At 51.8% G+C, this 70653-nt stretch overlaps 1 protein-coding gene across 1 annotated transcript; it reads right to left on the bottom strand.

Annotated features, from left to right (window-relative positions):
• Nucleotides 1-28938: 28938 nt before the first annotated feature.
• Nucleotides 28939-61208, bottom strand: TGFBI (transforming growth factor beta induced). Its single transcript, XM_064595928.1, has 17 exons — nucleotides 61030-61208; nucleotides 56135-56233; nucleotides 47222-47286; nucleotides 45407-45567; nucleotides 44946-45110; nucleotides 44538-44684; nucleotides 42340-42481; nucleotides 39419-39631; nucleotides 38469-38606; nucleotides 37809-37954; nucleotides 36789-36925; nucleotides 35906-36036; nucleotides 33403-33527; nucleotides 32063-32165; nucleotides 31179-31258; nucleotides 30073-30097; nucleotides 28939-29572 (listed from the first exon to the last, which is right to left on the bottom strand). Exons 1-17 carry the CDS (start codon nucleotides 61161-61163, stop codon nucleotides 29532-29534), a joined length of 2052 nt encoding a protein of 683 aa, XP_064451998.1. The 5' UTR covers nucleotides 61164-61208; the 3' UTR covers nucleotides 28939-29531.
• Nucleotides 61209-70653: the final 9445 nt, after the last annotated feature.

Raw genomic sequence — 70653 nt, 5'->3', positions numbered from 1 at the left:
GGCAACCCCTCATCAGGTGCCATTATGAAGATTTCTTCTCTCTTCCTTATGGTCCAAGCATTGACCTTGGGTCCTCAGCTCTTTGAAAGGCTCCATACCTTCTCTTTCCCTCTTGCCCACCAAACTGCCTGCCCTCCTCCGTTCTGTGATTTGCAGTCTCTGGACGGATGTAGAACATGTGGGACCAGGGGCAGGTATGAAATTCTCTGGCACCTCTGGCCCAAGAGGTTGAAATGCCGCCCTCAGGCACTCCTTCATCCTTCTCTCTGGGCCCAGACCCCAGGAGACGGGGAGGAGGCCACCTGGGCAGCATGCCTTCTGCCCCAGATGCCCCCACCAGGCTCCTTCCTCACCCACGGCTCAGACGCAGGTGTGAAGGTCCCCTTTCTTTCCAGTTTGCTACAGCTATGACCTTGCTTTAGGATATTTCATTCTGTTCCAGAGCCCAACAAAGTCAGCATTTAGCTAATGAGCACCATATTACTGAGAATGTAAAAGACCCCATTGTTTCCCCTCCCCTTTATGGAGGGACGTGGCTTCCTGAGGTAAATTAATTTGCAGAAGGAGTCAGAATAGCCAAATGCTTTACAATGAGCAATGCTTTAAGCCACTCATGCACAGGGTGGGGCTCGAGGAAAATATTACACAGTGTATTTTTCCTCTATGAAAAAAGACTTCTTAAAGCTTTTATTAAGGTATTCAAGCTATGAATCTGAATGGCTCTAAAACACCCCCTTGCATTCTTCCTCATCTTCTTTGACTACCTTTAGAAGAGATCCAAGCGTTGGGTCACTGGAAAAAAAGGAACCAGCACAACGGGATGGTTGGATGTGGCTCCCTGCCCCAAAAGGGCAGGTAGTTCAGAGGGGGTCACAGAAGCACCTGGCGTGACAAGGGCCAACTCTTCCAAAGAGTAGAAAGTCACTCAGGAGAGAGACTTGCCAGGGAGAACAACTGTGTGTGTGCATTGTGCACATGTATGTGTGTTTGAAATTTTTAATGAGCTAGTACTTTTTTATGTTCTAGAACTAATTCACCCTCAGGGTAGAAATTCAAACAGTGCCTAAGGGAATAGGTGATCCCGGTTTTATAACTGTCAGAAAACCAAGTATATGTATATATACACATGTTCATATGTAATGTTCATCTTTCAAGGAGTTCTTTTATGGAAAGAAATGGGGGAAAGCACTTCTGTAAGTTCTTCAAATTATTAACTCTAAGCAGTTTTCAAAGGCCACCCTGAATCCCACTTTTCTCATCTTCTTTGAGTGCTTTCGGAAGAGAAGTCATTTTTCAAGTAAAACACAACTGGGAAATACAACAGATGAAATTTTCAACAACAGGACAATGAAAAGCCCTACAGGCAGTAGACACTCACTAAATATTTATTGAAATAGCAGGTCATGAAATAAAACTGTAACACTCTTTTGCAATTTGATTTTTCCCCTCAATACATCTTGGGCGTCTTTCACGTGGGTCCGTGGAAGTGGGTAGCAGTATTGGTAAGTGCTGCTAAGTTTTGTGTTGTTGGGATGCACTCTCACTGGACCAAATGGACGTTGCAGTGGGATATGGGGTGGAATTTTAGCATAGAGCTTGAGTCCAACGACTCTTAGGTAAAAAGCAGGAAATGGGTCAGGACTCCTCAACCCCGTCCCTTCGTTCCAGATACACTTGGAGCATTCTAGCCTTTATGGTTGAACCTAAAACCAATGACAAGAACGTGCCAGGCAGGAATATTGACATCCGTGTTCAATGTTAAGAAAGATGTGAAGAAGCAAAGTGAAGTTTAAATAGAGAAATATGAACAAAAGTTTCATTTGGGGCATTGCTGATTAGAGGAATAGAAGTTTACATTTCTTTGGAAAAAATTAAAAGTGAATACTATTGGAGTTAAATTCTTCTACCAAATGACTACCAGGGGGGAAAAAAAAGCCTATAAAATATGTATATGTCTACGTTCATGTGTGTGGGTAACATTAACAGGTTACGCAGTAAAACGTTAACACTGCATCGATAGATTTATGAGTCACTTTTTTAATTTATAAAAATAATGCAACAATAAAATTCTGCATGTGGAGGCAGGACAAGTTTCATACCCCTCAGGTACTAGGGGTCCGTACTGGTCTGCGTGTAGCCCTCTGGGGAACAACCCGTCCCGAATTCCACACTCTCCTGTCTGATCCCCAGGCCAGCAGACGGTTTATCCTCCTGGCAATCAGCTCAGAAATGGCTGTATGATCCAAGGTGAGACTCAGACTTCAGATAACAGTCTAGCTCTTTTATCTGAGTCAGCTTTGCCTGTCCCAGAATGAAGCCACATCAGAGTAAGTCAGTGAGAAGGAAAGAGAGAATAGAGAGAGCTGGAAAGATGGAGAGAGAGAGACAACAGATGACAAGTTTGAGCCTCTCCTCCCTGCCAGTTGACTCCTTATTGTTTGAATCAGTACATTTCTCTTCCTCACCTAAGCTAATTTGAGTTGGTTTCTGTCACTGATAACTCCAAGAATCCTAAGGCAACATCTCAGTCGCTAAAAGTTCAGGACACATTTACAGACATGGGCTGTTTGGGCCTACTTTAATCTAGAATGCTTTCCCTTGCTAGTATGATGTGATTTTAGCCCAGAATAAATTTTTCTATGAAGGCCATTGCCTCATGAATAAAGAGAGCTTTGGGGGCCTTCTCTTGCTATTATCAAGTGGTTTGTCTGCTCTGCCAAAGGGTATTGCTTTGGAGTATTTCCCCCACCCTCCCTATGCTCTAAATCCTCATCTGCACTTGCTAAATAGAGACCCTCATTCCTACAAAATTGGGCCCACCCCCACCATCCAGCCTCATCCCCTTTCAGCCTCCCCCGTTCGCTAAACTCCAGACAAGATGTTTTTTCTTTCATGACCTCAAAAATGCCAGACTGTCACCCAGCCCCAGGCCCTTACCTATGCTGTCCCCTCCCGCCTGCAACTTTCTGCTGAGACCCTCTCCTTCCTTCACTTTGGCTGCCTCTTCCTGAGTCAGCTGGGATAGGACTTACTCCTTCTTCCTACTTCTTCGACAATCGAATCTAAGATCTGTTATCAGCTTCACTTTAGTCTTTGCTTTTCTTTCATGGCATTTATCACAAAACATAATTACACAGTTTGCTGTGTAATTTCTGTATTTGACACCTGGCTGTAATTTCTGCAGCCAGGTGTCAAATACGAAGGCAGTGTCTGGGTCCATTTTGTCCATGACTCCTTCCTCAGTATCTAGAAGAGTGCCTGACCCACGGTTGACCCTCCCTTGACAGTTGCTGAATGGGTGAGAGCAGGTTCACAACCAGCCTTGCATACCCTGGATGGTTCCTTGAACACAGTCAGGAGGAGGCCTGCTTTTAGGAACAGGGCATCTATTTTTTTTTTTAAGATTTTATTTATTTATTTGACACAGCGAGAGAGGGAACACAAGCAGGGGGAGTGGGAGAGGGAGAAGCAGGCTCCCCACCGAGCAGGGACCCCGATGCGGGACTCGATCCCAGGACCCTGGGATCATGACCTAAGCCGAAGGCAGACGCTTAATGACTGGGCCACCCAGGCGCCCCAGAACAGGGCATCTCTTAAGAGCCTTGCCCACGAGACACTGCACAGATTAATAGCCTTTGCATTGACTTTAGCACAATTAAAAAAAAAAAAAATCAGGAAGGAGAGTTTTCAGGAAGGCTCTGGAGTCCGGAGAGCAAATGGATGGCATGGAGCTCCATGTTTCTTTCCATTTGTCTCTTCCAGACATCAGTCAGGACTCACCTGAATCCTCTTTACAGGGTGTTTTGGGGCCACTGTTCAGTCAGATTAACTAGAGAACTCCTGTCACAATCAAATCTATTTCCACAGCATGAAAATGGTACCCATCAAATGCAAACACTTAAGCAACAAAGTTGAAGAAATTTGGCTGAGGAAGGTGTTGGACACTCAGACCAGAAGGGAGGAAAGTGCTTTTAATATTAGAATGTTTTTGAATTTTATGAGCATTTTTGTATTATTTTGTATTATTTCTCACAGTGTAGAGTAACGCCAGAGCAAAGGCTTTGGAGTCAGCAAGACCTGGGTTTTAATCGGGCTGTGTTACTTACTAGCTGTGTGACCCAAAGCAAGTTGCTTAACCTCTCTGGGCTTTGGAGGTTTTCCTTCTGAAAATGGAGGATAATAGCAGAACCTCCCACATAAGGTTATAGTGAGCGGGTGGGCACTGAAATAGCATAATCAGTGCAAAGCACTTAGCACCACGCCTGGTACCTCGAACTATTGTTGTTAGCTGTTGTTGTGTGATCGATACTGTGATTGTTGTAGATGTAAGTAAAGCATCTGGAATAGGGGTGACTGGCACATAGCAAATACCAATGGACTATTTGCACATAGCAAATACCAATACTTATTCTTTTGGGTCCGGCATAGGTGATATTCAAACATTTGCCAACCTTGGCACGAGCCAATCAGAGGGAAGCAAGGCATTGACCTTTGGGTGGTTGGATTTCTGGCGAGGAGTGGAGACTATGGGACACAGGGATGAGTGAGGGATTGCAGGGACGGCTGTGATGGTGAAGAGTCATTTGGGGGGATCTAGGCAGTGACTCGTTACCAGCCAGTGTGGAAGTGGTTCCATCGTGAACCCTCAGCGTGGCCCCACCAGGGCAAACCAGCCCACGTCAGCCCTGGAACAGGTACTCAGTTGGAGCCCGTGGAGGATCTGAACCCAAGGGCACGGCTGATTCTCACCCAGCTAGAAAATCACCTCTCAGGGCTCTCACACACACCGCCAAGGCACTGTCAGGTCCCAGTCGCCTTTTCTGGACCCTTCTTCTTCAGTGACTTCCTGCACAGGAACCGTGAACTATGTCCACACCCAGAGACTTGCAGCCTCAACCTCCCCTGCACTGCACTTTGCAAGGAGGGGTCTCAGCCCAGGTCCCCCTCCCTCCCCACCCCCACACCAGGCGGAGGTGGGAGCTGCCCCTCCCCCACCAGCAAGATAGCAGCCCTCTCACTGCCCTGTCACTCCCCATGCCAGCGCGAGAGCCTGAGGGGCCCTGAACTTTTGCCCCGTGTCCCACTTTCCAGCAGGGCTGCCAGACCCTCCAATGGGCTGAGGCTGAAGGGCTGGGTAGGCCTTCCCACCCCCAGCTGACTCCCACTCAGGAAATGGCCAGTCTCTATTTTGAGCCGAGGAACGTGTCACACCTCCCTGGGCCAGGACACCTCCTCCCTTGCCGAGAAACCACACTCCAACTGTGCTTAGCCAACGACATTTCAGTCCTGGTCTGCAAAGGCCTTTAGGACCTTTCAAGTTGCTTCAATCCTCCGAGCCTCCAAAAAGTAAATCTTATTTTCTCTTTCTTCCCCCCAAGTCAGCTATATATAGCTCCAGACACAACAGCTAACCTTGGAGGGCTGGACGCTTGGACAGGGCGGACCTATTGTTTCAACACCCACCCACGTGCAGCCAAAGGCCCCCACCCAACTGGGAGCTAGAGTGTGCAGGGAGGGGTGCACAGAGAGGGATCAAGTGCGGCCCCCTCAGGCCCAACACGTCCAGGCCCCGCCTCTTCTTCACTGTGTACTTCCGGGCAGCTGCCTTGACGTCTCTGAGACTCCTTTTTGAAAGTGTCAAAATACTATAAATTTCTTGGAAGGGTCAAAAGGATTAGTGTATGTATCTATGTCAAGAATCTGACTCAAGGAGGGGGTCAAGTTGGTTGGTAAATAAATATTTGCTGTTAATTATACCGTGTGGTGACTTTTGGAAAGCTCCAGGTATTCGGGCACTTGAGAAGGTGGTCTTCTCTTTTTGTGTCTCATCAGCCTCACATTCACATGTATATTCGGAAAGGTCTAGTTGCTTTTTCTGAATCTTTAACTCTTCCTAATGTCCCATCATGAAGCTTGTTGCTAACATTTGTGGAACAAAAGGCAGAAGAACAGGGAGACTGACATTCTGTGAGCCTACATACGAAACAGCTTTATCGAGGTGTAACCGACACACAAACTGTCCACCATAGATTGAACACACGTACACACACAAGCAGAAGTGAACACACGTAATGCTCCCCAAAGACCCCTCCCCCTGCATAATTCCACCCTGCCATACCTCCCACCCCACCTCTACCATCCCCAGGCAACCACTATTCTGCTTTCTGGTGAAAGGGATCAATCGGCATGTTTTAGAGTTTTATGTAAATGGATCCACGTAGTATGTACTCCTGTCATTCGGCTTCTGCATCTTAGCATCCTTATTTTGAGACTCATCCATGCTGATGCAAATACCATTATTTCACTCTCCTTTATTGTTGGGTAGCATTCCACCGCATAGACGTAACAGAGACTGTTTATCCATTGACTGGTTTTTGACCATTTGTTTCCTATTTGGGGCTCTTATGAATAAAGGTGCTAGGAATATTCATGTACAAGATTTGGTTTCTATATATGCTTTCTTTTTTTTTTATAATTTTATTTTATTTTATTTTTAAAGATTTTATTTATTTATATGCGAGAGAGAGAATGAGAGACAGAGAGCATGAGAGGGAGGAGGGTCAGAGGGAGAAGCAGACTCCCCGCCAAGCAGGGACCCCGATGCGGAACTCAATCCTGGGACTCCAGGATCATGACCTGAGCCGAAGGCAGTCGCTTAACCAACTGAGCCACCCAGGCGCCCCCTATATATGCTTTCTTTTCTCCGGAGGAGACACCTGGTACTGGAGTAGCTGGATATGTTATGTGCATATTTACTTTTTAAGAAACTGTCCACCTTTTCTTTACACAGGGCCGTATCCTTTTCTACTCCCACCAGCAGTTCATGGGAGCGTTCCAACTCCTTCCCACCCTTGGGTGTGACTAACACTTGGAATGGTCTTTTCCACTCTAGCCATTCTGACAAACGTGTAGTGGAATCTTATTGTGATTTTAATTTGCATTTCCCTCAAGAATGACGCAGAGAGCTTTATATCATGTGCTTATTTGTCATCCATGTATCTGCTTTGCTGAAATGTCTGTTTAAACCTTTGGCCCTTTACTGAAAAATGAGCTGTCTGTTTTCTTGATACGGAGTTTTGAGAGTTTTTCTAGTCTGTATCAGTTGTGTGATTTGCAGAGATTTCTCTCTCAGTCCATGGCTTGTCTATTTATTCTCTTAACAGCATCTTTCAAAGAGCAGAGTTTTAAATTCCAATGAAATTCAAATCATTTTTTTTCTTTTATGAATCATGCTTTTTGATCTCGTATCTAAGAACCTTTTGCCTAGCTCAAAGTCATAAAGATTTTCTCCTAGAAGCTTTATGGGTTTTGGGTCTCACATTTAGGTCTATAATCTATTAGTTCTTTAAAAAAATTTTAAGATTCCATTTTATATATGGTGGGAAGTATGGTCTAACTTCTCTTTGCATATGGATTACCAACTGTTTCAGCCCTATTTGTGGAAAAGAGTACACCTTCTTCACCAAATTGCCTTTGCAAATTTGTCAAGAATCAGTATCTATTTTTGGAATCTCCATTCTGTTCCACTGATCTATTTGTCTATCTCTAGGCCAATATCATCGTCTTGATGAGTGTAGTCTTCCAATCAGGTAGTATTAGCCTTCCCATTCTACTCTTCTTTTTCAAAGTTGTTTGGGCTAATACAGATCTATGACTTTTTATATGAATTTTAGCATGAGCTCATCAGTATTTCATTTAAAAGCAAGCCAGGGTGCCTGGGTGGCTCAGTTGGTTAAGCGACTGCCTTCGGCTCAGGTCATGATCCTGGAGTCCCGGGATCGAGTCCCACGTCGGGCTCCCTGCTCAGCAGGGAGTCTGCTTCTCTCTCTGACCCTCCCCCCTCTCATGCTCTCTATCTCATTCTCTCTCTCAAATAAATAAATAAAATTAAAAAAAAAATTTAAAAAATAAAAAAATAAAAGAAAGCCAGATGGGATTCTGATTTGGAGTATAATAAATCTATAGAACAATTTGGTGAGAACTGACAATACTGAGTCTTCTAACCCATGAACACACTATGTTTTCTCCATTTATTTAGGATTTTAAAATTTGTCTCAGCAAAGTATAGTTTTCAGTCTATGGATCCTGAACATCGTTTGTCGTGTTCATCCCTCAGTATTTTATCATTTCTGGTGCTATTGTAAACAGTATTTTTAAATTTCATTTTTGGTTGTTTATTGCTGTACATGGAAATACAATAGATTTTTGCATGCTGATCTTGTGTCCTGCAATCTTATTAGTTCGGGTAACTTTTCATAGATTCCATCAGATTTCCTGCATAAGTGATTAGGTCATTGGCTAGTAAGAACACTTTTACTTCTGATTTGGATAATTCATTTCTTTTTCTTGACTTATTGCACGGACTACAACCTTTAGTATAATGTTAAATCAAATTGCTAAGAACGGACACCACTGTTTACTACTTGATCCTATAGGGAAAAGTCTGTTAGTCTTTTATATTGAAGCATGGTGATAGATGTAGACCTCTTGTAGACACCCACTATCAGGTTGAGGAAGTTCTCCACTGTTCCTGGGTTGCTGAGAGTTGTTTTTCATCAGGAATGGATGTGGGGTTTTTAAATGTCTTTTCTGCATCTATGATGTGGTTTTTTTTGCTGAGTAACATAGTGAACTATGTTGATCTTCAAATGTTAGACCAACCTTCCATTTCTGTGATAAACCCTACTTGGTTATGATATATTGCCTTTTTATAGGTTGTTGGATTTCTCTATGCTAAAATTTTGTTTAGAATTTTTGCATCTATGTTTATGAGGGCTATTGGTTTGTTGTTTTCTTGCAGTGAATTTTTCTGGTGTGGAATTAGAAAAATGCTAACCCCATCAAATGAGTTGGTGTCCCATTGGGTATGGTCTGTTCTTGGGAGGGTGCCCTGAGGAAAAGGCTCACATAGACCCCGGAAGACCCTCAGGGCCATTCTGGCAGGTGACCTGAGTGTTCCAGTTACCCGGAGTATGATCTAGAAGAGCTCTGCATATGGTTCCTCTGCCATTTCCTTACTGCACTGTGCAGGGCACTTTAAAGCATCAGACAGAGGGTGGGGCCCGATGCCCAGGACTACGGCCATACGGACTACTACCACCACCATAAAGCCTTCTGGAATCCTGACTAGCCAGCATCTGGAGTCTTTGCTCAGTATGAAGCTAACCTCTCTTGCTGTATGAACCATCCTGGTGAAAACTCTCTCTGGTGAGTTTTCAACTTCCCCTTGGCTACTACCACCTTCCCAATGGCATTTGGACAGGCTCAGGGCTCTCATCTTAAAACCAATAAAAACCAAAGCTGGTGAAGCAGGGTCTTCAGGACCCTCACCACCCTTGCCCCCTCTCTTCCACAGCCCAACTTCCAGGAAGAGCTGAACACCCTCACCCTGTGCCCACATCCCATGCCACAAACAGCAATCTGCCTCTCGCCCTCGCCATTCCTGCCAAGGTCACCAACAAGCTCCTTGTTGCCAGTCACTTGGGAGCCCTTCTCTGCTTCACGAGTCACACCCTCAGGCGCCGCTGGTTGCGTCTCTGCCTCGGTTATCTTGTGTTGACTTTTCTAACAGCCAGTCCTCCTCCTCTATCACTGGCTTTTATATGTCTCACACACACCAAACACACTCGTGCTCCCCTGATCTCTTTCTCCCATTCTTACTCCTTAGACGGATGCCCCAATACCAGGGGACGTCCCCCACCCTCACCAGCAGCCACACACACGTTTGCTCAGACTGTGCACAGACTGACTACAGACAGCCGTGTTCCCACTGTGCTCGTTCCACGGGGCCAAGCCCAGATTTGAAGTAGGCACAACCTGACCACATGTGACTGCTCTGCTTCTACACACTCCAAACATACCACTTGACACCCTCCACAGCAACCGTCTCTAGGCTGTAAAGCTCTTAAATGCTGAGTTCACCCCTTCATCATCTTTGACAGGCGTGGTACACAGTAGATGATCTTGAAGGGTGTGCTGCGTGGCTAAGTCCGACCCCCAGGCATAGCCAGGGTAGATCTCTCCACTGAGAAAGGCCACCACCCCCTGAGGGCGGGCTTGTCTTTCTTTTGGACTGTGCGTTCTTCTGAACCAGAGGAAGGGATGGAGCCCGATGCTATCGCTGTGCCTTTTACTCTGCCTCTTTGCCCCCGAGTTCGCTCATCTAGCAAATAATACGGTCTGCCTTACAGACTGTGGGGAGGATTGCTGAGGCAAAGGCATGGAAATGTCCTCTGCCTTCTGTCCCCCTCCCTGTTCTCTAGGGCGCTCGGACAATACCTCTGAGCAAAGGATACCTCGGCAAAACAATTTATCCCAGCGAAGGAAAAGAAGCCAAGACCTCAGAAGGCATGTCCTGCCTGACCCCTGCTAGCTCTCAAGGTCTGTTCTACTTCTGTCTGTAACAGTGCCATCGATGTATTCCTCCATCCATCCAGGTAACAGATGCTCAGGGCTCGCTGCTGCCATGGGCTGTGGCAGGCGCTGGGAAGCCAGGACCCCTGGTGAGACAGGTGCAGTCCCTGCCCTCAGGACACTGCACTCTGCCACACTTGGGAAATGTCTGAGTGGATCTAGGTATACACTTGCTAATAGAGGAAAAACACTGGCTTCTGGGACAAAGCAGCAGCAGGTGGAAAGTAGAGAGTATTCAAGGAAGGGCTCTCTAAAGAGATAAGTGTTCCAGAATGAGATGTCCCAGAATGGGAAGGCAACATGGCAGCCATCAAGCAAGGGAGGAAGAGAGGGGCCCCGGGTACCATCGGAAAGGTAGGGAAGCACCAGATCATCCAGAGCACAGAACCCAAGCTGGATGCTGAGAACACGAGGCCTTCTCTCAGGGTTCTGAGCAGGAATGGATAGGATTTGCTTTAGGGTTTACAGGTCGGGGATTTCCTTACTGTCAAGGGCCATCTGCCCACCAGGGGGAGCACCTGGTACGAACCGGCTGAGTCCTCCCCTTTCTGCGGGCCAGTTCTTATTCCTACGCACAGACCCCACACCCCAGGCCCCAGAGCACGGGCTTCCTCAGACCAGGAGCTGGCAATGGACGGATAGGAGGGAAAAGACTGCTGGCAGTAAACCGAGTTCACTGCTTACGGAGTCCTACGCACCTGGCCTGAACGAGGCACATTCTTACATCACCCCCCGGGCTCTAGCACGCACGATACTATTAATAGCCCCATTTTGGGATGGCGATTTGGCAATTACAATTTTAAATGTGTATATTACTGCTGAGCAATTCCGCTGCTGGGAATTCATCCTCAAGAAATACTTGTCTCTTTCCATGAAGAGTCTCGTGCAAAGATATTCATTGGAGCATTATTTGTAAACTGGTTTAAAAAAAAACAAAACAAAAAAACCCCCAGAACAACCCAGAAACAACTTCCATGTCCAGTCCTACCAGTGGAATGGCAAAATAAATCATGGTTCATGTACTCTTGGGGAGCTATTATAAATAATGAGAGATCTCCAGACAGTGTTGTGGGGTCATTTCCCAGACACAATGAGGTTTCCCACAAAGCTAGGGCACTGCAGTCTCATCTTAGCAAACAAAACACAGACATAAGCAAAATAAAGCTATTTTTATTTACCTTCATATGTAAATTTATAGAAAGACGACTAGGAAGGAGGCACAGCAACTTTGTTAAAAATAGCTGTTTTCCCTGGGGAAGGGTTGGGATGAGTAGCTCAAATTAGGTCAAGGGGTGGCTTTCATTACTTGTACTGGCTTTAATTGCTCGTGTGTTTTTTGTTTCATACAAAATTTAAAAATCCAATTAAACATTTGAGCTTGAAGTTACAGAGCTACAAAGCGGGGGAGCTGGGATTCAAGCCAGGTTGGAGGGGCAGGCACAGTTTCCGGTACAGAGCGGTCCTACTCCTCCCGGGCATCCACTCACTCATGTTCACTGAGCATCTGCTGGGGAGCAGGTACCGTGCTGGGCACGGGGACGCCGCAAAGAACAAAACTGAAGATCTCTGTCTAGTGGACCTTACTACTGGTATGAAACATTTTTTAAAGGTATTTTTTTTTATTTATTTGTCAGAGAGAGAGCGAGCGAGCACAAGCAGGGGGAGCAGCAGGCAAAGGGAGAAGCAGGTTCCCCTCTGAGCAAGGAGCCCAAAGCAGGGCTGGATCCCAGGACCTGGGGATCATGACCTGAACCAAAGGCAGATGCTTAACGGACTGAGCCACCCAGGCGCCCCTGTTTGAAATATTTTAAAGCAAGACAGGCACACAGACCCTACAGGTAACTCTTCCCCCTTTCCCAAGAGTTCAAACTTTGGTTGGGCCACTGAATAATTGGGCCACTTTTTAAATTCTTACCGTTTCAGTTACTTAAACTCTGAGTCTCTGTATATTCATCTACAAAATGGGGCAACATTACCAATAAGGTTATACATGAGACAGAAGCTTAACCCAGGGCTTGGCAGAGTGGTGTATGCTCAGTCAGCGGGGACATTATTATCCTTGAGGTCCCAGTCCCTTTGTTAACAATTGTATAGGTCAGGTCTCTACCCAGCTCTTGAATCATCCAAGAGGGAAGAATTGTAAAGAAGGGGTGGGGTGGGGAAAGGGAAGGATAATTCATCCTACTTTATCCTTGAGAGGGATTTTCTTAGGAGCTATGAGGCTTTAAAGTTTTCAGCTTCCAAGCGCAATCCTGGGCTTTATCTTGCGGCCCAGTAGCGGGAGAACCCATCATTAATTCACCCATGCCCCATCCAAAAAGCATGCGCAGATCACAAACTCTGTCGCCAGGGCCAGCTCTTGGGGCGGCACAGAGATGAACCAAGCTGGTCTCAGCCCTAGGTAAGATCACAGGCTGTAGTGGGAGATTTTACGGAGACTTGGGCTGCCCGGGTCTGCTCAGGGACACCTTGAAAACTTTCTAGGCAAGGACTTCTGGAAACCGGGCTGCTCCTTCCGGCCCTCGATGGCTCACCCACCCCCCTCCCTCCCTCCCTCCTTCCTTCCCTCCTGCCAGGGAGTGTCTTCCTTTTCCTCGGCTGGGCTCTGCGGGGAGGGGAGGGCCGGGAGACCGTGGACAAGCAAGATCCTGGAACACAGGGAGCAGGCAGGACCGAGTGAGGCAAGCGGCTCTGGGGGCGTGGAGAAAGCGAAGCCCGGCCCCTCTACGTCACTCCCCTACAGTTGAGAGGTTGAAATTGCAGCCGAGGCTTCGGGTCGGCTTTAGCTCAAGCGGTTACTTCGTGCATTGTCTTCGGACTTACAATCCCTTCACGGGGGTTCGAGACCCGCGGGTGCTTTCTGACCCTTTTGTCCCCTCAATATATATAATTCCTTCTCTTTAAGAATTTTAAGTTTTGTCCTCTGTCACTCTTCATTTTGCCTCATTATTTATCTGATAATATATACTGGGGTAGCTTTATGGCATGGGGGAGAATATGAAGAGGGTTACTCCTGGGCCCACAGTCAGACTTATCCTGTATGACAGACAGGCTGACCAACCTTAGCACCTGCTTTGTCGAATACCTGGGGAGGAGGGGGGGGGGAAGGAGGGGAAGAGGGGAAACCCCCAACAGGAGAATTACTGTCAAGGTCAAGATTAGAACCCTGTGGTATGGATTATGGATTTCAAGTACAAGAGAGTCTCCCGAACTTTAACAATCCATGACATTTATTGTTATTTTACCATTACGGATTATTTTGTTTGCATATACCAAGTTCCACAAGGACCTGCTGGATCAACCACAGCTAGTGAGACCTTCCCCTTTTTCTTTCAGATTTTTTCTTTCGGCTTCTGGAACACCCCTCAAAGGTCTCCCTGACAGCCCGTGTGGCTTTACTATCTTACTCACGTGGACGGCTCCTACCCAAGCCTCCCTCCCAACCAAAAGGCAAGCTCTCCTTTTATCTCCGCCCCCCCCCCTTACTGCTTTCCCTTATAGCACTGGCACAATTCCTAGACATTTTATGGGATTTTGTTTAATGTTGGGGCTCTCTTTGGAATGCACGAGGCCATGGACTTCGACCCCCGCTGTACCCAGGGCATCTAGCCCTTTCTAGGTGAGATCGAGTTACTGCACACTTGAGGGCTTTATAGATGAGCAGCCCGAGTTCCGTCGGGAAAGGTCTCTTTGGGGTGAGGAGCGGGCCGTGGTCTTCAGGGGGACAAAATCCCTGCAAGCTCTGGGAGGCTGCGAGCGGAGGCGCGGGGATCCTGACGGTGCTCCGGGGCCCTGCTCAGAGCCCCGCAGCCCTTCGGGGACGGCCGACCGGCGGTCCCTGCTTGCCCCCTCCCCCCCGCCCCGGCTGTGACCCCATACAGGCCCCAGATCACACCACGGGGACGCAGGCTTCCGAGTCTGCTTCGCAGGGGCGCTCTTCCACCTCCTGGCCGCACAGCCTCAGTCCTGTGGCCTCTGCACCCGCGTCCCCCGGGCGCGATGCCCCTTCGGCCCACACCCCGGGCGGGGGCCCCGGGACCGGCCACCGCGCAGCCCCTCCGCTCCCCGCCGGACCCGCGCGGGATCCTGAAAGCATCCTGGGTGCTGCGAATAGCCCGCGAGCCAGCACCTCCGTGGGGGTGGGAAGAGCCCTGGACAGAAAGAAGAGCAGGGTGGACCCGGGATCCCAGCCCCTCGCCCCCTCCGGCATCACCAACCCTTCCCCCGCTACCGAGTTCCTCCTGGGGGCCTCCATACCTGCCTTAGCATGGTCCACCCCCTCCAAAAACAAAAGTAAAATAGACACCAACAAAAAAGCTCCCTTAACCCGGGTCCTCTCCTGACAACATTCCATTTTGTTTTTGCCCCTTCTTGGCAAAGCAACTTTGTCTCCATTTTCTTAGCCTTCCATTCTTCTTCAATGCACTCCCTAAGGGCTTTTCTCTCCTCCAGTCACTGACTTTTATCGAGGTGTCCTCTGGCCAAATTCAACCACCAATTCTCTTTCCCCACCGTCTCCCACCCCAGCAACTTCAGTGGCTCTCCTCCAAGCCGTCTGACATGAGGCTCCTCTGTGCCCCCTGCCTCACTGGCCTGTCTTTCCCAGGCTCCTTTGCGGGCTCCTGCTCTGTGGACCCCCAAGGGTTAGAGGCCCCATGGCTATACCATCTTTTCTGGGACTACCCTACTCCTCTTCTCTCCCTGTCACCGCTGGATTCAGTCCCCAGGCATCCAATTGCCAGTCTGTGGAGGACTTCCAAACACAGAGCTCTCATCAAGCCCAGGTCTTTTTTGACCTTCATATTTTAATATCCAATTGCTTCCCTGAGGTATCTCTGACATTTAGAACTTGATTAACCCAAACTCTCTCGAGCCCATCCCCGCTACCCACCCAAACAGGTTCCTTCCTCCTTCCTATCAGGAAATGGCAGCACTATCCAATTGGTTGCTTCCATCAGAAATTTCGATGCTATCTTTGATTTTTCCTCATTCCCCCCAATTCAATACATTAACAAGTTCTTGTGATTTTACTTCTAAAATAAATCCTTAATTCTATCACTTCTCATCATTGTTACGGCAAGAGTCCCGACTCCATCACTTTCCACCTAGACTCCTCCATAGTAGAGAGCTGGGCTCCCTGCTTTGTGTTAGCACCCTCCGCTTCATCCTCCACGTAGCACCCACTAATTTATTATGAAAAAAGGAAAGTGGTGCTCAAAGCTACTGGGGTGCTATTAGAAGGATACAGAAGCGAGCTGCTCCAGAGGGGCAGAGAGAGGTGACTTGAGCGCATTGGGATCCCTAAACCTCCATCTGGGAGGATGGCTGGAGATACTCTCCCATCCTTAATGCAACAGCTGGGGTGGGGTGCGGGGCGTACGGGGGTGGGGGTGAAAATCCATGTATTTGGAAAAGGGTCAAGAGCAGACGAGGTGCTCCTCTGTTCTGCCCTCCGTAGCTCGGTAGCTCTCAATGCTCGCTTTATTTCAGACTGAAAGAGCATCACAGCAACACGGCTTGTCTTCTCTGTGAAGAGCTCTCACCCGTCAGCTCTCCAGAGACCTACAAATGGGGCCGCACTCTGCTCTACTGTTTGGCCCATCTTGTCAGTGTTCTGGTTTTTAAAAACTTCCATGCAGGGTCAGGCAGAGTAGGTGCATTTTGAAAGGGGAGCCTCCCGTGACTGTCCCAGCTCAGGGAGCAGGGAGCTGGAGGGCTGGGCTTGTTCTCCCGGACAGTGGGGCCACTTGGCCCCCAGTGGCCTGATACCCTTGTTCTCTCCTGCTCCTTCTGCCTCCAGCTGTACCTGAGCCCTCCTCTCTTCAGGGCCCAGGGCTCCAGCTCGGAGAGGCATACCTATACTAGACTCTCCCTTTGGAAAAAGGGGACCAGGGAGAATGCCCCAAAGACCCCTGTCTGGAAGCCAGAAGCTCCTGGGATGCAGGACTGTGTCCTTGTAAGGTTACCTTGTGTCCTGTAGGGAAGCAGATCCTGGCACCTGCCTCTGGGGCAGGCATGGAGCTGGTGGGACCGGGTCTACTCCACACAATAAATCGCCAGTTCTCCTCCACTTCCTAGCCAAGTGCTTGGTATACAACCGACATTCAATACATACCTACTGAAAGCAAGAATGCATGAATGTTCAGAATGGTAAGCGCACCCCCTCCTTTCAGGGCAGTGCTAACTTTCCCCACATCCTCAGGCTCGGGAAATCCCCTTGCTTTCCAGATAAGCGTGTTCCGACTCCAGAAACTGATGCATGGAGAAAAAAATTCAACTCAACAACCTGCATGGCATCTCCCGGCAGCTGTTGGTGAACCAATAAACATCTGGAGAGAGGGCTGAGCCAGATCTCACTAAAATCATCAAGGCAATGGCTTTCCTTCAAGAATGTGTATTTTTGCCTATCTGCATAATGATACCTCCCTGGCTGCCCCAGATCTTGTCAGGAACTAGGGAATTCTTGCTGGGTTCCAGGGTGGCCTCCAGGAGCCTAGATGGCTTCCTGCGCACCTGACCCGGCCTCCTGGGGAAACAAAGCTTTGCCTTTAGAGCCCCAAGCAGAGACAAAAGCTGACACCCCTTCCCTGCCAGCCCGGAGCTGCTATCCCAGATGCCGCCAATTTCTCAAACAGGGGTGTTCCAACTGCACCCTGCATCAGAATCACCTGGAAGGCTTATTCAGAATGCTGGCTCCAGCCCCCTAATTTCTCACCCAGGAAGGTTGAGGTGGGGCTCCCTAATTTTCATTTCTGCTGAGTTCCCACATGATGCTACTGGTCCCCACATCACACTTCGGGCAACATTGGTCCAGGGCAGGTGCTCTGAGTCTGCTGGGACATTTCCCACTTCAGACATAGCCCCTGCACCAGGACCATTCGGGCCAGCTGGAAGCTTGTTTGAAATGCAGAATCTGAGGTTCCTTCTCGGGCTTATTGAATTGGAATCTTCATTTTACCAAGTTTAAATAGCATGGACCTGGGCTGTGTGTTAAATATGCTAATTCCTGGTCCTTACCCTGTCCCAACTGAAACTATCTCAAAGAGTAGATTCTGGAATCTGCATATATTACAAGGCGGAGGGGGGATTCTTTTGCATGACGGTGGTGGAGAACCTCTGTTCTGCACATTAAAATCCCCAGGAGAGGTTTCAAACTACTGAGGCGCATATTCCCTTAAAACCAATTAATGTCCAGGGCGCCTGGGTGGCTCAGTTGGTTAAGCGACTGCCTTCGGCTCAGGTCATGATCCTGGAGTCCCAGGATCGAGTCCCACATTGGGCTCCCTGCTCAGTGGGGGGTCTGCTTCTCCCTCTGACCCTCTTCCCTCTCGTGCTCTCTGTCTCTCATTCTCTCTCTCAAATAAATAAATAAAATCTTTAAAAAAATTAAAACAAAAACAAAAAACCAATTAATGTCCAAATAGCTGTTGAGGTCCAGGCCTACAGATTTTAGAAAGTTGCTCAAGTTCTTAATTTGCAGGAGGATTAAGAACCACTGCTCTTGGGGTGCTGGGGTGTTTCAGTCTGTTGAGCCTCTGACTCTTGGTTTCAGCTCAGGTCGTGATCTCAGAGTCCTGGGATCAAGCCTCGTGTCAGGATCAGCCAAGAGTCTGTTGGGAGATTCTCTCCCTCTGTCCCTCCCCCCACTCACACACACTCTCTAAATAAATATATAAATAAAATCTTAAAAAAAAAAGATGATTACCATAAGAATAAAAAAAAAAGAAAAAAAAAAGAACACTGCTCTGTGGGTTGCTGCTAAATGCATACCTCCCCCTTGGCCACCCAAGGTAGTAGTTACAAGAGTCTAGAGTCAGAGTGAGTCAGAACCCTGACTTAATTTTTTTTTTTAAAGATTTGAGAGAGAGGGAGAGCGAGAGAGCGAGGGAGAGAGAGCACAAGCAGGGGGGAGGAGTAGAGGGAGAGGGAGAAGCAGGCTCCTCGCTGAGCAGGGAGCCTGATGCAGGACTTGATTCCAGGTCCCTGGGATCATGACCTGAGCCAAAGGCAGATGCTTAACCTTCTGAGTCACCCAGGCGCCCCCCTGACTTAATCATTAATGATGCCTCCTTGAGTAAATTATACAACCTCTGAGCCTCAGTTTCTTCGTCTGTAAACTAAGACACTAAGATAATAAAAAGGAATGTGAGTATAATATACATAGAGTAAGGCTTTGTACAACTAGGCCTTCAGTAAGAGAGGTCTCTGATTATTATGATTGGCACCAGAGGGGTGGGATTGGTGGAGCTCCAGGGTCTTTGTGCCTCAATTTCTCTCCCACACGCCAGCCCTATGGCCACCCTTGGATGCTATAGGACAGAAACTTGCAGGCTTTTAAGTGCGTGAGAATGCAAAGGTAGGCATTTGTTTCCAGAAGGCCCTGTGAATGATCAGGGGCTAAGTTGATACGCATCATAATTTGTCAAATACAGTGGCACTGTGGATGTGGATGCCCTTGGGGCGAGCTAGCCCACCAGCGTTGTGCCTAGGAACACCTCCAGCTCAAGGCAGGTCTTTTGTGAGTCTGGGAGAGTTTTAAGGGCAGGGGAATCACCCTGCTTCCTGGAGTGGGCGCACAGAGGGGCCTCACAGCCTGGCCCTGAATCCCAGCCCCGGAGACCCCGTCTTGACACAGGCTTTCCTTGGAACTAGGGCAATTGAGAGGCCACTGCAGATGCTGAGTGGAAAAAAGAAAACTAAATTCACAAGATCATTCCCCAAAGTGATTTTGGTAATATTGAAAATCTAATTAGAAAGATGAAAAATGTGGTTTTCTTTTTAGTCGTTTACTAGTTTAAAGGCCTATATTAATACCTATGGCCGTGTAAGAAGTTACCACAAACTTAGTGGCTTAGAACAACATCGATTGCTTCCCAGTTCCATGAATATCCTGGGGGGGGTTGACTGGGTTCCCTGCTCAGGGTCTCCTAGGCTGACATTATGCTGTCGGTGGGCTCTTACCTGCAAACTCCTGAGAATAATCCATTTCCAACTCCTTTAGGTGGGTGGTAGAGTCTAGTTCTTTGGGGTTGTAGGTTCAGGGTCCCCATTTCCTTGCTGACTCTCAGCGGGGGATGCGCTCACTCCTAAAGGCTGCCTGCACTGCTTCCCACTTGACCGGCTCCAACTTCAAAGAACAACCCTGTGTCCAGCCCTTCTCAAACACCACCGTCTGCCTGACTTCCGCTTCTGCCACCAGCTGGAGAAAATTCTGCTTTTAAAAAGCTGTGTGATTAGATCGGTCCCACCTGGATCATCTCCTTTTTGCCAAAGAGGGAGCCAAGGTCACGGAGGCCCCCTCCAAAAGTCCATCTACCACAACACCTGTTTTGTTTTGAAACTTATTAATAATTTATTTTAGCAGAATAAAGGAAGTTTATGATACGTCACGTATGCTCACATTTGCCTGAAAAACAAAATCTGAAAGAACGTGCTCCAATCATTTGACAAATGTTGTCCCCGGTTGGTAGACTTATAGGCGATCTTTACTTTTTCTTTCTGCTTCTATTTTCTAAAACTTTTACAAGGAGAAAGTGTTAATTTTGCAAAAAGAAAAAAGTTACCTTCAAAAGCAAAGAAATCTGAGATGTTAAAAGACATTAACACCAATTTAAGGGTGTGGTACAGGCGTGAGCACAGATATGTAGATCAAAGGAACAGAAAATGAGAAAATATGGCCCTGAGACACAAGCTGATAGGAATAAAAATCAAACGTATCTCGGAGAAGGCGAAGCAATATAACGGGGGAGGAAGTAACAGTTGAATTCCTGGTGCTGGGATAAAAATTGGGAGACAACGTTTTTCATGAAGACCCTGAATTCTTGTCTTAGAGTAACTCAAATTCAAATTGAATTTAAACATTAACAAGAAAATGATGGGTGCATTAGGAAATAAAACTAAATTCACAGGGGCGCCTGGGTGGCTCAGTTGGTTGGGCGACTGCCTTCAGCTCAGGTCATGATCCTGGAGTCCCGGGATCGAGTCCCGCATCGGGCTCCCTGCTCGGCGGGGAGTCTGCTTCTCCCTCTGACCCTCCTCCCTCTCATGCTCTCTGTCTCTCATTCTCTCTCTCTCAAATAAATAAATAAAATCTTAAAAAAAAAAAAAAACTAAATTCACAAATAAGAGTTTTCTAAAGCTAAAAATGGGGCTAGAAAGATGACAAAAGGGCTTTTATCTTGAATCATTTACTGGTGTAAATTCTGTGATCTCCAAAAAAGGCATAGGCTATTGAGAAATAGCCTTCAAAGATTTATTTTCCCTATGGGGTGTTCCTCCTGGGTGAACTGTCACAACTGTGTATAAACCACAGTTGAAGGTGTTTCCGTGTCACTCGAGGGCCGCGGGGTTCCCATCAGTGCGGATTCTCTCATGCTGAAAACGTTCTGAGTTTGGAGCGGAGGTCTTCCCACGCTCCGGGCGGCCGCGGGGCTGCTCACCGGTCCGTCCGCACCTGTGTGGGCCGCCCCGGGAGCCCCTTGGAAGGCCCCTCCGCCTCGGCCCGGGGCGGTGTTCGCCCTCCTCTCCTGCTATCACGTGCAGGCTGTCACTGTGCCATTGAGGGACTGCCTCTGTGCACTGTTACAGGCTCAGAAACCGGGTTCCTGTGGACGGCCCACTCATGTCACATCTACCAACGTGTGTTTATCGACTGTGTCTAAGTGGGATGCTTTGGAGGCAGAGGACTTGCTGCGCCCAGGAAGCTCGCAGCGCTATAGAACTCGGGTCTGTATGAAATGTATGTAGAGCGGGGCTCAAGGGGGAGTGCTCCTCAGAACCGTGTGCTGTAGGGACCCGGTCCCGAGGACAGGGTCCCAGCCCAAATCCAGGCCGGAAGTTCACAGGATGTGACTGGTGGTGTTTCCTATCAGAGGAGGGCTGGGATGGGAGGCTGCATCTTGGCAGTTCGGAGACTGTTCTTGCTTTGCTCTTGGACATGTCCTGAGGAGCTGTGCCTGTATGTTGGAAGGACTGAGGACACGGTGTGTGTGTGTCTGTGTGTGTGTGTGTGTGTCTCTGGACACCCTAGCCCCATGTCGTTCCCCTCCCCGACCAAGGTGTGACCAGGCCACCCCCAGGGCTGTCTCCCTCACCCAGACTGAGAGCTGTCACCGGGGAAAGGTCCCCACATGCAGATGGCTTCCTTGAGCTCGAATTACTGATGGGCTGTTGCCAGGAAGCCATAGGGACTTACAGGCCTCACTGACAGGGGAGAGAGTGGTTTTTCCATCTGTTCACTCAAAAACTCATTTCCGCCCAAATGAGGATATTTAATCAAAAGTCTTTCCCCTCTGTCTCTGCTGCTCCCAAACCTCAGACCTCTTCCCTTCAATACAACTGGAGGACGGTGATCCTAGGAGTGGGGAAAACTACGTAAGCACGAAATTTCCTCCCCAGGGGAGCTAGAGGGCCAGACCACCCGCTCCGGATGAAGTCACCTGCTCTGTGGTGTGATTAACCAGCCTTTTGTCTGTTCTCCGGACCAGATGCTCTCCTTCTCCTGGGGCCTGCTGGCCCACAGGTGCCCCCTCTCAGTTAGGGGGGCGTCTTAGCCAAAGTGACTGAAGCAGAGCAGAGCTGGCTACCTTTTGCTTTCCCGGGACAGAGCTGAGGAGAGCACTGGAACCAGGCTTCCTCCAATCCTCATGCCTAACAGCCTTCCGGAAGGATGCCCCCAGTGTCTGGGAATTCTCCTCTTCCTTTTCAGAGAGCAACGGGGGCCCGAGGCCACCTTATTGAATAAAGGGGCTATTGCCTGTCTGGAAACCAGGCTCTGGGGAAACTCCTTTTGAACACTTACTGTGGGCCAAGCCCTGTGCTAGATGCTCACACCTGCACAAGGGAGGCAAGAAAGGAAGTGGAAAATGACTCTAAATAAGTTATTAAGACTATGATAAAGGATGCACAAGGGATGGTGGAAGGGGCTTCTGAACCGGGTGTGAAGGATGAAACTGAACGAGTGGACAATTTCCAGGTTTTCTTTTACCTACAGGGTTCTCATTCTCTGCAAATGGCATCCATTCGCACACTCAAACCACAAAATGTATCCATCTCGTCCTTGTTTCCTCTTACTCCAGATGCAGCCCTCTTGTCTCCACCGACCATGCGCTTGCCGAGGCTACTGATGACTTTCAGGTGGCCAAATCCAGGGGGCATACCAATAACCTAATACGGCTGGCACTCCATCCCTCTTGGAAGGCTCTCCTCCTTTGACAACCAGGGCTCCACACACAAGTTCTCGGGTCGTTCTGCAGCTTTCTCTTCCTCTACCAGGCCTCTGGATGGTGGAGAAACCCAAGGCACTCTTCTTTATCTGTGCACTCTTGCTAGGTGATCTCACCCAGGCACTGTGTATGAATAATCCTTGTATGCAATGACTCCCAAACACCTCAACTCAGTCCTGACCTCTTCCCTGAGCTCTAGACTTTGATGTTGAAAAGCCTCTCTGACATCCCACTCGGATGTTTTTTTGTTTTTGTTTTTTTTAAAATATTTTATTTATTTATTTGATAGTGCACAAGCGGGCAGAACAGCAGATGGAGAGGGAGAGAGAGAAGCTGACTCCCCGCTGAGCAGGGAGCCCGATGCGGGGCTCGATCCCAGGACCCCGGGATCATGACCTGAGCTGAAGGCAGACGCTTCACCAACTGAGCCCCATCCCACTCGGATGTTTAACTGGCTTCCCCAACTTCAAATATTTTTAGTAGAGCCATTAATTTTCTCCTCCTGACATCTTCTCCCTCGCTCTTCTGCATTGTAGAAAAATGGGCACCATCTTTTAGCCCGCTGTTTGAGGTAGAAACGTTAGCATCTTTGAATTCTCCTTTTCTTCCACACCACTCCTCTAATGCAATTCCAAATCCCGTCTGTCCCACCTCCACATTAGACCTTATCCCTCCACGTCCTTCTGTCTCTAGTGACCACCCTGGTCCTCCATCATCTCTTGCCTACATGGCTATACCAGCCTCCTGACTAGTTTCCCAGCTTCCACTCCTTCACTCCACCCTGAAGCCAAAGCAATCTTCTAAACACAAACTGGGAAATTAAGAAAGCAATGCTATTTACAATAGCATCAAAAAATTAAACACTCAGGAATTAATTTAACCAAGGTTCTATGAAGGACTTATACGTGGAAAAGAGCAAACACTGTTGAAAGAAATTAAAGAAGACAAAAATAAACCGAAGGCATCCTGTGTTCGTGGGTTGGAAGACTTAATATCTCAAAGATGTCTTTACTATGCCACAAAGTGATCTACAGATTCCCTGAAATCTCTACCAAAATCTCAATGATGTCTTTTTGCAGAAATAGAAAAATCCATCCTAAAATTCATATGGAATCTCAAGGGACTCTGCATAGCCCAAAAAAAAAAAAATCCTGAAAAAGAACAGAGTCAGACAACTCATAATTCTTGATTTCAAAACTCACTACAAAGCTACAGTAATCAAAACAGCGTGGTTTTGACATAAAAATTGACATATAGACCAATAGAAACAGTGCAGGCATAAAACCTTGCACATATGGCCAAATGATTTGCAACAATAAGGCAAGACCATTCAACGGGAAGGGGACAGTTCTTTCCAACAAATGTTACTGAGAAAACTGGATGTCAGGAGGAGAAAATTAATGGCTCTACTAAAAATGAAATGAATGCAGATCCTTATACCACACACAAAAAACTAACTCAAAATGGGCCAAAGATCTAAATGTAAAAGTTAAAACTATAAAACTTTTAGAAGAAAACATAGGGGAAAATCTTTACGACACTGGATTTGGCAGTGATCTCTTGCATATGACACCAAAAGTATAGGGAACAAAAGAAAAACAGATAAACTGGACTTAATGAAAATTAAACATTTTTATTCATCAAAGGGAACTATCAACAAAGTAAAAAGGGAACCCACAGAAAGGCAGAAAATATTTGCCAGTCATATATTTCATGAGAGATTAATATCCAGAATATATAAAGAACTTCTCTAACATTTAAGAAGCCAACAACCTGATTCAAAAATGGGCAAAGACTTGAATAGATATGTTTCCAAAGATGTACAAATGGCTGATAAGCACATGAAAAGAGGCACAACATCGCTCATCATGAGGGAATGAAATGAAATCAAAACCACATCCATTAGAATGGTTGTTATAAAAACAGAAAACAGCAAGGCGAGGAGGACATGGAGAAACTGGACCCTTGTGCACTGTTGGTGGGAACTAAAATAGCACAAACACTGTGGAAGTGGTGTAGAAGTCCCTCAAAACCTTAAGGATTTTATTTATTTGAGAGAGAGAGTGCGCGGGAGGAGGGGAGGCAGAGGGAGAGGGACAAGCAGACTCCCTGCTGAGCACAGAGACCAACGTGGGGGCTCCATCCCAGGACCCTGAGATCACGACCTGAGCCCAAATCAAGAGTCAGGTGCTCAACCGACTGAGCCACCCAGGCACCCCATTTCCTCAAAAAATTAAAGATAGGATTACCTTATGATCAAGCAATTCCATTTTTTTGTGTATACCCAAAACGGACTCAAGTATTTGTACACCCACGTTCATAGCAGCATTATTCACAATAGCCTGAAAGTGGGAGCAACCCATCCTCCATCGATGGAGAAATCCATAAACGAAATGTGGCATATGTGCAATGGAAGATTCCTCAGCCTGGAAAAAGAAGGACATTCTGACGCATGCTGTACGATTTCATTTATATGAGGTACCTGGAGTGTTCAAGTTCATAGGGACAGAAGGTCGAACAATGGTGACCAAGGCCCACTAGAGCAGGAGGAATGAGAATGCGGAGCTCGTGTTTAGTGGATTTCGGTTTTGCCCAACGAGATGAAAAGAATCCTGGAGACGATTGCACAACAATGTGAATGTACTTAATGTCACTGAACTCTACACTTTTAAAAATGGTTGAAAAGGGGTGCCTGGGTGGTTCAGTCACTCGAGGGCCCGGCTCTTGGTTTCGGCTCAGGTAGTGATCTCATGGGTCATGGGATCGAGCCCTGCATGGGGCTCCCCACAGCGCAGAGTCTGCTTGAGATTCTCCCCTCTGCCCCTCCTCCACTCGTGTGTGCTTGCTCTCTCTCTCTCTCAAATAAATAATCTCTAAAAAATTATTACAAAGGTAAATTCCATGCTATGTGTGTTTTACTGCAATGAAAATCTGATCAGAGTACACCCCTCCTCACCCCTATCCCTCAGGTCAACCCTCCAGTGGCTTCTCATCCTAAGCATAGCACCTCAACTTCTCACCACGGCCTCCAAGGCCAGGTGGGCTGGCTCCCTGACATCTCTCTCGCCAGAGGAATTTTCTCTGCTCTCCCACCGCAGGTACAGGCCTCTAGTACGTGCCTCAGAGACTTCATGCACACCATTCTTTCAGCCCAGAACCCTCTCCCCAGCCCCCCGCATTCTTCAGGTCTCGGGGTGCTCCCTCCACCGCCTCTCTCACCGATGATGAGCTCCAGGATGGCAGGGACAGCATAGTCACAGCCTCCCGCTCTGGATGGCCCGTGTGGCCTGCCTCCAAGAAGCCTGAGGCCACAGTCAGAAGGTTCCTAGGGAGCCACCGTGGCCCTGCCTTCCTCCTCCAGGACCCAGAGTCCTCTCCCCACCAGAAGTTACCTATGCCTGAGGCTCTGTCTGGGGCCCTTTAGGCCTGCACAGGGGTGTGTGTGGGAGCAGGGGGTGTGAGTGTGAATGTGTGACTGTGTGAGAGTGTGTGCGAGTGTGTGAGCCCTTGTGAGTGTACTTCCCTGAACCACCTCGGTCCAGGATTTGGCCATGGGATCCCACAGATGTGTTTCTTTCCTTGCCTAGCAGGCATGGCCAGAAGTGGCCTCATTTGACTTCTTGGGGGAGGGCACTGGGCCCATCCTTCATTCCATGGCCTTCTCTCCTGGCTTTGGAAAGATTTCTGAGCACAGTATTCTGGGCAGCTCTTCTCAGACCGTGACACTGAATTACAGTTTCAAGCACAGAGGCATTTCCCGCTGCTTGAGAAATCCCCTCCCTCTCTCTGCTCTCCTGACGTCCATGCAGCCGGGACATCCCAGGCTGGCTGTCGCTGATCCCCTCCTGGCCACCGGCAGCACGTAAACAAGTTACAGTCTAGGCAGTGCACACAGAGACCAGGCCTGCCGGGACTTCTCAGAAGCGGTGGGCGTCTCATGCCCTTTCTGGCCACCCTGGCGCCCAAGTAGCTTAGCCGGGACTGGCACGCAAGCCTCCTGGCACCCTGCTAGGGTTGGGGCAGGAGGAGTAGAATGCTTAAGAATGTGGGGTCTGGAGTCCCGTGGGCCAGGCTTCTGTGCCAACGTCGGCCTGTGTATTCTGTGGCCTGGCAAACTACCTCTTGAACCTTCCACAGCAGTAAAATGAAAACTATTCACACCTACCTATTAAACAGGACTGTAAGGAAAAGAAAAGATGGTGCATTTTGGAGCATAGCCCAAGGCAGCAGCCCCTCCTCTGGCCCCAGAACTGGGCTGGCCTGTGGGCTGGCCAATAAGGCCAGGTCCAGAAAGCCTCTGTTCCTGCTGGGAGAGGCCCAGCCCAGCCCCACAGGTGCCGGGGCCCCTGGGCTCAGGGTCTTCACGGTGCTCTCTACCTCGAAGGCCTGGCAGCCTAGTGGCAGCGGAGACGGAAGGGAACCAGCAGAACGCCTGGCCCTTCTCCCTCTGCTTCTTTGCCTCGCTGGAGCTCAGCGGGCGGGGGTGAGCCCGGGCCCGGACAACCTCCTGCCTTGGGCTGCCCTCTGGCCTTCTGTCGGAGGAGGACACAGGACAGGCACACACCTCCTTCCGGGAGCCACCCACCCCCCAAACATCCAGGCCCTGGACATCCATTCCCAGATAGGAGCCCCTAATGCTTAGCCCGGGGTCTCCAAGAAAAATACAGGCGGGGGTGAGGGGTAATCAGGACCCAAAGACAGAGCTCGATCCTTTTTGGCTGGGAAGGGAAGGCAGGGCCAGCCAGGCTGTCTGTGGTGCTCAGTCTACAAGAAGGACGGTCCAGCTGAAAGAGCAGAGCCGCCTTGTTGGGAAGGCTGGGATGGAGGCAGGGCAGGGACCGCAGGCACAGAGGGAGGGGGTTTGGCATTTTTAAGGAACTTGTGTTGGTTTTTATTTTAAATGAAGGGATCTCTAAAAGTGATACTAACCACTTCTTAGGGTTCCCACGTTTTCTTGGAAAGTCTGGGCTGTGCATTTCGGGTGCTTAAGTGAAGTATTGCTGCAGCGTATCCAGCAAGAACTAGCCGGCCAGGCAGCCGAAGGCTAAGTGTCACCTCTCAGGACACCCTCCCACAAGCCCTTCACCTCCAGGTGAGCTCCTGCACCTGCTCTCGTCTCCCTCCTCCCACTTCGGAGAGCTCCCTGCAGCCCTTCCTCTGCCCCTTCCTCAGATTGTTCCTCATCTGTCCCATGAACAGACTCGCAGTTCCCTTCCCCATGGGCGCGGAAGCTTCCCGAGACCACGGCCTCACCCAGGTATCTGTGGAGCGACCGATGAGTGCTATGGAGCGGTGGATGAGTGACTGTAGGTATGACAGGTAGTGTCTGTCTTCCCCAGACTGGGCGGGAGGGGCTCCCTCTGTGCCTCCAGGGCTCTATTCCCAGCAGTGGCGCTGAGCTCCGAGGGTCTCCGGGTCCTGTAGGTGGAATGAGCGCCACCTGCTGGAGGCGGCAGGTAAGGGGGTGCTGTCTCCAGGTAAGGGGGCGGCCTCTGGCCGAGGCACCGAAGAGGGCTCTCAGCTGCACTGATCCTGAGCAATCCCAGATAGCAGGAAAGGAATCAGGCTACCTAATGCCGGGCTAGGCATCTTATGAGGATCATCTCGTTTCTTCCGCAGGACGGACCTAGGACAGAGATGCTCTGGGCAGCCCCCTGGTACAGTTGAGGGAACAGGGCCTGAGAGCTCAAGGCCACACTGCCTGTGCCCCAGCTGCATTAGCCTGTCAGTGCTGAGGACATTTCAAAATGGAAAAGACAGAAGGAGCCGGGGAAAGGGTTTGTGTGGGGGTCGGCACAGGGGCTATGGGCCTGGAAAACCCGGACTGGCTCCCATGCTGAATGGGGGTCCCTGGGAAGCAGGAGGCTTGCGTGCCAGTCCCGGCTAAGCTATCTGCTGTGCTGCCAGGGGGCTCTCCCTCTCCTGAGCCTCAGTCTCCTCATCTGTATAATGGGACCGTGCAGGAACCTCTTCCCAGGGTAGTGCAGAGCATTCTAAAGTCCAAAAAAAGGCAGGGGGTCACGAGGCTGGAAGGGAGATGGGCACTTCTGGCCAATAAGAGGAGTCGAGGGAACACAGAAGACTCGAGCCCCCAGGGCCCATGGAGGCTGAAAGGAAAACGAGCTCAACAAAGATGGAGCATGTCCCACAGATGGTCCCCTCGGGGCTCCTTGCATGCTGCTCCTGGCTGCAGTCTCCGTAGGAAGGACCAGCACAGCCCCAAGAAACAGACAGACCCCCCCCCACCGCTCCCCGTGAATACCCAGGCCAGACCGTCACGCAGTTCCCATCCACACAGGCATACATTTCTTTGGTTTTATTATTACAAACACACGATGGCTCTGCCACACCTGGGAAATCCTGGGCTCGGCATGCTCTACCTACCCTCCCTTTTCTACCTGGACAGGGCCACCAAGAAGCGTCCAAGCCACGTGCAGGCACAGAGCAGTTCAACCCATAGCTTATAATGATGCCATTTCTCCAGTTGAAGAAGAGCTTTACAAGAACTGTGTCAGAACCCCCCCCCCCCAATCATGCTACACTGCCTGATTCGTGTTTGGTGAGTGCCACAAAACTTCAGCCCCCTTTTCCAGAGCACTTGGCAAAGGTGGGAAATTCCACATTCAGGACAGGTCCTTTTTAGAAACGACTATCAGGCAATGACATCCAGGTCTCCGCATGCAGTGGGTTAACAGCCATGTTTTGGGGGGGGAACCAAATAAAAGGACATCTCTTTCCCTCCTCCCTCCACCCACGCAGGGCTCAGATCTCATTCCGGTGCAGCCCAGGTACACTGAAGTGTGATATTTGGTTTCAAAAACATTCAGTCTCTTTGGTAAACTCAGAGAAAGTGGCGGTGAGCTGCCGAAGTGCGTTCTTCCCACGTCCTCTGCGCTAATGCTTCATCCTCTCTAATAACCGCTGATACACAGGGGCTGGAAGAGAGAGGTTTCAAGATGAAAAGGATGCAGGCCACCCTGTATCTGTCTAGGACACCATCAGAGTCACGAGGGCAGGGCCAGCGGCCCCCTCCCACCACTCTCGCCTGCCCCCTACAGGTGCTTTTTGGTTTGGGAGACTTCCTGTCTCACTCTATGATGTAACAAAGATCATGACGTCTCACTCCATGATGTAACAGAAACTGGGATTTCCTCCATCCACCAGCTTTGAACCAAGCCACTATGGGCTTCTGCCAAGTCACCGTGCAATACTCCCAGGTTCCCAAAGCCCCAAACTCACAGCAACCTTAAACGGTTGGTACTCTTAGTATCTCCATCTTATAGAGAAGGGAATTGGGTATTCTGTGTCTGACCCCAAAGGCCACGCTTGTTTTATTGCGCCATGATGTTGTGATCTATATACAGCAGATTTGGGCCTGCTTGGGGGAAAGGCCCAAGCACGCATACAAAGGACTTTAAACCCAGGCCAGACTTACCTAGTTTCACAGAGGTCTGGGCGGCCTGAAAGAAAACAGCAAGTGTCAAGTTTCTAGTGAAAGTTGTACCTGCCCCTGCTCATGGCAGTGGCTTTGCCCACGGCCACCCCTATTCAGAAAAAATGCTGGGGGTGAGGAAGAAGAAGGGGGACGTGTAGCTGCTGGGTCCGAGGGAGCCCCTCAGTTGGTCACGGCAGCCCCAAGCAAAGTGTAAGCCCCAACCAAGTGGAGTCTGGGGTAGATATTCCTGGGAGACCCCAGAGTCAGGCTTCCACTGAGACCACAGCCTAGAGCTTGGGGAGCTGGGACGGCACAGCAGGCGACCCTCAAGAGTAGGAGCTCAAGGCCAAGAACCCTTCTCAAGGGGCACAAAGGAAATTCCTCTATCCAAAAGTAAAGGACATATTCCAGCTCCAAGACCCTGGGTAAGAACTACCTCCAGCAGCCTCTTCTCTTGAAACGCAAACTTTCTATAAGGTGCCCAGGTTCCCGAGGGGCTCCACCTCATGCGAAGCAGCAAAGGAGCCTGAGTGGGGCTTCTAGGCCCCGGGGCAAGCCGGGGAGCAGGAAGAGAAGTGCAGGAAGAATCAGAGAGGTTCTAAGGGGAAAGCAGAGTGGAGGCGAGGAAGGGAGAGACGCCCCCCGACACCTGCCCTGTATCCAGAACCCACACCACTGCCTTGAAGAGCCCCAGCATTCCCTAAGACGGGCCAGGTCATGAAAAACAGAGGGTGACTTAGAGGCCCAGGCTCAGGCCAGGCAAGGCCACAGTAAGGCAAATTCAGGATGGGCTGCCTTCCTTGGACAGATGGATTCCAGAGCTTTATCTGTCCTCACCAGCAGTGGCTTCCTCATGGAATGAGGCTCAGAGGCCTTAGTTTGAAGGCCTGGGTTTTTGCTCACAAAGGAAGTGGGGGCTGCCTGGGTTCTTTCCCCGGAACTCCACTCAGGCTGGCACTGAGGATGCCTGCATGGGAGTGGGGAAAGTTTCACGGGAGCCCCGGGAGAGCCGCCAAGGAAGACAGGGACCCGGGCAGTTCCCTGCAAGGGCCCAAGCAGAGGACCCAAGGCTGCTCAGGCCACGGGCAGACCTAGCAGCATCTTACCCTGGAATATGCTGACGCCTGTTTGAAGATTTCAAGTGCAGAGTCTGCAAGTTCATCCCCTCGCTCCTGAGGTCTGATGGCTGGAGACCAAAGAAAATGCAACATTGGTGAGAGCGAAATTCTTAGCATGAAATTCACAGCGAGCACGACCGAGGGGCACTGTTGTGCCTGCTGGCTCACATTCTCCCATGAATGTTTCCTTCGTAACTTTTCCTAACTCACGGTGGAATTTGGCCAATGGGGAAAGAACACAAAGGAAGGTGAAGGCACAGTACAGACGGTGGCTGGACTCAAGTTCAACCCTGCTGGAGGTAAAGAGAACTCCCACGAGGCGCGATGCTGTAAGACGTGTGCCTGGAGCCACGTTCACCGCATCCACGTTCACCGCATCCACGTGTGACAAGTAAGTGGGCTGTGTCTGAGTGGGGCTAAGACAGGCAATTCAGCAAAAAGAAATGTGTCCTCGAGTTCCTGGTGTAGCGCATTTGAAACCAACAGTTCCTAATTCACTTTTCTTTTTTTTTTTTTTTAAGATTTTATTTATTTGCGAGAGAGAGAATGAGAGACAGAGAGCATGAGAGGGAGGAGGGTCAGAGGGAGAAGCAGACTCCCTGCCGAGCAGGGAGCCCGATGCGGGACTCGATCCCGGGACTCCAGGATCTTGACCTGAGCCGAAGGCAGTCACTTAACCGACTGAGCCACCCAGGCGCCCCCTAATTCACTTTTCAATCGGCCACAGCGACGCTGTCCATAGAGGCTCAGATGGCATGTTGCGTACTATTCTTATCTTTGCATAGAACAGTTTTCCTGTCGAATACCGACTGCCATGCGTGGAGCAGGGTCAGCTGCAGGCTGAGTGGGGCTGGGATACTTTTGGGCCTTACCTGGAGGCTGCAGGACACTGGAGATGGCATAGACCACACCATTGGTGGCCATGATGTCAGCTTCCGCAACCAGCTCCTTATTGACATTCACGACATTGTTTTTCTGGGAGAAAGAGACAACATAGACCATATGGATCTTACTCAGTAAGTGTTTACTGAGCACTTCCAGAGGCCAGATCCTGGGTTAGGCGTGAGGGATACGCTGGGGAATGGAATGGCCCCTGCCAGCCACACGCCTTTAGCCCAGTGGACGCCTTCTAACACCGGCATGTGGCTCAGCACAGGTCATCTACGGAAGAGCCTCGCGCGCGTGTCACTTTGTCCTTACAGCAGTGTGTGCTGAAGAGTCACGTATCATTGCCCCACTTAGCAGAAGAGGAAACCGAGACCCAGGACAGGCCCGGTGCCTCCTTTAGTAGGTGGGATGGCGGGGACCAGAAGCCAGGCCTCCAGCCCCGGGGGTAGGGCTCCTTCCACTTGTCCTCAGTGGCCTGCCTTTCTCACAGAAGTGCACCCAGGCGTCTACCTCAGTCCTTCCTGAACGGCTCATGGATCAGACCCAAGGGGGAAGGGGGGGACGGACGCCTGTGATGGGACCCCAACACCCAAAACTAGAAGTCAACAAGTCATCACATTCTGGCTCCCTCCATGCATCCTCAGGCTCCGGAGGGAAAGTGATAAGCAAAGGGATGGCTGAAGGTCAGGAGAGAGGAGCCCTGAGCAGAGGCTGAGCCAGCCACATTCTGGAAGAATGGTGGCTCCACAGGGGAGCTCAGGGAGCCTGGCCGGTGCAGCCAGGAGGCCACAGCAGCTTCACTGAGCTCAGCTGCCTATCTGTTCTCTCTCTTCAGTGACGGAATCCCCAGAGGCAGCTTCAAAGCGGAATGTGTGTCCTCAAGGTGTAGAGCAAGGGAAGGCTCGCAGGCCACGCCTCTGCAGAAAAAGCCTCTTGGGATGGTCTGGCTCATGGTGGAGCTCGGTGAGCCCCAGATTTGAAGGGATGGGGTGGGAAGGGGGCTGGGGATCAATCCCTCAAGCTGCATGAGTAATTGCCTATCATCTCCTTAAGGGAAGGATGATCTAACGGCCTCTCCCCCATGCCAGTCGGATGCTTGATTCCCCAGCAAAACTGGAAGTTCTTATTCGGGTCTAATCACAATCTTGCCTCACTTCCCTGAAGACCCTTTCCTCTTTTCTGTCTTTGGACAGAATGCACTCAGAGATCCAAGGTGCATCTTCAAGACTGTGTGTGCGTGTCTAAGACGGGCCCGGGGCTGAGAGGTGCACTGGAACCCCAGTGACAGTACACGGCTAGCCTTTTAGTTCTTAGGCACACTCACTGAGCTGACTTCCAGCTTGTCCCCCTGGAGAGACTTCAGCCGCACCAGGGCCCCGATGCCCCCGCTGACCAGGATCTCATCACCAATGTGGTATTTCAGGATGTTGGCCAGCTCTTTGGCATTGCCTGTGGGTTTGTGGGAAAGAAAGGAGAGCAGAGTTCATTGCAAGGCTGGTAACCGTCATGGTCGAGAAGGGCCGAGACGGGGATGCAAGTGGTGACGCCCGAGATGGAGAACCCCCCGACCAGGTGAGGAACACACAGCGGGGGCACTCAGCCCTCTGACCCGCAGCCTGCAGGAGGCTCAGGGGATGGAGGCACGTGTCTGCCTCTAGAGTTGGGCGGCTGCTCTGTTAAGCAAGAGCTCTCTGTGCTGCCGAGAAGGAGTTAATCCACACTCCTCTGTGAGCATGACTCATTTTTCCATGAGCTAAATATTTGCTTGGAAAGCCAGGAACCTTTCCAGCACCGGCATCTGGGACATTTCATCAGCAGCGTGGCTCCTGATGGTTATAACACAGTAGTGACATATTTACACGTTCTGCCCTCAAATGCATATTCTCGGGCAGCCATTTCCTGCAGGGAGAACTTAAAAGAGTCAAGAGCTGCCGTCTGGGGGTGCTGGGCAGCCGATGAGGTCAGGGCTGAGGGGGGCATTCCCTCGGCAGCATCCCTCTCGTCACGTCTCGGCATTCCTTCCAGCCCACACCAGCTTCTCCACCGACTGGGGAGAGCATCCGATTGCTCATAAAGGTGCCCAGGCATTTTCCAAATGAAGTGTGGGAGGCAATTCTTAAAGCCACCAGCTGTGCTCTCATCTCCACCATGCCCCCCTCCCCCACTCACATTTCCCAGTCAAGCGGCTAGCTTGCCCCAGGGCTTCTGGATGCCTATTTCCAGCATCTCGAAACGGAGAACGGAGGAGGTTTTAAAGCATTCTGGAGAGTTCACTTGGATGCTGACAAACCCACATTAGTACCACGGGATGGAGCCACCAGGTACCAAGTGGTTTCCAAACATCCACAACTTGGCGGATGGGAATTCCCATTCCACAGAAATCCTGCCTGGAAGTGCCGAACCATGCCAGCCCCCAGGGTACCAGAGGGCTCCTTCTGCCAAGACATCTAATACCTGGATTGACCTCTTACACCTGGCCAGCCCCCCCATCTCCCAGGAGCACTGGGGGCTACTCCTGCCTGCAGGCCTGGCCGACGGCGCATTTGGGAAGCTTTGCCCAAGCCTCCTCCTGCCCCTGCACAACTGAAAATGAGAGGGAAACTGAGCAGGCTCAAGGCCATCTGGGGAATATTCCACTCCTGCTGGACAGGGTGGGGGATGGAAAGTTTATGTTCAGAATGAACATCCGTCAGCATCAAAGACACAGGCATTCGTTTGGCCATAAAGAATATTCAACAGGACACAAATTCAGCCCACAGCTGCCTGCAGCCTGAACCTTCTGAATAGAAAGTTCCTTCCTGCTCTGGAGCTGGAAGGAAGGTGTAGATGATGCGGGTCCCAAGGCATGGCCAAGGTCCTTCCTCCTCCTCCTCTCCTCTCTATTCCTTCTCCTCCTCCTCAGGCTCACCTTTTTGTGAGCGTGGAAGTGTGTGTCACGGGCGAGCACCAGAGCTCAACGCTGCATCCCCGCCCCCACTCCCCATCATGGCAGCCAAAACTGGCGGAGGACGTGTGCCCAGCACTGTAGGCAACACCTCACTCCACACAACACACAGCAAGGCACTCTCATTCTTCTAAGGGGAAAACTGAAGCTCAGAGAGGTCAAACAACTTGCTAGAGGTCACTTGGCAGGTGAATGCCAGAGCCAGGAACTGAAACTGCTTTTAGGTCATCCAGGAGTCCAAGCCCTTAACCACTGGGATTCTCTCTCAAACATCCTCAGCTAAATTTTTCAGGGCCAGGAATAGCTTCTCGGTAAAGCTTTTGCCCTGAGGGACATTTCACGCAGGTAAAATGGCTTCATTATCGCTGTCCTCACAGGTCCTCACAGGGAAGACAAAGCTCAGGGACGGGGCTGGCTGTTCCGCACTCCATGCCTCTCCACTCTTCTCTGCCTTGTGTAGTACCCAGGGAGGCTGACCGCTGTGAAGTGCATCATCCGGTCTCCCTTGCCCCCGTCTCATAGCTGACAGGGGGCCCACGCAATGGGCCTGTGGGAGGACAGCGAGGCTAAGGGAGGCCTGGCCCCCTCGCCTTGGTTCTGCCCGCAGGTGCCTGAGGCTCTGGCCCCTCCTCCGAGCTCCGGTTCTCCCTGTCCCCTCCTTGGCCCGGCCTCCCCATCCCCTGGCCTGTGGTGGGAAACACTTTTCCCCGGGTGCCATCATTCTTTGCTGGTCCCTTACTCCTGCCCACACTTCTACAAACAGTCTCTTCGTTAAGTTCCTTTCAGTCAAACCCTGGGTAACGTGCCCCCCTTTTCCTGCTGGTCCCCTGACCGCTCCAGTCACGTTAGAAACCATGCAAAATATACTTCACTTGGTCTTTACCCAAGAGTTTGTTCAGCTCTTCCGGTGGCATGGCTTGGAAGGCCTCATTCGTAGGAGCAAAGACTGTGTAGACCCCTTCCCTGTTGAGCATCTCTGTCAGCCCGGCAGACTGGATGGCGGCCACCAGCATGCTGGGGAGAGGCACAGAGAAAATGTCACCTGCCTGTGGCGGGGAGAGGGCGCCCACCTTCCCAAATACCTCCCCACTGCGGGTAGGTGGAGCCCAGAGCTAGAATTCACACCCCTTGCTGGTTTTCACCCCCTGATCATGCACAAAGAGGGAAGATTCCAGTCTGCATCTTCTCTCCATAAATGCTCAGCTCTGTCAAATAGCCAGAGGTCAGAGGCCAGAGGGGGAAGGAGGAAGGAAGGGGCCAAGCCACCAGACCCTGGGGATGTGATTCAGGGGAGCGCAGAATGCGGGGGGTCTCCCAGGGATAAGCGAGAAGTCAGAAATGGAGAGAGAGGGGCAAGAGAACAAAGTGACACAGGGAGCCCAAGAAGGAGCAGCAAGGAGTCTTCAGGTGCCCTAAGGAGATATTGTGCAGACTGAGACTCATCCCACACTCAAAACCAGGTGCTCTCGGCTTACTTGGGACTTTAAGATGACAGCGTGGGATCTTTCTTGCACTTCATATGAAAATGCAGCCCCCTCCCTGTTCCCAAGGATGTGGGGATTACAGTCCCAGAAATAACCCTTCTTCTCAACATAAGCTTCCAGCATGACGCCCACCCCAGATCCCCAGCATGGAAGGTCACCAGGGCACCGCCAGTGTTAACTGGACCCCTGAGGAAGTGGGGAGCTTGACAGATAGCTGAGACCCAGCATCCTGACCCGGCGGGACCACTTGGCAGAAATCTTCCCTGGGATGAGGCTGGTTACCTGAAGCGATTGTCCCCCTTCAGGATGTCCATGACGGTCCCCATGGGGGGGGTGAGCATTCGGTCCATGGTAAAGAGCGTCCCATACCTCCCCCTCTTGTCATGGGCGGCAATGCAGCTATTCTCGATGCACAGGCTCTGTGCCAAAGAGGGGCAGACACAGGACAGGTCATCTACCCGTAGGCTGGCCTCCTGATGTGCTCAGGGCACATGCTGGTGTCTTCATCCATAAAGATCAGTGAATATACACTGGAGTAGGTCATTACGACTAGGATAAAATGTTGTGTTTTCTCCAGGGAAGGAAAAATAAAAATAGTGTTCCCCAAGGAGAAAGGGCCATTGGGCTCCACTAGAGTTACAGAGAGGCCCCATGATGAGACGTATCCCATTACACGTGAGGTTCATCAATAATGATCAAATCAATAGATCATCTCTACTGACTTATTTAACAGATGACAACCATCTTTAGTTAATAGTACTGGCTGGTCCCAAGGAATGGCTGTGTTCTATTGTGCTTTCTGGTTGATATTCCGGGGTAACTGTTGGGTTTGAAGACAGAAAAGAGACAGGAGAAGAGAGAAGAGAACCTTTTGGACCAGGGAGAGCTGTGCTTCAGTTCAGGGGACTTGTCTTTGCATAAGCTAAGGATTCAAAATCTCCATCCCTGCTCTGCTGTTCATCATGCTGAGCTCGAAGTGGACCGCTGCCTACCTACAGGCTCAAAAAGCTGTGTGGTTTATTCCCAAAGGCCTCTAGCAAAGGAGATTCTAATCCTTCTGCAGGATCCCATTTCAAATCAGATTTCCAGAAATGCCTTCCTTTCTTATTAGAAACCAGTTCTCAGGCAAGCTTCTGCTTATTAAAGATTTATATATAAGATATAAAGATATAAACATATACATAATAGCTATCTATCTATCTATCTATCTATCTATCTATCTATCTATAGATTTCACTAATACAGTTTCCAATTCTTAGAGCTGAGACAAAGAAAGAGCATGATTTAGGAGCCAGAACTTACATTGCGATAAACAAAAACTCTCAGTTTTTTGCCACCCAGAGTGTCCAGGGTCTGTCCATGATACAGATACTTGGAGGCCAGCTGGTCTTTAATCATGTGATTCAGAAGCAAATTCTTTGTATATGCATCAATGTTAGGGGTTCCATCTGCAAGAGAAGGTGTGGTCAGGTCCAGAGGCCCGCTCCAGAAAGGAAGAGAATGAGAGACAAATGCGTTTGGAAACGGGAGATTGAGAAATCCAGTGAGGCTGCCAATATTCCTTAACATCTGGCATCTTCTGCAAATCAGCCAAACAAAAGAAGGTCTAGATAATCGAGGGCGTCTGGAGTTTTGCCCGTAGAGGGAGGGAAAGGCACGGACGCCACTCGGTCCCCTCCTCCGCCTTCCCTGCGGCCAAGGCTCAGCTGTATCCTCACTCTGACCTCCTGTCCACCACATGAGCAGTTGATTCTGCAAATAAAAAGGCCAAGAGAGCACTCTGCTCTCCGACCAGAGGCAAACTCTTGAATTCTGAGGACCAGACCCCCAAATGCATTCTCTGCTCTGCCAAAGGATACAGCAGAGCCCCTGGGGTTTTGGTTGAGCCGGGTGGAAGCGCTGTCCATCAGGGAGGGTGCCGTGGAGGTGACCGGCTCCCGGGGGCTGCCTTCACCACGTTACCTTTGAATACAGAATTCAGGGGGGCCAGGAGGGTCAACCGCTCCTTTCCAGAGAGATGAGTGCCGAGGCCAGCCTGTCTGAAAAGGTCAACGGCTGTGGAAACATCAGACTCTGCAGCCAACTCAAACAGTGTCTTGGCTGCAAGGAAAGAGAATGCAGGGTCAAAAGTTACAAGTGCTGTTTCCATTTATCCTCCGGAGTCCACCCCACAGCATGACGCACAGCAGCAGGAATGTCATCTCGTGAGTCAACGGCCCTCTCAGCCCTGCTGGGGCACGGCAGGCTCATGTCATCAGGCCACCGGGCCCCCAGGCCTCCTGAGCAGGGGAGTGAAGTGAGGCTCCAGAGGTAGAGGCTGGCCTCTGTCCCTGCCCCTGGTCAGGGCGCCTTCTAAGGCCTGTGGCAAGGCAGCGCCGTCTGCGTGGCGGCTTGAGGAGCAGGTAATGCCAGCGACCACACCCACAGAAACTTGTCTTCCGGTTTGGTTTCCTCCTGTGAAAGTGCTTCACTCCTGGGCAACCGACCCCCAGAATGGGGCCAGCCTGCTGAACGAAGCCCAAGCCAAAGCCTACTCAGTCACTTTTCCCAGGGTCCCTGCGATGCTTGGGGACCAGCGAGAAGGCAGATGCTCAGAGGTCAGCAAATGGCCCTCTGCGCCCAACCACAGCAGGCAGATCTCTTGACCAGCTTCTGCAATCAAGTCGCTCCCTCCCCAGCCCCCCTCAACAGCTCTCACTGCCTCCAAAGTGATGCCTGGAATCCCAGGCCTGCAGCTCAAGACTCTTCACAGTCTGGCCGCAACCTGCCAGGGGTCCAGGCCCCTTCTCCTGAGAGGCTGTGAGCTGGGTGCAGGTAAGGAAATGGCCCCCAAGATCCCTGAATTCCCCAAGGGCCCCCACCATGGATGGCAGAGGGCCTGGCAGGATCATGGCCCCAGAGGCCTGGCTCACCTGAGTCTGGGATGAGCAGCTCATCGATGAAGTGGATCACACCATTGGTGGCCAGGATGTCTTTATTGGAGATGATGGCCTTCCCGTTGATGGTGAGCATGTCCCCGCTGCAGCCCACCTCCAGCGTAGTGCCCTCCAGGGTCTCCATGGACATCCCTGCCACGATGGCTTCTGCACACATGGCCGACTTCAAGATGTGGTTGTTGAGCAGGTCTGGGGCCCAAGAGGACACAGGTCAAGGCTGATCTCAGAGGCCAGCTTGCAGCCTCTGGGGCCGTGAGGATTCTATTCTCTCTGACGCTGACCTTCAGATGAGGCTGGGGCACCGTGCAGCCCGGGGCCTCCTTTCCTCCTGCTGTTGCCCCCTGACACAGGCCACGCTCAGCAGGCAGACTGCCTGAGTCTGAATCCCAGCTCGGCCTCCTACGTGCTGTGGGACCCTGGGCAAGGCAGGGAGCCTCTGGGAGCCTCAGCTTCCTCCTCAGGCAGAGATAAGCCCAGCATTCATCTCCTGGGGATGGTGCAAGGAGGACATGAAGCCCAGAATGTTAAGCATCAAGCACAGTGCCCGACAACAGGGTAAACGCCCAACAAATATTAGTGACTAGCTTACTAGCACCTCAACTTGAGATTGAATTCTCTTACTAGTACCTGGACCTCAAAATGAGTTTACCCTGGGACTTTTTATCTACTGACCTTTAGAAAAGTGTAAAATATGGGAGGGAAAGACGGAAACTGTAGCAAATGAGAGTTCTAGATTATTTGCACATTTTATATGTTTTTGTTCATTTTACCCAAGGGTCCACTAGCTGCCAGGATCTTTCTTCGGGCTGGGGGATGGTAATCAATAAGACATGGTCTTTGCCACTCCCTTCACCCCACCCATAAATCATAAATAAAATCATTTATTTCCTTGTCCAAGTGGCCTTCAGGGACAGGGCAGAGGTTGGGGGTCCTGAAGAAGCTGCAAGGACCCGGGGGGGGGACGTGACCCCAGCCAGGCAGGGCAGGTTCCCGGACGGCCACTCCCCAAGGTCACCAGGGCCCTTTGTCTTATAGTCTCACCGCAGGGGCGAGTTTCAATCTGTGTAGAGTATGGGAACCCAAACCGCACTGTCACGGACAGGAGGAAGCTTGGAGGGTCTGCAGAGGCATGGGGCTCCCGCAGGGGTGTCAGGGGCCTTGAAAGCCATTCAACTGGCAGGAAGGGAAAGGACAGCCAGGCTGCCATGGGAATGAGGTCTCGGGGATTTAGCTTCTAAGGGAAGGAAAGTGAAGGCTGGGTGGGGAAAGGGTGACCTGCTAGGGCCATGGGGAGGGAGAGCAGGGCCAGGGCTGGAAAGGCACGCCAGCCCAAGGCTGCTGCTTGCCTGTCTGCCAACCCACTAGAAACGGCTGAGCCTCTCAGGCTGGCCTCCTGTCTCTCTGCCTTTGAGCCAGCCAGCTACAGCCCAGCACCGAGGGCCTGTGCTTCCAGCACATGGGCTACCAGGCAGGAAAAGGCCGATGTGCACAAGGAATAAATTAGGGCTGTCTTTTTCTTACACGAAGAGTTCTGATATCTTCAAAGATGAAAATGTGCTCTGTACAAAACTGGTTTTAGGGCGCCTGGGTGGCTCGGTTGGTTAAGCGACTGCCTTTGGCTCAGGTCATGATCCTGGAGTCCCAGGATCGAGTCCCACATCGGGCTCCCTGCTCGGTGGGAAGCCTGCTTCTCCCTCTGACCTTCCCCCCTCATGTGCTCTCTCTCTCACTCTCTCTCTCTCTAAAATAAATAAAGTCTAAAAAAAAAACAAAACTGGTTTTAGGGAGAATACAGCTCTAAACAGAAAGTTCAGTATGCTGACATGCGCCCAAGTCTCAGCTCCTTCAGGAAGCCTCGGGACCCCTCTGGCTGCACGTGCCCCAGCCCCACCCCCATGCCCAGCACCGTGGGGGCATCTGTGTCATTGTGCTCACCACTTCAGATCCCATGACCTGTTTTTAATCCCAACCAGGCTTAAGCTTCCTTGAAGACAAGTCTGACCATGTTCCCTTTTGGAGCCTTGGTTCCTGCCACAGGCTAGGCACAGAGGCGCCGTGACATCTGGACACAAGAGATCCCCATCTGTGCTTTCAGAAATGTGCCCTTGGCCAGCCATGCGTGGCTGCAGAGAGAACATTTTACATTTATCGGGCATCTGAAATGCAGTAGGTATTCCAGATCGTACATTATGAAGGTGGGTTTAATAGCCTCAAAAAAACGAAGTCATCCCTGGATTATATTTAGGAGGAATAAGTGTGTTTGGGGTCCACAGGGGACAGGGGGCTACTCCTCTCTGCAGGAGACTCAGGGGTCAGTGGCCAAGCCCGGCCTTCGCTCCCCTCCCTTCTCACATATGCTGGGTCCTTCCCTCTCCTCCAGCAATAATCAATGCATGCCTAACAGAGCAGCTCACTGAGGAGGCGTGGAAGAGGAGCTATGAAGAGTCAAGAGTCGACTGTAACTGGTTATTCACTGTAATTTTGGATTACCCATGAGGTCCCTGGCCAGAAGGGAAGAGTTCAAGGGTCAGCATGCTGGCCCCATTCCAGGGACGCCAGGCCCTGCCATCTCCTCCCCACTCCTCCAAGCTGCTGCCTCCTTGGCAGCCTTGCTCTGGGGCTTGGGGAGCATCTTTAGCTCCTCCTGCGTCTGGCTGGCGCCTGCTCTGGACCTCCAGCCCTGCCTTGCTCCTCAGCACAGCTGCTGCTAGACAAAGGCTGCTGGGTTCTCTCCTTGCCCCTCTGACCAGGGCTCTGCTCTGGCCTCTGCAGGGACAGGGCCAGGTGGGAACAATGGGACAGGACAGCAGGTGGCGTGTATGTCTCGTACAAGAGCAGGCCTCGGGCTCGGTCTGGCCGCTCCAGTGAGGCAGCAACAGGAGCTGAGGGGTGCTCACCTCTCAGGGCTTCTGGGTCACCCAGGATCCTGTTCAAGGTTTCAGCGGGGATCTTCTCGAAGGCCTCATTGGTAGGGGCCAAGAGCGTGAACTGGCCATCACCTTCAAGCACGGTGTTGAGCCCAGATGCGGCCACGGCAGCCTGCAGGGCGGGGAGAGGATGAAGGGTTCCCTGGAGGCTCTGGAATGCTCTGCAGGCGGCCTCACCGGGCCTCCCCCAAAGGCTCCAGACTCTTGTAGAACCCAGGATGAAAGGGCAAGAAACCAAGGCTCACCTCCCACCTTGGTCTCCAGGGACCTTGCCAGGCCTGAACCCCCACCACTCTGGTCATCTCTCAATTACTTCCCGTGCCTTTGGCCTTCCTACCCCCAGGCTGCACCATTCCCTCTGCCCTTCCTCCTTCCTTTGCTTCTCTGACTCCTGTCTCTTCACTGGGACTTGACTACAGTGTCGCTTCTCTAGGTAGCCAACGTGGCGTTGCCCCCATCACCACCCCTTCCCCCTGCCACTGCCCACTGGACGAAAATGAGTCTGTTGCACGTATTTTCACAGCTTGCGTCCTCCTCGCGTTATACTTAAATAGCTCCTGCCAACGCCACTTGTGTGAGCTCCAGGAGCGGAAGGATCGCATCACCCATTTCTATAGAGCAGCCCCCGAGGGTCTTCTAAAAGAAGAAAGGGACTCCTGCTGCCCCAGGGATGGGGATACACCCCTCTGCCCAGTCTGCAGCCCCGCAGGGTCTGGCCCCTGCCGCCCGGCCGCTCCCACCACACGCTCTAGTGTGCAGGTGTCTTCATTCTGGTCCTGCCTACCTCCTTCTTACTGTTCTTGCCCCTGAGCCTTTGCTCTTGCTCTCCCCTCAGCCTGCCGTGCTCTGACGCCTGCATTTCATGTAACTGGTCATTTTCATCCTCAGTCCTCAGATCCAAAGTCACCTCTTCCAGAGAGACCTTCCCCGACCACCCGGTGCCAACTGGCCCCCTCGGCTCGCCACTCCCTGACTTCACGATGCACAGCCCTGTCCACGGCTACCTCGTGTGCATCTGGTCTGTCTTCCCAGGACGAACAAAAGTGCCACCGAGGACAGAAATTTGTCTGTCTCGTTCACCTATATACCCCCGGCACGTAGAACAATACCTGGTAAGGAGCAGGTGTTAGTATGTGTTAGCAGAAGGAAAGATGGGTGTTAGGGAGGCCCAAAGGGGAGGAAGAGAAGAGGGAACATTTGTCAAGCCTAAACAGTAAGAGCAGGTTGCTCAGTGGGGATCAACTACCGTTAATCAAGAGGTGCCACCAGCTTTGTGGGGACATCATTCCTTCGCAGACCCCGGACCTCGAAGTGACCCAGAAGGAAAGCAGGGGAAGAGCTTAGAGAGCAGGGTCCCCTGCAGAGCCACTTCCTGAGGCCAACTCCGTGCCAGTCCAGCCTGAGAGTGTTTGTCTCTCTGTGTTGGAGATCTCCAGGGGAGGAACCACCCCACTCCCCTTTGGTATCCTTTGTGGTCAGGAAGTTCTCCTTGAATCAGGGCAAAAATCCTGACGGCGCAGCCTATGTCCACTTCCTCTGAGCAGCCCCTGCCAAGAGCAATGCCTGCTTGCTGCTCCAGTTCAAAGATAAACGCCTGCTGGACAGGGCCGAAGGAATGGTATTCTGTGGCCATGCAGCAGGCAGAAGCCTGGGCAGAAGTCAAACCCGGACTCCCATGGCCTCTCTGCCGGCCTTGGCTCCAAGGAAACGTGCAGATGGCTAGAGCAGGGGGCCCCTGGCGGAGACATGCGGTCCAGGAGATCGTGAAGCCTGACATTATTCTAGTCCCGAATATGGGAAGTGGCCCCTGGGGGGAAGGGCCCTCTCACGTTTGGGGCCTGCGGTGCAGGCCCAGGCAGCCTAGGGCTCCAAGGGACCCCCCATGCTGCAGCTGCAGACTACTGAACTTGCGAGGGGAGTCACAAAAGGACAGCTTTACAAAGGAGAGGACAGGCAGAGGGAATTTCCCAGCAGAGAATTAGGATGTTTCAATGTGGTCAAGCTCAGTGTCTGATGAGTGGACCCTCCATGTTTATGGGTTCTTAGAAGAACTTGCTCTACATCTGCTAAATGCCCATGAAGAGATATCCTCTGCTTCTGCCACAGAAGGCCCTTTTGAGAAGGGATGTGTCCCCAGGCCAGCCCCCCCTCCCACAGCAGTCCCTCACCCGAAGGGTCTCGAAGGTGTCTTCAATCTCGATGATCTGCTGGATGTTGTTGGTGACGGTGGAGATGACCTTGTCAATGAGGTGCACCACACCGTTGGTGGCGTGGTGGTCGGCTTTCAGCAGCCGAGCGCAGTTCACGGTCACGATCTGTCCAGAGAAGAAAGGAGGATGAGCAGTTCACCGACCAGAGGTGCAGGCTCGAAGCCCCAGCAAAGGAAAACACGGTGCAGCACGTGGGTTCCACAGCTGTGGAACCAGAGGGTCTAGGGAGAAGCAGTGCCAGAGGCGGGGATGACCTCCAGCATACCTGACCTGCAGAATGAAACCCCATAGACCAGCCCCATGTGCAGCCTGGGCGTGGGCTCAGGGTGGACACAGGGCAGTGCTGTGTCATTGGGGACTCCCTACCCCGTTGGGATAGTGGTGGATTTGGATGCCCGAATTCTGGTACATGGAGGTGAGGGCCGTGCCGTGTTTCAGCTCATCCGTCAGGACCCGTCTGTTGACCATGTGGTAGCGAAGGGCATTGAGCAGCTCGATGTTGACATTGCTCACCAGGGAGTCCAGCACTTCCTAGAAAGAAGGCCAGAGCAGCAGTTAGGGGGCTGCAGACCACAAGGGCAAGAGGTGGCTTCTTGCTACCCTGGGGAAGGTGCTTTGGAAACCAAGGACCCCTCCTCCATGACCACCAACGTCTGTCTGCTCAGTTGGACAGGGTGGGGCCCGCCACGGAAGCCGTCTAGTGAGGTATATTTTAATTCAAGCTCCCCGACTTCATCTGAGGGCTCAAGGAAAAAGTTTCCTGCGACAGTGGGAAGTCACCACAGGTTGCCCACCAGCCACCCCTCAGGGAAGTAAGGTCATCTCACGGCTGGCAAGGAAGCCCAGGCCTCGTTGCTTGGAGCGAAGATGGTGAAGCTGCCGGGCCCTTCCATCTCAGGTCTCAGCTTCTCCGTGCGGTCCGTGTACAGCTGAGTCGTGGTGGACCCAACGACGCCCAGGGTCTCGTAAAGGTTCGAGAGAGGTAGGGCTGCAGGGGCAGAGGACAGAGGAGGGACGGACCTGTGGGGCCCACCGCAACCAGACCGCACCTCCCCTGGTCTGCAGAGAGCGTGTGGTACCTCCGTAGGACGGGGTGTGGGAAAGCACAGGGACGGCCACCACGAGCCAGCCTCAAGCCTACTCCTTTTTTTTTTTTTTTTAAATATTTTATTTATTTATTTGACAGGGAGAGACCAAGCACAAGCAGGGGGAGCAGCAGAGAGGGAGAAGCAGGCTCCCCGCCGAGCAGGGAGCCCGATGCGGGACTGGATCCCAGGACCACGAGACGGTGACCTGAGCCGAAGGCAGATGCCCAACCAAATGCGCCACCCAGGCACCCTTGTCACATACTCCTTAAAGCAGCTCTGGAGGTCCAACACCTCCTTGCTCAGATTCTACTAATTGATCATTTTTCATCATTTTAGCCACAGGAAAATGAAGCTTCTGTTCACAGACACTTAAAGATTTATTTATCTGAGGAAGAGAGAAAGAGAGTGCGAGCAGGGGGAGGGGCAGAGAGGATCCCAAGCTGACTCCCCTGCGCACTCAACGCTCGCTCTCATGGTCCTGAGATCATGACCTGAGCTGAAAACAAGAGTCAGATGCTTAACCGACTGAGCCACCCAGGCGCCCCGTTCAGAGACATTTACATAATAGCAGCAGGAATATACACCCAAAATAGATATCCTAGTTACAAACTGGGCTTTCAGATTTATCTAGTTGTTGAAACTGGTTTCCTAATGGCCTCTACTGGAATGAAAGAACATTACAAATCTTCCAGGTTCTTTGTCTATTTACAAGCAATAAAATGTTATTTCCTAAAAGCCCAAAGCGGCCTGAAGCTTAGGAGGCCTTCCCCTCCCAAAGGGCTTGAGCTGCCCTGCTAAGGCCATTCTCCTCTCCCCACTGCCTAATTCCCACTTGCCCTTCCACCTAAGCCCCCCACCCCCATGCCAACCACACCCCCCCTTGTGACCTTGGCACCAAACTGCCCCTTCCTTTTAAGTCCATCCCACATTCTCAAGGAATAAATGGCAAATATTTCAAAGTTAACCCCCCCCCCCCCCGCATAGTCCCTGGGGGGAATGCTTGAAGGAAGGTCTCTGATAAAATTCTCAGGTGCCACGGTCTTTGGCCCCTGTGGCCAGGTGTGGTTCCCTGTGCTGGTTCTAGGTGAGCCTGCCTGGTCTGCCACCCTCCTCCCAATGGACTCCAAGGGACCAAGTTCCAGCAGAGGGAGGAGGAGGTGGCTTGGTGCTCCAGCCTGGCTCTCCAGCTGAGCCGATCAGAAATGCTGGGTGTGGTTAGAATCCCTCCCAGCCAGAGATAACAAGGCCAGCGGCCCAGGCCTGGGAGGCAAGCACAAGCAGGTTGGAGTTGGAGTCTGTTGCACCAGCCTGGTAAGGAGATCAGCTTGCAAAGGAAGGAGCAGGTCAGGAAGCTCCCTGCTCCCAGCTTCCACGCTCTGGCCCCCGCCTGGAGCCAGAGAGCATGCAGGGAGGATGTCCACGCAGCCCTGTCGCTCAGGAACCACCCCCCCACCCCCACCCCGCCGTGTGCTTGGACTCTGCTGCCTGTTACGTGAGGGCTCCTCCCTCCTGGTCTCCCTCTCCATCCCAGCACCGACGCGCCAGGTTACCCACCTGCAGGACACCCCTTCTCGCCCGGCACCTTTTCGTATCCAGGACAGCACTCATAGCTGATGACCCTGCAGTGAGACAGACACATACGTGAGGCAATGCGGGGCTTCCCTCCTCCTGGCTGTTGTGGGCAAGAGGGGCCTCCACAGACAGAGGAAAGGAAGGGACGGTAAAACATCCCGCTCTCGGAGGAGACCGTTCGCTCAAACGTAATAGTGTATCAGTGCGTTTTGGAGCAAGGAGCTTGTCACTCCTCCTCAGCTATGGAGAATGTTCCCAATGGTTGCCATCCCTACAGCAATCCCGCTGGGACCGCGGCAGCACGTTCCATAGGGGGATTCGAAAACACACCCACCAGGAATTTGTCTCTAGTGTCACTCGCGGCGAACCCCATGGTTAGCATTCTCGAGAGGCAGCGGGGTAGGAAGGGGGGTGCCCTGGACCTGTTCCGGCTGACTCTGCCGCTAACCGCCTGGGACCTCCGCTGCCAGTCCTGTCTCCTCCCTGAGTCTCCGTTCCCCCGTCTACAAAACCTATGTGTGTATCCTGCAATGGTCATTGGACTAAATCTCTCATGCTCATCTAGCTCTGATTTAATAACTAAGAAGCATAGCGTAGAGATGATCATCAAGTTTTTCTGTCTTTACAATCAAACTTTAAAACTTTTAAAATTAAAACAAAGCTCCTTTGGTTTCTTTTTATTATTATTATTTGTTTAAATTGAAACCCAAATCTTAGTAACAACATGGATATGGTTTCAAATCGAAAATGTACAAAGGATTATGTAGCAAAGTGTGCCCCATCTAACCTCGTCCCTCAACCACCCCATCGTCCTTCCAGGAGACAACAGCACCTCCCTCTTTGCCCTGCTCCCTCCCTGCTCCCACCCCCTCATCCTCCTTCTCTCCAGCCTTCCCCCTATCCTGCTCCTTTCTAACGTTTCAGCCCCATACCCTTAAGGGCTCTACTTACATGAGCTAAACAGACTCAGGACTTGCCTTGACTGACCCACAATTTTATTTTCGGAAATGAAAGTCATCTTCCGCAATGAAATAAGATTTGACTGATATGCAACCTTTCAAAGGCAGCGTGGTGTTATAGAATCAGTACAAGAATTAAGGGACCTGGCTTGTGACCCATCGGTAACTAGCAGGGTGACCTTGAAGGTCCACTTTTCTCTCAGGGTCTCAGTTGCCTCATCTGTGAAATGAGGTGAGGTTAAACTAAATGGTCTCCAAGGTTTGTTCCAATTTCACACTCATGGTTCTAGTCACTGGGATTACTTCTAGGGGGCAGAGAAGCTGTCTTTCAAAAGGAGAGTGTCTGCCAGCTTCTCCCAGCTAAATCTAGGGAGAGCTCCAGGCCGTAGGCCCATAGATCCAGGGGACACCCATGCACCAGATCCCAGGGCTTCTCTGATATACGCCAGGGCTCTGTGGGTAGGGTTGGAGAGGTGGAATTAAGGTCAAGCCCGCCAAAGCTTAGCTTCTTTCTAAAAGTGCTTGGGTGACACTCCGTGGAACTGGAGAAGCACAGCTGGAGGATGGGTCTTCTCCTCAAAGCTCTCCTCACCCCAGGGGTCTCCCATGCATATGGGTGCTGCACACTCCATGCCTTGGGACCTCCAGCTGTGCTGGCCAACAGTTCTTCTTCCAGGGTGTCGGCTGGACAAGAGAGAGCTGCACAGCTCGTGTGGCCTCACCAGAATTTCACTGAGGACAGAGAAAGCCAACTCGCCAAGTGTGAACTTCGTAGTTCTGTAGCTGCATGTATGTGTGTGTGTAGCGGGGGTGGGAGGGTGGTGGGGTTGGTGGGTTGTGTGGGGAGAAAAGAGGCTGAGGGGTTGGGAGGAGGAACAGACCTAAGCAGACAAGTCTCACCGTAGAGAAGGATATCTGGGATGAAATTAGAAAGCTGCAAGGGCTCTCAGGGGCAGAAGGGTTTCTTAAGATCACAGCTGGGTGGGGGCAGATCTAGGACCCCCCTAGGATTTCATCAAGTCTCATCCCTTTTCCATTGCTCTTGGCAACGTACAGACTGGCGGCAAGCAGACTGATCTGACACTGAGAGGACGCAGGTGCTCTCTTCAATGTGGACAGAGCCCCCACCTCGTCAGCACCCACCTCATCAGCCCCCTTTCCATGTGGGCTCTGCACCCGCGTCCCACAGTGGCTGGATGTGGGGGGCACAGTGCCGCCAGCAGAGGTCAGTCCGCCAGCCGAGGGCTTTTTCCTGGTCAACCAAGTGTGGCTCTGCCAGGAGGCTTTCTCCTTGTCCTCTCGCCCTGCTGGCCTCTCCCTCTTCTGCCTTCCTGCTGCCACAGTCTGGCATCCTTGGCACTCCCTAGGTACGCAGGTGTGAGCCATGCCTCTCACTCCCAGCCTGGCTGAGATGCTTCCTCAGCTGGCAGTTTCCCTATTCCCAACTCTCCCCACAATACCAGCTCCGCTCAGAACTGGTCTGCGTGGCCCCAGAGAAGCAGATGCAGCTGGAAATGGCAGACTGAGAAAACAGCCCAATGAGACAATCTTGACCAAACTTTCTAGACTAGCGGTGCCTGTTCTCAGCCCAGCATGCCACTGCCCTCGGGCTTTGGCCCTGAGGAGATGGGGCTGGGGGCCATCAGAGGGTTGTGGGTCTGATACCTTCTCTCTAGGATGAAGGCAGGAAGGATGGAAACCACAGGAGCTTCCATCTGTGTCTCCCCAGTTCCTTGGCCTCCCTGTGCAGAGAGGATCAATCTACTGGTCTCTGAATCACATCTCATCAGGGAAAGCTGCTCTAATAAGAGGCTCCTGGCTTCTCCTTGACCTAACACAGTCCAATAAGTAAAAACCTCAGTCAGAAAAAGAGTATCTCTAGGACGATGAGACACGAATATTCTTGTTCCAGTTTCCCTGGTCAGAAGAACCATTTGAGGAAGAAGGTGAGGGAAGGTGCCCAATCAAGAAGGGCATTTAAAGAAGGTGAGCAGAGACAGCGTCTATCCAAGGTCTAAGGATAGAGGTGGTTGGGAGGCTCTCCACCATTCCCCTGCAGGGTGTTACTCATGATCAGATACAGACAGAAGCATTGCTAGTTCTTTCCCCAAAATGATTTTCCAAGAAGTTAATATAATAAGTTAAAACAGGGGCACCTGGGTGGCTCAGTTGGTTAAGCGACTGCCTTCAGCTCAGGTCATGATCTCAGGGTCCTGGGATCGAGCCCCGCATCGGGCTCCCTGCTCAGCGGGAAGCCTGCTTCTCCCTCTCCCACTCCCCCTGCTTGTGTTCCCTCTCTCGCTGTCTCTCTCTGTCAAACAAATAAATAAAATCTTAAAAAAAAAAAAAAAAGTTAAAACAATCACTCTCTCCAAGTGCACTTCACAGTTCTGGCTGGTTGTCATGGCTGTAAATGGCTAGGGACTAACCAGCAACTGGAAGTAGGTGGGGCGAGGAATGCAGTGCGAGCGCCAATTTCCCGCGACACTCGGTGTGTCATGATTTCCAAGCAGAATCACAGAGCAAACACAGCCCGATATCATCTAGACATGAAGCCATCCCCCACGGACTGCCGGCCTGGAGCGGTTCCTTTTCTGCTCTCCTGGCCTGGGAAACCCAGCTGAGCTTTCCTGAGCCTCCAGCAGAAAGTCAAAATCTTGAGCTCCCTGATGAAAAAGGGCTTGCTTTGACCTAATGGCACGGCCAAAGACCCCATCACTAACCAGGGTCCGGCTTGGTTCGTGAGGAGAACAGAGCCTTTAAAAAAATGTACATATGTGTTTGGTGACAATCTGTGTGTGTGCAGTGGGTGAGGAGTGTGGGGGCTCCTGGACACCGACTGTGTCTCTTCAGTTCCCACACCCTTCATCTGACCAGGGAGTCCCCTTACAGCAGGGGAGCAAAATAATCACCAGTCCGGGGGTGAGCAACCAGAAGACAGCTGGTGACTCTGGGCCAAAGAGCCTCTGCTGCCCCTCAGGCCTGGTCTCTGGGACCTTCAGGCAGAGATTTAGGGCTGTAGAGAGCAATGTGGGGCAGGTCACTCAGGCCCTACAGGGCTGCCCACTTGTGGATCTCCCCACATGACTAACATTAGCTGCTGGGTTTAACTCTCCCTAGAGGCAGCACAGCAGAGTAGCTAGACCTGCCCCCCCTTTCCCATCGGCCGACTTTGAGCACACTGATTAGGCTTTCTGAGCCTCAGTCTCCCCATCTGTAAATGGGCTAATAATCATACCGCTCTCATAGGGTGACTATGGGAATTCTATGGGCTCACATATGAAAAGAACTTCACAAATGTTTGATATTTACTAAGTGCTCAGTTGTTTTGTTTTGTTTTGTTAAACTTCAGGTATAAAGTTGAAAATTGCAGTTAGGTTAACAACTTCATTGAACGCAACATCCTGCATGAGGCTACTGATCAGGTCAGTGTGATAAACGAATCCCCCATAAAATGCAACCTACCGAACGCAACAGACAGGGCCTGCATCGGTTTCCCATTGCTGCAGTAACAAATAATCCCAGAGTTAGTGGCTTAGAACAACACAAAGTTATCACCTTAAAACTCTGGATGTCAGAGCCAGAAAGCAGCCTTATAAGGCTAAAATGAAAGGCTGCATTCCTTTTAGAGACTCTAGGGGAGACTCTAGGGATAGCTTGTCTCTTCCAGCTTCTGGAGGCCTGTGTGCACTTCTTGGCCTGTGGTCACATCACTCCAACTTCATCTCCTTCTCTGACTCTGACCTTCCTGCCTCCCTCTTATAAGGACCCTTAGGATGACACAGAGCTCACCAGATAACCCAGGATAATCTTCCCCTCCCAAGATCCTTAACCTAATCGTATCAGCAAAGGCTCGTTTTCCTTTAGTTACAGGTTCAGGGATTAGGATGTGGACATCTTTAGGGAGCTGTTATTCTGCTCACCACAGGGCAGGACCCTAGATGCTACAGGGATCCATGGAAATACTCACCAGAACAAAATCCCCTGTCAGCTAAGCTACCTCCTCGAAGTTATAGAGTGGGACAGACCCTTCAGGAAATCCTGTACCACAAAGGTGTTGGGCGAACCCCCGGTGATCAGTGTATGTCAAATCTCAGGTATTTTGAAATACATTATCCATGGGGCCCCAGGTGGCTGCACAGGAATATGAAACAGGGAAGGAAGTGCTGCTCTGGGTGTGGGGAGAGCCTGGCATCCCTGGCTGGCTTCTCACCCTCCTTGTGGGACCAAGGTTGTGGGAGAGGGCACAGCTTCACAGCAGATGTCCCTGGGTGCCCTGCCGGCATGAGACGCTGGAAAGGGCTGTGCCGGCTGAGGGACAGGCTCAGCCATACCCCAGCTGCCTTTGCTAGAATTGAATCTCCAAGCTCTAACGCAGGGCTGAAGGAGTATTAATATCTCAGCCCTTGGGCAGACCAAGGCTGGCTCCTAGAGAAAGGGCTGTGCACTACCAGCTCATCCTGGCTTTGCAGAATGGCTACGGAGCTCATGCTTGTGTTTCTGCTCATGAAATGACCCCAAGACTTCCGGAATGGACAGCTACCACCCCTACCTGCTCGCTCCCCTGCCACGTTATGATGTCTGAGCTCCAGCTATGACTACTACCTCCCCGTGATGTCAACTCCGACCCGACTTGGCTGTGAAGCAGGCCTCGCTCTTGTGGGGCTCACACAAAGGAGGCCTGTCGGGAGGCAGCAAGGCTTCCTGACCACAATTTCCTGCCCCGTCGCGCAAGCTGCTGCACATAAAGTTTTTATGGTGACGGATCAGACTGGGGCCTGGAATCACAGAGCGGGATGCTGTCTCCCGCCAGGCCCTCTTTGCTTGATTAGCTCTTGTATCACTCTGGTGCTCTTTAGGATCTGGAATAAAAGCCAGTGTGTATTTCCAAGTAATAAAATTCACTCAAGTTGCTAAAGAGGGGCCCACTGGTAACCACTTCCTGTAATAAAATCTATATGGCAGGCTTGACAAGTAGCACCAAAGACTCTGGTTCTTCTCTTTGGAACTGCAGAAAAGCCACTGTCTACGGACAACGTAGTGTCCTCTGACCAAAGTGCAGAGTGTGGCCAGTCCCCTCCCTTCCTCCATGGAGTTGGGAATCCAGGGCATCACAGAAGCAGACAAATGGGTCCAGGCCCCTGGATCTCTGTGGGACTGGACACCGCAGAGTCTTCCCCCTGTGGCCCTGGGCTTGGTGCCCCTTGTCTGCTTTCAAATTTAAATTCTTCTTCCAGACCTGGGCCCTTAGGGGACCTGTGCTGTCTCCTGCCCTGTGACACTTCGCTTCCTTGCACCCCAACACACACCTCTGCTCCAGCCTCTTCCCTAGAGTCTTGTTGAGAAAGTTCTCACTGCCCAGTTGACCCCATGCGGAGACAGTCCTGTTTGCTTCAACCGCAACTATGCTCCCCATTTCCCAGTCTGGTCTTCACCCCAATAAATGCACCTCAGGACCCATTTTCATGAGGGTGATGTCAACTCCAGCCAACACAGCCCCCCCCCACACACACTCCCTTCCTGACCACCTATGGCACTGAATTTCTGGGGGACAGATCGCAGCTCTCTCATGGGCCCTGGGCCCTGTCCAGGAGTGAAGTGCAAGGCTGCTCCATCTCAGTTCAACAATGAGGATGGGTTCCCCTTTCCCTCCCTGAGTCCTCTGGACCCCTTCCAAGTCAGCTCCACCTTCCCAATATTGCATGTGATGTTCCAGGAAGGGACCCTCTTGTCCTGGATCATGAAGTTTTCTATCAACTCATGCTTTCCTAGCCTCATTTCCTCTTTTTTTGAAGTTGCCCAAAGCAATGGCCACATGGAAGAGTTGAACGTGCACACCATGCCCTTGTGGCTTTCTCAGACCAGCTCAGAGGCTGCGACTCTCTGACCCCACACTACCCCTCTTCCCCACCTACTGCCCACCCACCTACTCACTTCTCTCCCGGGCTCCCCCTTTGCTCACTGGTGTGAGGCTGCCCCCCGACCCCCACATCAGCACTGTCTCAAAGCCAAGCCTGCCTACAGGGAAGAATGGGTCGTCAAGAACATTTGCCAACACACAGCTCTGCAGCCTGCGCCCCGTCCTGGCACACAGATGGAGAAGTGTGTAGGTACCGAGAGCCGGGAAGCCAAGATGACTCATCACTGACAGCGCTCTCAGCCGGGGAACTGCCGAGGAATGTTAGCAAGCTACTGCTAACCGGTGAGGCAAATGCTTCCACACAAGGCCACCCAAAATGCCATAGCCAATGCCACCCCAACGTCACAAGCAGGTCTCATTTTTAGGGAAACCAGGACTAACAAAAATGTGCAACTCTTGAAACCCAGCACTCTGAGATGGAGAAGAGCTGTTTGCTTGGCACAGGTCTTTGGTCACCTTCCGGGAAGCAATTAGGTGCGGCCTATGTTTAATTAAGTAATTAATTAACTGTTCGACTGAGTAGATAATATACACACAGGGGAAAAATCCAACAGTACTAGAAACTGTTTTTTTGTTTGTTTAACTGGGGGCACCAAGGAAGAACTATGGTATAGAACTCGCATAATCTCTTTTTGTCCACAGCAGCAAGAATTACTGCTGGGTGTTGATGCACTGAACCCAGAAGGTGTGTCCTCTTAGCTCACTCAGCCCTCACCTTTGAGGTTGGGCATGGTCAAGCGGGAGCCAGCAGTCACGGATCTGCCCTACACAAGCTCCCAGGGGGCCGCTTGATTCCATGATCCCCAATTTCTCTTGATTCGTGCCAGGATGCCTAATTGCCTAAGACAATCAGGGGCACAGGTTGGGCTATTTATTTTCTATATCCATTTTCAGGAAAGAGCATTTTCCCTTCCTTCGGCAGGTCATGGAGTGGGAAGAGAGGTCTACTCAAAAGCCATGTCCCAGGCAATACATTTAAAAATCCCTAACGTGGGAAAGAGTTGGAGACAGTGGCTTAGAGACTATTAATCCCCCTATTCTGCACCCAAGGGGAAGGTCAGGCCCTCCCAAGTGGCTTGGGAGGTTTCTCATAGCACTTCTTCCTGTCTACAGCAGAGAGCCATTGGTTGACTCTTGGTGCCAAAACAGAACTAGGTTGCCCAGGAATTCTGTGAGAACACGCATGCCACCCTGTTTCCACCGGGCAGCAGGGCCGCTGGGGCGAATGCCACCTCCCCGGATGTAGCCAGAGGCACCAGCGAAGCCTGCGGGAGGCACCCGGGGCCCCACGCCGTTGGCGCTCTCACTTCTGTCTGCATGGCCCAGATCTGCAAGAACAGCAAGGAGCACCTACTAAGCACTTACTACGTGCAGGGCACCTCATCCGGCCTCGTGTCTGCGTCACTGCATTCAGTCCTTGTGATGATCCCAGATCCCGAAAGGAAGTCCTTTATCATCCCCATCTGGCAGATGAGGCAGGGAGGGCTGCAGTTGTGAAGCAACCTGCCCAGCTAAGGGCAGAGCCAGCCTTGGAATCAGGAGGCTGAGCCAATGCTTTGCTGCCTCCTAACGTGCTCATTTCTAGGCACTCCATCTTTTGGGGGTGTTTGCCCTCTGATGGCAGAGCAGAGTGGTGTGTAAGGTCACCAACGGGCTTTCTTTCTTAGAGATACAGGCCGGGGGCACCTCCACTTACTTGGTACCACTTAGTGAGGATGGAGAAGCGCGTGCGCGCGCACACACCCACACCCACACATTTCATGCTTCTTATAATCCCACATCAGCCCTGAGAAATGCATCCAAGTCTTGTCAGGAGTCTTGAAAATACAAACCCACACTGGCCGGCTTACTCAAAACGCCACTCCTGAGCACACAGCTCCCCGACACATCTGCACAAGCACCTCCATGACTCCTGCCGAGGCCTGACCTTTCAGAAGGCCGGCCCAGGCCCAGGGGCCCCACAGCTCCCCTAAACGCAGGGCGGCCTCGCAGTCTCGAGTGGCCACAGACACTCACGTGGATTTGCCACAGATTTTCCTCTGGTACCACTGCTTGCAGTTGGTGAAGTACTTCTTGTTGGTGCCGATGAGCTTCTGCACAGCACACACGTTGGGCCTGAGATGAAAGCAGCCGTGTTAGAAAGATGGGCAGCATGGCTACCCCACCACCATGCCCTTCCCCCCACGTGGGCCCTCCCAGGTCATGAGAATGTTCTAGATGTGGAGAAGTTATACAGTCACTTCAGTGATGGTTTCAGGGGGGTACTTCAGGGGTGGAAACTGTCTCTAGCAATTTCTATCCCCCTGCAAGTTTCCTACCACATCTAATATTGTCAAAGTGTATCTCTTTTTTTTTTAAGATTTTATTTATTTATTTGACAGAGAGAGAGACACAGCGAGAGAGGGAACACAAGCAGGGGGAGTGGGAGAGAGAGAAGCAGGCTTCCCGCGGAGCAGGGAGCCCGATGCGGGGCTCGATCCCAGGACCTGGAATCATGACCTGAGCCGAAGGCAGACGCTTAACGACTGAGCCACCCAGGTGCCCCATCAAAGTGTATCTCACATGCTGACATTGTTTCACGTAAGGACCCTTCTTTGACACAGGTATTTGGTACGCGTAGATAAAAGTGTCTCAAAATGTTTAGATCACATGCTACGGATTGAGACAATGAGCCAAGGAGTATGTTTGCTAAGCAAGGCAGATTTGAGAGAAGCTCCCAGCCTTTCTCTGTACCCCCAGCCCCCACTGAGCCAAAATGTCCACAGGTCCACAGGCTCTAACCCAGCCTCCCGGGGCACAGAGCCAGCCCCACTGTCATGAGGGGAGGCCAAGGTCTGGACCTGGCACCTCCCAGGCAGGTCCACACAGACATACTCTGCGTCCCCAGGCCAGGAACTTGGCTCTGAACACAGCCATGCTGACTGTGGTCAGGACCTCGTTAGGAGATGCTCTCCCACTGGACTCTCCATCATTCACTATTTAGACCCCAGCCTGAGTCCACTGTCCCCAGAAAGCCTTCCTCCAGGGCCCCAGGTGACACTCTTCCGTGCACCTCTGACCTGGAATATGGCCCTTGTTTGATGCTTGGTACCAAACAGAATCTAACACTGATCAGAGGACGTATCTCTCTTCTCTCCGATGACCCTCCAAGGAACAAGGTTCCCCACCTTGTTCTTTCTTTTACGTCCCAGATGGGGCCTAGCACTGGGTCGGGCTGAAGAAAGAGTTTGGAATGGCCTTGCTGAAAATACTGCTCCCAGGACCACCCACTCAGAGGAGTCCTCGGGAACTCTGGAAAAGCCGAATGCAATGCCCACGATTCTGCTGAGAAGCCTTCCTTCCCACAGCTACGGGGGTTGGTTTCTGTGTTTTTTAATCAATGTACCAAGTCATGATCCAGACCACGCTCAGGCCATGTGGTGGCAGGATCGCCCTTAGGAGCCCGTGGGGAAAGGACCTAGCTGTGGCTGCGTGGTGACATCTGGAAGGGGGTCTTCCTGACCTGAGGCAGGAAGTTCATTGGCCGAAACACAGTCAGAGGAAAGCAAAGCAAAGAGCCTGAGGCTTCCACAAAACCTCTCTGTCCTGAGAAATTCAGGTGTCACTCTTACATCTCAGCTCCTCTACTACTTTAAAAATGCACTCTGTAGCCATCACTTGCTGCCAGGAAGACAGGGCTACTTCAGCAAGAGCCGTGCCCACCATCCCCCCGGCCTGCTAGCTGTGGGAACGTGGGCAGTTCTCAGATACTGAGTCAGGTTATTGGGTAGGAGGGCGCACTGACACTTCACTTCTCTGCCCTCTCTTCTCCCGCATGGATGTCACCTGTTGCCCAGTTTGTGGCTCAGGAGGCACAGATGAGTGGCCCAAGGAGGCACACTACGTATCAGTGAGTCGGTGTAGGAAGCGGAGGGCAAGGGAAGTTAGGGGTAAGCCCCGTGTCCCCTTAGCCCTAACTGGGTCTGACCAGATGCCCAGAGGATGCTAACGGAAGCTCCTTTGCTCCTCTGTTGGCTGCCTGGGATTCAGAGCTTACAGCCGTCCCCAGATAACCCCGGTGAGTCCCCACTGGCCATGCTCCAGCCTTAGGTACTGTTTGTTGCTGTACAACCTCAGAAGCTCTTCTAGGAGACCGAGCAGGAAACAATTACTGTCAGTGAATTCCCTGCAACTTTCCGTAGGCGGTTGGCGAATCTTCAGTGAGTCTCTTGTGGATGTGGCTCCAGCATTCCTCTGTGGAGTGTTTCCACTGCTTCAGCCCTTTGAGACAGGAGCGGAGGTTGGGGGCAGGGGTGGGGCGGGGGGGGCTCGCTCTCACAGCAGGGGTGGGAGGGGCGGGCTGTAGGCACAGGAAATCTAGGCTGAAGTTTAATCGAGATGACCTAGCCATTTCTGGGCCTTCTGCCTCCAGCACAACAGCTCTGCTGTTCAACTTGGATTTGAGAATCAAGTGCTTCCGGAAATCCAGTCCAGTTTGGGAGGCGGATAGATAGTCAGAAGTGCAAATGCATTTTTATTTCTCTGTCGGTATTTTTTTCCCCTCTCTATAGCAACATGGGTGCAGCCGGGAGTCAGGAGAGCACGTCGCAGTCTCTACTCTCCCAACAGCTCTCTGCACTGGAACTAAGTCACGCCATCCCACTAAGCTGCCATTTCTCCATCTGTAAAATGGGAACATGAACAGCGGATCTCCCGGGGGGTGGCGAAGACGCAAGCAGCGGGGTGTGGGGTGCTGGAGCGCCGTGCGCACGTGCACGGTCCAGGTACGCTTGCTGGCTCTGCCTCAGGTCTTGGAACACATTGCATGGCCTTAAAACAGCAGAGATTTTTCTTCCCTTTTCACCACTTCTCACTGTGAATGGAGGGTTGGAGCTTGAGCAAGGTCGTGCCTTTTGCACAGGGCACCACACCCATGTGCAAGGCCGGGCAGACCCGTGGTACCTTCGGGGACACTGAGGTCACAGTAAAACGCAACCGTGCCTACAACCATTTTGCCACAGTTCATCTGCCCGCGCACCCACACTTTACTGGGGAGGGGGTGCAGGCGTGACTTCTCAGACCATTCTGCCCATCACAGATCTCTACAGGCCTTTCCTATGGCACCCTAAGAAGGGCCACAACAGGATCAGCCTGCAGAGGATGGGGAGTAGGGGTACAGAGGAAGTTGACCTAATATCTGAAATTCGTAATAAAGAACACTTGCTTTGCAAAAAAAATTAAATTAAATTAAAAAACCAGTATTTTCCAGGTGGTCAGTGTCTCTTCGGGGCTCCCAAGGGAAGGAGGTTTTCTGTAGAGATGATTCTTGGTGGAAGCCCAGCAACCCCTTTGGGGAAGCTTCACTGTGGTGTGCACAGAGACACCATTCTGGGTGACAGTGCTGCAGGGCACGCTATCCGGATCTTCTCCTGACTTAGTGGCTAAGGTACGGAGGGAACAGAAACCTCCCAGGCAGACTGTGGCACCTGAGCAGAACACGCTTCTTTGGCAAGAAAGGCAGGAGGACAAAGGTGAGCTGGGCACAGACAATGAGAAAACCAGTGGCACACATTTGGACTTTTATGCCTCATAGGCCCCTCACGTTCCTGAGCTGGCCCCTCATCCTTCTGCACACACAGCCTAAGTCCAAGGTGATTCTGCCCCTGCCCTAAAGACCCCTGGGCATGCCCTAGTGCTCTACTCTTTCCAGGAGGGCACTGAGGCTGCGGCTCACCCTGCCTTCATTCCACTCAGGAGGGGTGCACCTGATGGGCCAAGTAAGCCCATATATAAGGCCACAGGCAGAGGGCACAAGGACGACTACTCCCGATGCGGGGCAGCCTGCACCCACACCCAGGGTCCTCCTCAGGGTGGGGAGCCAAGGCTTTTTAAGGCCTCTGAAGTCAACTCTAGTCACCCCCAACAGTGAGTCTGACTTGAGTACACATTGGTCCGTCATGTGGCAGTCCAGGCACTACTGGGTTCCAATGCCAGACCCAATGGCATCTGAGCTCCTGCTAAGGCCCAGGGTCATGTGGGCTACCACGCGACGTTATCCACATACAGTTTTACCTCCTTGTGAAAAAAGAGTTGATGCAACCAGGTCGGCTGGAAGCTATGGCCAAGCCTGGTTAAGTGTGAGGCACGATGGCTTAGTTCGGGATGTAGAAGTGCTAGCCATCCCTGTCTGGATCTGGGCCGGGGTCTTTACCAGGTCAGACCCTCTGCCTGGGTTTACCACCTAAAGCCAACACATGGTCAGTGTCTCAGAGGAATATCCACAATGATAATGTTCCACATTTATCATCCCAGCTACTGTTTTAAGGCAGATTCCAATCTTGGCTGTAGGACTGTAGGAAAGTGATGTGTCCTCTCCAGACTTGGTTTCCCAGTCTGTACCATGGGGGGGGGGGGGAGGGGGGCATGGAATTCTGCTCTTCATCTGACAGGGGAGATGAGGTGCCTGGTGGTGGGCGCAGAGGCTGGCCAGGTGAACAGGAGCCTATGGGCTTTGGTCGCTGCCAGCTTGTGTGGCCCAGTGCCACCTGTGGAGACGCTCTCCGGACAAGCCCTGGCCCCACTGGAATATGTGTCCTGCTGGTGGGCTTCCTCTCTGCCCTGGCTACCTTTCCACAGTTATTCTGGGCAGAGCCGCCAACTCCCCCTTCCTCCTCCTGGGAGAGGAAGCTGAAAGCCCTGGCCGTCCAGCGCTCTTGGCCCGATGGGGAGTGTTGCTGGTCAGCTCTCCCATCCCTTCCTCTACAAAGCCTCCCCGGCGGACGTGCCCTCCGGGTCCCCCCACCGCCCCGGGTCCACCCCGTGCGGGGCCAGTCCCTCCCGGCGCCCGTGCCGCCTGCTTTGCGTTTGCGCTTTGCCCCGCGCGCGGCCCCGGCCCGGCCCGCGGCCACCCCCCAGCGCGGCGGCCGGCTTACCCGTGCTGGCGGCCCCGGAGCCTGCTGTGCTGCAGCACCAGCTGGTAGGGCGACTTGGCGGGGCCCGCCAGGGTGGCGGCGGGGCCCAGGGCCAGCGCCAGGGCGAGGGGCAGCAGCCACGCGAGGAGCGCCATGGAGCAAGAGGCCGCGGACCTCGGGAAGTGAGAGCGCCGCCGCCGCGGGCCAGGTTAAGTAGGCGGCGAGCGGGAGGGAGCGGCCGCGAGGGGCGGGGAAGCCGGGCGCCCGCCGCCCCCGCCTCCGGCCCCGCCAGGGCCCCCCCCCCCCGCCCCCGCTGCGCGGCATCCACAGCTCCCGGCCCGCGCTCCCCCCGCGGCGACCTCCCCGGGGGCCACGGGCCCTCCGGTGGGAAGGGGGGTGCTGGCAGCGGGGGGTGGGGGGCGGCGGGGCCGGGCTCCTCACACCTCTCTCTCCTCCAGGCCTGCAGCGCCCCAGCCCAGAGATCCCTCCCTGGCCTCCTCCGGCCACAAAACTCTGGGAGAGTGGGGCACTGGGGATGCCCACCGCACTCCCTTCACACTTGCCTCTGCGTTTGGGGAACAGCCCTCACCCCTGGCCTGCTAACTGAAAGTTAGGTAAGGAGTAAACCGTAGGACTGACGGAAGCCAAAAATATCTGCGGCAGGTTTTGTTGGACGCTAAGCTACCCTCGGAACCCCCGGAGACCGGTGGGGTCCCTCACCTTGGTGCGCACTCATTCTCTTTCCATAAACCTCTCTGCAATACTCTGTGCCTGACAGATGCTGCAAAGAGATGGAAGGGGCAAGATTTCTGCCCTGGAGGAGCTCTGAGCACCTCTGCAAATCCTCACATGCGAGGAGCCGTCAGTATTCGCCCAAGCACCTATTAATCACCTACCAGGTCCCTGGCGCTGCTCGTGATGGAAAAGCAGGCAAATGACATGATCAGTGTCAGGAACAGGCTAAGAGATGCTCAGATAAAGCAGGGCCAGACTGGAGGCAAGGTCAGGTGACTAGGAGGGCGGCCACATGAGAGCTGGACCATCAGTGGTGGAGGTGGGCATGCAGAGAGGTGGGCAAACTCGAGGGGTGTGTAGGAGGTAACAGACTCAGCAGAACTTGGAGGCTGTAAGAAGGAGGGGAGAAGGAGAAGGCACAATGACTAAGGTGCTCTTGGCATGGGCATCTTGGTGGGTGGCCATAGCATTTTTACAATAAGGGACACGGACGGGGTTGCAGGTTTGCCAGGAGAGAGTAAGTAGTTTTGGGCACACTGAGTTTGACGTGCTTGTGATTCATCCAGGTGGAGTGTCCCACAGACAGCTGGCCGTAGGATGTGGCTCTCCAGGAGGGAGGGGGTGGAGATTCACATGTGGGAGTCACCCTGGGCACACGTGAAGCCAAAGCTGTGGGAGCGCATGAACTCTTGGGGAGGGCAGACAGAGCAGGAGATGGGTGATGGCCATGATGGTGAGGACGCAGGGCACAGAGCAGCCACAAAGCAGGTGATGGAGCTGACGGGAGCGGAAGGAGATGGGGAGTGGGCTGCTGTCACTGGGGAGGGGGGCCCACAAGGAGGGGCTGTTCGCAGTTATGTTGCCCACATGACAGACCCAAAGAGCCTGCTGTGTTGCAAACAGAGAGCCCCCGGGGACTTGGCTGTGGGCAGCAGGATGGCTGAAGCCAGACTGTGGTGGTTTGACAGAGGGCAGGTGGGGTGGAGACGCAAGTACTGAGTATAGACGATTCTTTCAAGAATCTTGTCTGGAAAGGGAAGGGGAAGGGGAAAGTCAGGGCAAGACAAAATCAAAAGAGGCTTGGACATGTTAGAATGCTGATGGAAAGGAAGAAAAAGAGGGATAATCAGAGTAGGGGGTACAGGGAGAGTCATGGAGCAGAGCAGTTGAGGGGATGGGGGCAGGGGCACCTCCTATTTATAGGGCAGTAAAAGCTATTGGGGGCCTGACTTGGGGGAACAGAGGGAGTAGGGAGGAGAGGACAGGTTTCAGGGAGATTGCAGGGTAGCATTGACTAGATTTGGAAATCCCGCGGGCATTGGAGAGTAAGGGAGTGAGGCAGGTGGTAAGAGACAACCAAGGCTTGTAGATGGGATGACTGGATGCGTGATGAGCACGCTGGGAAGGCGCACATTGGGGTGCCAGTGGGGAGTGAGGCGTGACTCCGGGTGTGTTCACATCATGCCTGCTGAGCCACCTATATTTCCAGGTGGAGAGATCCTGGAAGGAGCTGCCTTCGCAGGGCTGGAGTCCAGGGGAGGCGTGAGGACTGGAGATACAGATCTGAGTCACCACACTAGCATGTGTGGTGGACTAGACGAGGTCTCTGGGGCACCTCTGTTGGAAAAGAGAAGGAGGAAAAGCAAGGAGAAGGGAGAAGAGGAAGCAGGTCCAAGCCCTGGGGAGGATCCATCTGAGAGGCCGAGGGGCAGGCAGAGAAGGAACCCTGCAGAGAGGCCAGTGGAGAGGAGGATTTCAGTGAGCCACCACCACTGCCAGGTGGGGCAGACAGTTCCAGCTGGATCCTATCACTGAGTGGGTTCTAGCCTCTGGTTGGCACTCGGGAAACCAAAGACCAGAAGGCTATAGAGAGTTTCCTGGAACCCCAACTTGTATCTTCTGCATTGAAGACTAGGGGATGATGTGGGATGGCCTTGACCTTGGGGAGAGCCAGGTCCTTCCCTGATGGCCTCCCTATCTCCCCACCCCCCATCTCCCCAGAAGGAAGGGGTGGGACATTCACTCTCCTGGATAGCTGTGAGGGCCTCTGCCACTTTGGGGAAACTATTCCCTTTGCCTATCTCTATCCAGATAGGGCTCATTCTGCCTGCTGGTGAGCACTATCAAGCACATACCTCAGCCTGGAATAAATGAACTTTCTCAAAAACAACTTTCTGAGAGAGGAGAATGTCTCTCCTGCTGCCTTGGGTTCTGGGTTCGAGCTCTGGAATTTAGCTTTACTTGATCTGTGAATTCTTTTCCTCATTGTGGGGTTTATTATTTCCTTTTTTTCTGGAGCCTCTGGGAGAAAATCCAGAGAACAGGATAGGAAGAATGATTTTGATGATTTCCACACCAAAAAATCCTATCTGTTGACTTTCTGCTCAGCCATGGTCACACAAAGAGAGAGGTTTCTTTGGCAATGACCCCACTCAGTGAGTCAGTCTGGATGGCTGCTCAGATCACCAGCTGGGAAGGCTGCATTGGCTGGACTGAGGTCTGAGCACATAGCAGCCTCCATGGACAGGCATCTGAGCCTGAGCTGCTGTAAAATAACTCCTTTATAAGTGTGGGGTGGTTTTGACAACAACGGTAGGGTAAGAAACAATAGGAAGTTTCTGGGAAGGAAAGGTGGGAAGTGGCCCTTGGCGATTTTGCTTGATGGTTCACCTTTGTCGCGGGAGTCCCTACACCAGGGACCCAGGTAGATAGCCAGCCTTGCCTAAGTAAGGGCATTGGTAGAGCAGAGCTGTGGAGTCCAGGTGCTGGAGGCAGGTGGCCTGAGTTCAAATCCCAGTCCCCCTACTTATAAACTCTGTGGCCTTGGGCAAGTTGTTCAACTCCTCTGAGCTTCAGTTGCTACTTATCTCATAGACATGCTAATAAAACCTACCTCACAGGACTTTAGGGTAGATTACATTATATAACTTGAGTAAAGCGGCCAATAAATATGAATTGCTTGCTTCTCCCCAGTAATGGTTCTATATAATAGAAGTCACTGATGAGCAAGAATAGAAACAATCATGTGAAAATGATCATTTAATTAATTTCAAGCAGAACATTTCTCTGTTTCAACATGACTGCTCGGCCGAGGACATGAGGAAGCCCTCAGAGAGATCCAAGCTCAGGCTTGAAATTTTCCCCTGGGGCCAGAGCACTGGCTGCATCCCAACTGTAGGGAAGATGCCTCTTGTGTGTCAGAGCCCCTGGGGAGCCCCGCCTTCCCGGCCCATCTCTCCCTGCAGCAAGATTTACGGGCTTTGGAGCAAGTCAGGTAATCTCTCTGTAAAACTTCCCTCGTCTGTAAAGCTAACATTCGATGACTTGAGTTTTTCCATGAGCTCAGTAAGAGATTACAGCGATATTTCATTTACTGTTTAGATGTAAGAAAAAAAAAATTCACCTTCATACTCACCACAGTCCCCTCTCGAAAACCATAAAACACAGAGCCCAGCGAATGTAAACATGTTCTCCCACCAGAGATAGCTGCTCTGAGGGGCGTTTTTGTTCTACGGGACAAGATGCAGCTGGTGGAAAAAGCAGGGGTCCTCCATCCCCGCTGACCTGGAGCCAGCCAGGGCTGGCACAGCTCACTAAGAGACCGCTCACTTGGAAAGGATTTTCTTTTTCTTTCCATGTCAGACAAACTGAAGAGAAAGAGCGGCTTGTTTGGAACAATAATTACTAGACTTTTTCAGGCACTTTATAAAAATGACTACTTTCACATTCTGTGGCTCATGTAAAATCCCCCCAAACGGTTTGGTTTTTGAAAATCACCCTGTTGTGCTTGACAACAGGCCTTAAACATCAGGATGAAACTGACAGAAACTGGTTTGGGGTCTGCCGGTGGGAGAGCTGGCGTTTGCGGCCCGGCCAACTCCATGCCTCCCTCTTGCCATCCTCCCCAGAGTCCCTGCAGATGTCCGTGCATCGGTGAGGATAGACGAGATGGTCAACATAATTTGCAGAGGGCACTTGGCCTTTCTAACCTGCCACCATGCAGCGAATTAGCTCTTAAAATTCAGTACCCTCAGACTTGCTGGGGAGAAAGAAGGATGGGTTTTGGCATGAGATATCTCACTTAAAAGAGTACATGAATCAGTTTGAGGAAAGTTTCCACTCTTTGTACAACACACAGCCTTCACAACAGTACTTCACACACGGCAATTATCCATCCCCCTAACAAACAAATGCACAAAACAGCCCTGTTTACGAACGTGAAGGGGTGACTGTAGTGCTGTTTAGGGAATTCGGATTTGGGTTGCCAAGGGTCTTCCATAACCTTGCCTCTGAAAATGTGTGCAGCTTGTTGGTATAGCAGGATCTTAGACACCCTCTCCCCACCCCCACCCCCCCATCAGAGTCTGCATTTTAACAAGATCACCAGGTCATTTGTGTGCACAGCCAAGTCTGAGAAGCACAGGCCTACAGGGTTTTAGGTGAAATAGGTAAAGCTCAGATGAGTTTCAACTACAATTCAACGTATGGAAAGCTTTTCAAGAAGTACAGACATAGGCAAAAAGAAAGACACCTGAAAACGTTTACCAGTGACATGAGCCCATTGGAAATGTGGTCAGCTGCTGTGCTGAGGCCCAGCTGACTTTGTGAATGAGAGTCAAGATGCCGTGGTGACTGGCAGGTGTGCCCCCCACCTCCGTCCAGTGGTTAGACATTCAGTGTCTTCCACACATTGAACAGGGAAAGGAAATTGGGTTCAGTCGGGGTCCCTTTCAATCCCTCTCGCCTTTCAGAGCCTGCACAGGGGGCCTGGGTGGTCCACGGGTTTGCAACAGCCAACACTGAAAACAAACCTACAGTGTCAGGCTCTGCATTTGATGGGGACAGAAGAGCTGTCAGCCCTAAACTGGCATGAGGCCCCCCGGTGTTTACTTTCCTAAATGACTTGCTGTTTTCACAACTTCTCTAAACACTGGCTTTCTTCATCAGGGCTTGCCAAACGCTACTTGTTGGTTAGGACCCAACTTCATTTTCCAGGGAAATGGGTTTTTCACAAGAGAGTTGCACTGATTTGGCTCAGATAAAATGTCCTGGAAGAATAATCCACAGGCACTTTTGAGGTTGCTCCCATCACCTGACCTCAAATCCTTTCAAGCAGTGATGCCCACAGTAGGGAACTTGAGACACAAAGCGGACCCATGCCTTTCCTCGGCTTCCCTCAAGCTTTCCTGCTTGGAGGGCAAAGTCCTCAAAGAAACAGACACCACCCAGTGGCGATGCATTCCAAACTCCAGCGAGCCCAGAGGACTCTGGCTTCTCTTCACTACTACACCTTTGCCAAGGGCACCGCCCCGGGCTGGAAGCCCCGCAGCCGGCTTTGCCTCTCTCCCCATCCTGCCGTCCCACGTGCAAACGGTCCCCAAGACCCTCCGAGCCTTCCTTCCACACCTCTCCCAGATGTTTCTATTCTGCCCCCCCCCGCTCCGTTTAGCACTCAAATACCCCACTGCCTCACCTCCCACCAGCGGCAGCCCCCAGCCAGCCACCCCAGCCATAGTCTTTCCCAACACTGCCTGTCTTATCTTCCCCAAATGTCCCTTCTCCCAAAACACTGCTCTCCTAGGACACTCCCAATGGCTTCTAGTGTTTATGAGAGAAAATCCAGACTTCTCTGCCTGTTTTCTTTCATTTTAATGGGCATTTTTCCCCTTCATTTTAATGGACCTTTTTTTTTTCTGGTTAAAAAAAGAATGCATGCAGATGATACAAAGCTTGGAAAATACCGAAAAGGCTAGATCATAGAATAAAACGGATCCATCCATAATCTCCACACCAGAAGAGACTTTCGATGCATTGCCCTTCTTCTGCTGTGCCTGGCCTCTACAGGCCTCTATAGAAGTCCTCCTTTTGCTGGGCCTTACCAGCTTTCCCACCCGTCTTGGCGTGAGCCCTGGCTCCTGCGGGGCACACAGCCCACACAGCCCCACGTCTGCTTTCCCAAGGCAGAGCACTGGACTCTTCCCGGCCCCCACTTTCCAGTATCTGTACCAATACCTATTCTCCTCTCCCTTTAAGAACGGCATTGCGATTGCCAAACTGTGGAAAGAGCTGAGATTGCCTTCAACAGCCGATGGATAAAGAAGATGTGGTCCATGAGGAATTCGTAATCTCAGGAAACAACTGAGGGTTGCTGGAGTGGTGGGGGGTGGGAGGGCTGGGGTGGCTGGGTGATGGACACTGGGGTGGGTATGTGCTATGGTGAGCGCTGTGAAGTGTGCGAGACTGTTGAATCACAGACCTGTACCTCTGAAACAAATAATACATTATATGTTAAAAAAAAAAAAAGAAGAAGATAGTAGGAAGGGAAAATATGAAGCAGGGGAAATCAGAATGGGAGACGAACCGTGAGAGACTGTGGACTCTGAAAAACAAACTGAGGGTTCTAGAGGGGAGGGGGTGGGAGGATGGGTTAGCCTGGTGATGGGTATTGAGGAGGGCACATTCTGCATGGAGCACTGGGTGTTATGCACAAACAATGAATCACGGAACACTACATCAAAAACTAACGATGTAATGTATGGTGATTAACATAACATAATAATAAAAAAAAAGAGAAAAAAAGGAAGATGTGGTCCATATATACAATGGAATATTACTCAGCCATCAGAAGGGATGAATACCCAACTTTTGCATCAACATGGATGCGACTAGAGGAGATTATGCTAAGTGAAATAAGTCAAGCAGAGAAAGTCAATCATATGGTTTCACTTATTTGTAGAACATAAGGAATAGCATGGAGGACATTAGGAGAAGGAAGGGAAAAATGAAAGGGGGGGAAATCAGAGGGAGAGACAAACCATGAGAGACTATGGACTCTGAGAAACAAACTGAGGGTTTTAGAGGGGAGGGGGTGGGGGGATGGGTTAGCCCAGTGATGGGTATTAAGGAGGGCACGTATTGCATGGAACACTGGGTGTTACAGGAAAACAATGAATCATGGATCACTACATCAAAAACTAATGATGTAATATATGGTGATTAACATAACATAATAAAATTAAATTAAAGAAAAAGGAAAGAACGGCATTGCGACTAAGAAGCTGTGTGCCCTCAGGCAAATTCCTTAAACCTTTCTGAGCTGCTGTGTGATCATCTGGTCTTCCTTCCTTGGCCTTCCCACTTGAGGGAGGCTCTCCTTTCCCATGTCCACTGGCCATTAGCCCTTGGGTCTGCTGTGACAGTTGTTAGCCCAAGTGTTGACACATGTGCTTCTTTTAGAACTTCAGAAGAACTGAGCACAGTTAACATTTTCAGATTCATTAATTGACTGCTGTCTGTGTTTGGAAAGTCCAGCCTGAATCCCTTCCGGTGCACCTCCCACCCACTGCAGGGGGCTGGTCTGGGGGAGGCAGAGACTGACACAGCTTCAGGTGGCTGCTCCACCCCACACCTAGGACTCCCTGCCTTCTGTGGCCCTCTAGGTTAGGCAGAGACCAAAGGGGCTTACAGAACAGTGGTCCTGGCTCCCCTCCCCGTCTTCCCTCGTGGGGGTGTTCAGTCCCCACAGGAAGGAGCCAGCTTCTCTGGGGCTGGGTGCTCCCAACATCACATCCTGATTCTCTGTCCGTCAGCAGTGCCCCCCCCCCAAGTGCAAAGAAAGCTTCCACTTCCTCAGCCCCCATACTGTGCGAGCATCAGAAAGGGGAAGAGGCTAGAGCCACCGAGGGACAAGGGACATGTCTCCACAGCAGCCATTCTGAGAGCATGTTAAAAGTGCCTAAGAAATGCTCTGATCCTGACACCACCCTGCCTCACCGAAAATGACTCTGGACCTTTGAATTCATGGTATACAGGGTGATGTGTGCAGGCCAGACAGCTTGAGAGAGAAGAGACACAACACTCAGCCTGCTGGTCTGCACACTTTGGAACATGCCCATTCTCTAGATCAGCACCTTTACCCTGGCATGAAAGGGCAAAATTTCCCCCCACGATACACACCCCGACTTCCCTGGACCCTGCACTCCCCTCATGCAGCAGTCACACCTGTCAGCCCCGGCCACCCCTCTCTGCGGCTGACTGCCCCCCCACCCCCCAGCCTTCGCCCAGCATTTCCTCCTCAGCCTTCCACCCTGGGGCCCCCTGACCTTTCCCTGGGATGGGCTGGCCTAAATACTGTGATAAGAGGAGCCACGGAAAGGGGCTTGGATTGCCGCTTCTAAAGACAGCAAAAGCAGGGATGAACCCGGGGTTCCTCCAGATGAGGCTGTGTCTGGGAAAGGCCGTGAGCTTCAGAGTGACAGGGAGGCAGTTCGAGGAGGAAAGCCGATCTGTGCACTCATGCGCACACACGGAACACTAGCCCACTGAAGAACACTTACAGCTTACCGAGGGCAGGTACTGCCGTAATTACTTTCCACGCATGAAGTCATTTTGTCCTTAAAATAATCCTACGGGTTGGGTATTTTTCCTGTTTTACTGAGGAGGAAGGCAAGGCTGGGAGAGGTGAAGGAACTTGCAGGAGAAGCGACGGGCCCAGTGAGCTGAAGAGTCAGCATTTGAACAGAGGCAGCCCAGTTCCTAGCACCGGCCCTGCCTACACCACTGTATGCTGCCCCTCGGCAGGCAGGGTGGGTGCACACTTTCTGAGAGCCCTAGAACCTTCTCTTCCTTACACAGACGTTCATTGAGCAAACCCCTGCGTGCGAGTCCCCTGCAGACTTTCTGGTGAATGAGGCTGTTTTGGTGAGGAAAGTGGTGACCCCTGGCCATTTCCCCTCCTGCCACAGAGACGCAGGGGCCTGAGCTGCTGGTGTCACCATTTACTTTCACCATGACATCAGTGTTCCTTTGAGTGGATCGGCTAGAATTCTTTAGCCATCCTCAACAACCTTCTCGTTAGGCCACTCCCAGCCTACAAAAAGAACCATCTGTATTTACTGCAGGTAAATCTAA

Source organism: Mirounga angustirostris, unplaced genomic scaffold (genome assembly GCF_029215605.1).
Source record: "Mirounga angustirostris isolate CCGP_5_RB_7025 unplaced genomic scaffold, mMirAng1.0.hap1 SCAF_7, whole genome shotgun sequence".
Classification (NCBI taxonomy): Eukaryota; Metazoa; Chordata; class Mammalia; order Carnivora; family Phocidae; genus Mirounga; species Mirounga angustirostris.
The sequence above is the reverse complement of the archived record's forward strand: the minus strand, read 5'-3'. Positions and strand labels throughout refer to the sequence as shown.

Excerpts from the sequence above, each read along its gene's own strand:
- TGFBI (XM_064595928.1), bottom strand. The coding sequence starts at position 61,163 with ATGGCGCTCCTCGCGTGGCTGCTGCCCCTCGCCCTGGCGCTGGCCCTG. Across the intron at positions 56,234-61,029 it reads CTCCGGGGCCGCCAGCACGG|GCCCAACGTGTGTGCTGTGC; the intron begins GTAAGCCGGCCG and ends CTTTCATCTCAG. Across the intron at positions 45,111-45,406 it reads CCTGGGCTTCCTTGCCAGCC|GAAGTGCTGGACTCCCTGGT; the intron begins GTGAGATGACCT and ends CCTTCTTTCTAG.